At 31.0% G+C, this 72,089-nt stretch overlaps 1 protein-coding gene across 1 annotated transcript; it reads right to left on the reverse strand.

Moving 5' to 3' along the window:
* Nucleotides 1–3,451: 3,451 nt before the first annotated feature.
* On the reverse strand, nt 3,452–45,684 carry cathD (cathepsin D). Its single transcript, XM_075372124.1, has 9 exons — nt 45,393–45,684; nt 41,121–41,247; nt 25,379–25,502; nt 19,013–19,131; nt 16,060–16,259; nt 11,067–11,189; nt 6,494–6,641; nt 5,618–5,710; nt 3,452–3,863 (listed from the first exon to the last, which is right to left on the reverse strand). Exons 1-9 carry the CDS (start codon nt 45,473–45,475, stop codon nt 3,693–3,695), a joined length of 1,188 nt encoding a protein of 395 aa, XP_075228239.1. The 5' UTR covers nt 45,476–45,684; the 3' UTR covers nt 3,452–3,692.
* Nucleotides 45,685–72,089: the final 26,405 nt, after the last annotated feature.

Below are 72,089 nucleotides of genomic sequence, written 5' to 3' on the forward strand. Positions count from 1 at the left end.
TAGTATATTACATTACAACAATTTTTTTCTCTAAAGAGTAGATAATTTTTTTTCTTGTAAGAAAAAAATTGTACATTATTACATTTCAAAATCTATTTCATGGTTATTACAGCATATCTTATTGAAGATGTAAAACAAAAATTTTAAGAGAATAATTATAAAGTAATTATTCTCAGTAAAGATTTAATAAATAATGGTTAATTCAGTGATATCTGGAAATGAACAGACATAATTTTAATACATACAAATTAATAAACATTGTCAATTCAAAAGGATTTCTCCTGCAGTTAGTATGACAAGCCTTAGACCCACCGGCTTGGTCTAATGGTGAAAGCGCCTTCGCAAATCAGCTGATTTTGAAGTCGAGAGTTCTAAGGTTCAAATCCTAGTAAAGGCAGTTACTTTTATACGGATTTGAATACTAGATCGAGAATAGCGGCGGTGTTCTTTGGTGGCTAGATTTCAATTAAGCACACATCTCAGAAATGGTCAATCTGAGACTGCAGAAGACAGTCTCTGTCTTCTGCTTCACTTCATTTACTGTCTTCTTCACTTCATTTACACTCATACATATTCTCATTCATCCTCTGAAGTAATCCTGATGGTGGTTCCGGAGGCTAAACAGAATAAAAGAAAAAAGTACAACAAGCCTACCCAAAATTTACTGTTCACAACATAGAACTTCATGATTTCAAAACTTTTAAGGCTTTATACAATCAGCCTAAAATACCCCGAATGATATTCAGAAAGAAATACGTAAATCAAGATCTTCTTAAAATGTCAACTACAGGTAAAACAGGAAAAAATTAATAGTCATTTTATTAAAACGAGTTTCGATGATGAAAATTTTATTAAATAAACTTAAAAAGAAATATCCGAAAAGAGTCTGTTGACTTCCCTAAATCATTTGTTGTTTTCTACAACAATTTCAACTCCAAAATATAACGATATAACGTTTCTTTTAGAATGCTTGCCTTCTGAATGCCATGCATTTTACAGAAGTATACGCCATAAACAAAATACTCACGATTTTCCACCTGATGAGGACGAAAACGAAGAAAATTAACTAAAAAGTAACTACACAGTAATTAATAATGATCTTTTTAAATGAATCTATTTTGAATTTCTAGATTATTTTCTTAGAAGTAGAAGTTTTAGTTATTTTTTAACATCTTTTTGGAAATTTTATAATGATTTTTACTTCGTACTGTGATTACGAAAAATCTCAGTTTCCAGATTTCAGCGGAAATATCCATTTTGACCATCCCTGAATATACTGACTAGTTTCGGCGTGACGTCTGTGTACGTATGTATGTATGTATGTATGTATATATGTACGTTCATTTGTATCTCGCATAACTTAAAACCGATTTCCCGTAGGGATGTTGAAATTTTGGATTTAGGACTATTATAACTTCTAGTTGTGCACTTCCTCTTTCGATTGCAATTGACTGAAATAAAACTGAACCAAAACCCAAAAACTTTGATTTTGGTATTTTTCTTAACTGCATAATAAGCCCTCATTGAGAGCTTTTTAACAATATATCATCAGTGGTACTTACTTTCATTGATTCCAGCGTTATAGCCAAATAAAATTTTAATTATAATTAATTAAATATTTGGGTCTTGGAGGAAGACACATTGATTCGGATCAGACTTCATCTCCTTTTTTCTTTTTTAATTTAAATATATTGATTTATTAATTCATTAACGTCTCATTGTAACAAAATGTTGCGATGAATAATAATTCAATAAAAAAAAAAAGAAAAATTATCAGAAGTTTTTAATGAAATAAAATTTTATGTACTTTTCATTTTAAAAAATGTGTAAATGTAATTTAATAAGCGTACAAGAAAGTTATGTGTTGCCCACATCAGCTTTTTTTAAAATTAGTAGTGAGCTAGTCTTAGCTTATCAGAACATTGAAGAGCTAAAAAACAAGACTGACAGAATCACACTTTCTAAAAGCTGTAGAAACAGAGTTGCTCATAATTACAGAACATGGGCTCTTGAAAAGACCTTAACTCACAAATAGAAGGCTGCAACATAATTACTGGCGGGTTTGCTAGGCAACAACATAATAAAGGTGAAGTTGCAGGTTTTGCTAAAAATAACCTTCACTGTAAAATAAACCCACTTCAAAAAATTAAACAGCCTCAAGTCTAAGACCTTTTCTGGTGTAGACAACAGCTTCACAAAGATGACAAAAACTTGCAGATAAGAAATTATCATGCCACTGATAACTAGCATGGTCTGTTAACACAACTAAAAATTTCAAAAGTACCCAAGTACAAAAGTGGCACGGAAAAATGAGAATTTGAAAAACCAAGTATAGACAATATTAATATTTATTTAACAGAAAAATCAAATTTATGAAATTGAAATTGATGAAAATGTGTTACATTTATGTAAAAAAGTTATATATTCATAAAATACTCAGGCATCAATATACAGAAAATCATAAATTACTTATTACAGGGTTTCAAAATAATATAGTGCATGAAAAAGTGGTAAAAGTTACAGCAAATTTCATTTAATAGAAATAATTATGTATAAATTAACAGAAATTAAAATTACAAAGTAATTTAAAACAAATCTAAACCAAAATTTGAGGAATTCTTTAGAGTGATAGATTAACATTTATACTGGGCAAAACCGAAAGACTTAATGTTAAAATGATAATTAAGGTTTGACTATTGATTTACAAAATTTAATCCCAGAAATGGTTGTTCTAAATGGTTATTAAAATAAATAGCAAAGAGAGTTCTATGTAGGATAAATTAAAAGATGAAAGAAAAAAAGGAATAAAGAATTATTTTACAGTTCTAGTATCCCTTAGGGGAAATATTTGATGGTAGTATTATGATGATGAAGAACTGGGGATGAAGCTTTATGGGGATGGTTAATAGATTTTCGGTGGTTTAAATCCAACAAGTCAAGAAAGTAGGCTTCTCCCTTTCTTAAAAGAAAAAGAAACAAAAACATTTCCCTTCTGACAGCAAAAACAATTTATGTGAAAAAAGAAACAAAATAGCTATCACATAAATGTAATTATATTCTAGAATAGAGATTTTTATTATTTAAATTAATTACTAGTTGTTTTAAGAAAAAAGATGTTAAAAGTTGATGAGCTATCATATCTCTTCAGTCACTGCAGCTCACAAGAATTTAAATTGTTACTAGTCAAGTGACTAAATGAAAATATAAGACTTCAAAAAGTTTTTTTATCTTAATATATTTGATCATAAAATATAATTCAATTGTAAAAACATTTAAATTCTAACATTAAAATTCATTATTACAATATATATTGTTATAATTAAAAAATAACTACATAAAATGTCATTTTTCAATACATATAATTAAAAACAGATAAAATTAAATCTCAAAAGCAATACTGAAAACAGAGTGTAATATTGAAAGCAATAATAAAAAGTAAAAGAAAAAAAGATTTAAGCAAAGACAAAAATAATCACAATATTTATTAAGTAACTATTTGTTATTTATTAAAATAACAATAAAGTAAATACAATAGAGCATTTAACTTGTAAAAGAAATTAATTTACTGTAATGTAAATAAAAAAAAATAGTTCAGAAATAATCATTCAGGCACAGGTACAAAAAACATAATTGATTAAGGATGATCATTTACATTATTATTACATATGAGTATTGCTAAAAGTCAATGAAAATTATTTGGTTTTGGTGACTGCAAAACCAACTCTTCGATTCCCAAGATCAAATTCTGTATAATACCTTCCAATAAAAACATCACCCAAAATCCAAAGAGGGCCCATTGGAGCTGGTATGTCAATGCCCATAAATCCGGACAGGCAAATTGTTTTTGATTTTGAAATAGGAACCTAAATGAAATAAGAAAATTGTATAAAACAACAGGTAAAATACTTGAACGTTAATTGTAGTTACAAAATTTGTTAAATACATTAACCTTAAATGATATATCAGCTGTGTAAATTCAGCTTAAATGATATTCATGCAGTAAATAAAGATATTTACTGTATGTATACAAACTTTATTTCAGATAAATTTAAATATTTTTATAAGTTAAGAAAATCAGAATGGAGACAATGGTCTACTGCTTTTAGTCTTTTAGTATTTACAGTCTAAAATCATAGTTCTATCATTGGTGGGGTGGGGGAGTTTTTACTTAGCAGTGTATTATGATTCATTTTAAACATGTATAATTTTAAAATGTAATCCACTAATCAAGGTCGTATAATACAAGTGTGCTTTCACAAAATTTTCATAGCAATTATGCAATTTCTTCATTGGCAATGTTCAAGTGATGCTGATCTATAGCATCACCTATTTTGTTATACTGTAACTTTTAATTTTGTTATATGCAACTTCTGCTTCTAGAAGATGATTCTGTTACTGTGTTAGTATATGCTGAATGTTCAACTAATGTGAATAAAGTAATATCTCTTGCAGTCATGACATAACTTGTATATTCCTGGGTTGCTGTTTTGTTTTTCTATATGTAGCTATTTTGGCTTGTAAATCACATAACCTTCCTTCCTGAAAGTAGGGCTGTGTATATTACACATAACTATGCCAACTGATAAATTATAATGAAGATCTCAACATAATTAAATTTAGTAAAACCTGGTTACAAATTTCTCAGTGAGAAAAGTTATAAACTGGAAAATTCTTGTGTACAAAATATAAAAAATCTGATATTTCTTGACTTAATCAACACCAAATATAATGTTAGGTTTTTTTTATACTTCCATAAGTATTTAAAAGTTAGATTTCTTTTACTGACCTCTAGCAGTACCACCGATAAATGGAGTTAACCAATAAACTTTCTTTTAAATGATTTTTCTTTCACTCATTTACTAAACAAGTTTCTGAGTTTTTATAATGAATATTTTATTTCATAATAATACTTAACTAAATTTACTTGCATTATTATTCATATTTCAGAATATCAATTACTGAAACAATAATTGTTTAAATAAAGCAAGATTATTAACAAAACTTAAAGATAACATTTAAAACAATTCTCTCCCAGAAATACTTGTTCAACCAACTGATCAGACACTGGGCAATCTTACAGTAACCAATGTATTTACAAATGTCTTTTTCACAGTTGCTATTTTTTAAATATTAACTTTTAAGTGGCATTTTTTTGTATCATTAACTTCTAATAGTTGACCAACAGAACTAATTGAAATGAACTCCAGATTACTCACCCAACAAACTATACTCTACAGTAACTAGTTTGTTACAAGAGTCTTTAGTCATCATTATTTTATTCTTACTCTACATAAATCAATTTTCGGTATGCTACTCCCCAAACCATTCCACATGTTATAAAATCATCTGGCTGTAAGGGATGCATTGGTTTATCTTAATGATAATTTACTCTCTTCTCATAACAGTAAATAAAATTATTAAAGCAAAAGCTAAGTTAGGAGCTTCAAACTAAGTGTATAAAAACCAGAAAATCATCTGATTAATCGTTCAAAGAGTCATGTGAATGAACAAATCTGAAAAATACACCTGTAAGTATAAAATCCAAATATTGGGTTACAAAATTATTATATATTCACATTTAAATAAATAACTGGTCTGTTATTTGTTGTAATCATACCTTGAGGATATAATCTTCTCCTTTTAACGGAAACGATACACCAGCAAAAACAAATGAAATCTCAGGAAGTTGAGGAATTAAATCACATCCAACCTGTAAGACATACAATACATAACATCTAATATCTCAAATTAAAATAAAAGTCATCAAATTGGTATCAATCAACATTAATAACACTTTTGAAGATAATAATTACTTCTCATTTCTCAAAAAAAAAAAAAAAATAAATAAATAAATGGCTGTTTGTGATGAAAACCCTTTTCCTTAGGAGTTTAAATTTAAATAAACAGTATTTTAACAAAAAAGGTAAGAAAAATAGATTATGTAAAAGCATTTTAGTATTTTACAAGCATATAATTCCTGTAAATGTTGAATTTAACAAAAAAAGTGCTATCTTCTAAATATTTATCCAAAATTTTTATTCAATTTGGCAATTGTATATATTCTTGAAACAAACTAAAAAACTAACATATGATTGTTTGAAACTATTTTATACATTTTTTTAGCAAGCAGATTCTCTGAGTAAACTTCTGTAATTGTGCAGCCTAAAAATGTTCTCTTAACTGTTAAGATTAATTTTTAATTAATTTGTTTTTCCCAAACTGTATTCAAAAGTCAATAGTTGACTCAAAATTGTTGTTAAGGTAATAGTTACTACTATCTTTTCTGCTAAGATCACTATAGTTTCTATGTTTAGTACTGTTTACTTTTCTTAGCTTCAAGACTAATAAAGTTTAGCAATACTAAACGTAGAACATATTTAACTCTCATTTTAGGAATGAGATTAAATAGAAAAATATGTTATCATAACAGAACTAACAAAAATTTTAACACAAGTTAAAGATGAAACTGAATAAGAAAAATCTTGAAACTGACCACATAATTTCCTCCAACACTAGTAGCACCAATCAATTTGTTGATGCTCTCGACTTCTGATGGTGGACCTGCAATCAAACTGGTGCCAGTATCGGCTATTGCTTCACAACCACTGCTACAAAAGTCATGGCTTCCGTTAACGTTTATCCTAAGGATATAAAAAAACTTTAATACAAATTCTTTAATTATATCAGAAAAATATTCAATATATATTCATTAAAAATGTTAAAAAGGTTCAGAGGTTTCATTTACAGAAGTTGATAAGGCATGTTTATCTCAATATTTTAAAATGTAATGTTAGGAGCAGCATCATGTTTAATAATGATTACATCATGGTAGTCATGAATTTTTACCTTACAATCATCATATCATCCTGTATAAAAGGCACTTTTTATTTAGGGTGTTTTTTCTTTAATTTATTTATTTAGTGACCATGATAGCAATATTGACATATAACAGCCTTCTACTTTCAAATGTTTTAGAGAGAGTAAGTGAACAAAAAGACCTAAATGTGAAAAAAATGTGTAATATTATCCTACAAAAAATACTCTGAAACATTTGCTTATTTTCAAAGAATGGATAACCATCACTCCTCAGTTAACTATTCATGGAATCTGTGAACTTGTTATTCTTTCCAAGGCTGAAATATACTCATTGAAGTCATAATTTTTCAATCAATAATATATATTAAAACATGTTCAAAAGACCTATGAAACTAAAACAAAAATAATGTACCAGGACACAAAAACATTGGAAACAGTTCATTAACATTTTGGAATAACTTCAGAATAAATGACAATCTTACTTCATGTAGAAAATATGTCTGGATGCTTCTTCTTGTGGATGGTAATGGCATTTTCATAAGTGATATGTGTCACAGGTCAGGTCAACCATTCTTGTGTTTGTATAACAAATAACTTATTGTTTTCATGCAAAAATTATATTTGCAGTTTACTAGGAATCTTGAGAACCTGTATAGACTTGTGCACATTTTTTAAAAATCAGTCAGATTATTTATTTCTATCTGTTATCTATAGTAATTAAAATATAGAACAAATATTCTTCACGCTCTAAATTATAGTAAACTGGGGAAGAGCATTTCCCACTTAATATTTTCTGGAACAATAGAAAGTATTGAAATTCTGTTTTTTATTAGTACATATATATAATAACTGAAAACCCAACAATCAAAATACAGAAACAGATAAACAAACTCAACAAACGAACACTACAATCAATTTTGTGAGATCCTGCAGCATCAGTTTGTATATAATCCTATAATCACATCAAACAAATATTAAAAAACTAAAAATTTGAATAAAACTTAAATTAAATTTGTACACCAACTGATGATGTGGGACCCTGCAATTGATTTTGGTGTTAATTTGTTTATCTGTTGCAATGTTTGGTGGTTGGATTTTCAATTAATATTATATTTGGTTACCATAGTGGTCATTATGTTAGCATGTGAACATAATGACCACTGTCATTGCAATTTATATACAAAATTCATTTGAAGTTTCAAAAAAAAAATGTATGTATATTTGATAAAATTTATATTGCTAATATTTTAAACATTTTAGACAAAAAAATTTATTTAAAGAAAGTGATTTTTCAAAGTTTGGTTGGCATTTCATGGAAATTTTGAACTGAATATGAAATTTTACAGTAAATTCAGTGTATCATTTTCTCTAGATTGTACAATTATATTTTAGCACTTGATAATTCTGCACATTTTTAATAATATATAACAATATTAAATCAAATAGGATGGAAAATGTAATTATTCAACAAAAGATAATTATTAAAAAAAAATCTACATCTACTATAGTGAATTCTAAATAATGAAACCAAAGAATATCAAGCATTAGGATAAGGAAATATCTGCTAGATGAAGTACTTACAGTTTAAGGGCTGAGAAAACATCTTATTAGTTCTGGATAATGAAAAACTTTCATTTATGTCATAATTATCATATTGTGCTACATACAGCAAATAAAATTAATATGATAAATTAGTTTACAATTAAGAGAGTTCTACAAATCATCTGAATAGTCCTAGTCATTATTTTCATCATAAAGTGAAATGCCAGGTATAAAATTAAAAACAATTTCACTTTTTTCATACACAGATTTCAATCAGTGATAATTTAAAATCAATGATTTGCTTCTTTGTTGTAATTTAATCTATCAGTAAACAAATACCATTCTTAAAAATTGATATAATTTATTGAGTTTATACCAATGTTTTATGAAATGTATTAATTTAAATGAGTTAAAAATGCTTTAATCTGTACTACATATGAAACTGATGTAAATGTGGTAAAATAAACATATATAAACTGTGAAATGTTACAACATTTACTAATATTACAACAATAACTAGTGCATTAAGCCTTATCATATCTTATACAGATAAAAATAGGCTAGGCAAAAAAAAAAAAAACGTAACGTGATAAAGAAAAGACAAGAGTAAATAAGAATGTGAGAAATATTAGCATAATTCAGGAACAGAAAATGTAATCTTGAATATAGTGTGTTTTTTATAGAAATAAAAATTTAACACAAATTAATTTTACCATCTTCTTTCACTAGTACAGTATCTTCTGTTAGATTATAGACAAGCGGCACTGCATTCTTCATTATGAACATTTGTCCTGCCTTCTTGAAACAAATGACATAATTTTCAAAATTTAACTTCTCATATAACACTTGGTCTATAAATATTGCAAATTTCTTTTAGAATTTCAATACCAGATTTGTTTTTCACTATTAAAAAACGAATTACAGCTTGAATCTCATGCTTTATGCAACTGTTTATTTTAGGATTCATTTAAATTAGGTTATGCCTGAGAACTAACATGAATATGAGTGAACTACTGTTGCCGACAGATGACTACTGGTAAAATAAACATGCTTTCCAAAGTATAAACAAGAAACAAAATTGAAATGGCCATTATTTATAAAAAAAAGATTTTGTACAACTAGATGAAAATTAAAAAAATAATGAACTTATAAACAAGATTATGTTCCTGTTGAGACAGTTTCATAAAAAAACATTTAATATGGGCAAAGAAGCTCTCTGTATCTACGCTAAGTTGACCTATTTGATAATTTTGAAGATTGGACTTGTCCTGTAAATGTTGAGCTGGAAATAAAAGAAGGGTAACAAATAAAGGTTTTAAAGTGCATTTCATTTAAAACTGTTGCTGTAAGTCAAATGCTAAGTGTTGTGTCTAGAAATAAAGAAGTATTATTGTATTCTAAACTATTTTTCCTTTACAGATGTTGATTCCAACTGCCTAAATATGTTAGTATCATTACAACATTTTTTTTCAGCAACAAAACAATTAATTATCAGTTTTCAAGGTTATGGCTTTGCTGATAAAACTAAATTGTGTACATGGACTATTATTATTATTATACTTTGACTATTATTAATGTGTACTTTGGGCATTTTACATAATTTACCTACTTGAAAATAAAAAATTAAAAAACCTAGCTTTTCTAAAAAGAACCTAAATCTTTCAAATATATTACAAAACTTCCCTGTAATATGCGATGATTTTTTTGGGAATCAATCCTGTAGATAGAATACAGATAGAAATAGTTTACTTATTTACCGGGAAAGTATGAATTTATCAAAAACATAATCTAAACACCTTTTTTTAAATCTTTTCCAGTGATGTGATTTTGAGCATGACTACTTGACAGTTATTTTTCATAAGATAATTTTATACTCCATCTTTTTCACATAGATTACAGTTTGGATTTTATTTATAAATAAAAAGTCTGGTTAGGTGAATTTGTGAATTTTTTGCAATTTCCTTCAAACATATATGATCAATAAATTATATAAACTAGAGAAATGAATACTAGTTCATAAATCAAAAAGTAATGAACTGAAGATGAAACGAAATATAGGCATGGAATTATTTTGTCTAACTCTACTTTTGCAAAAAAATTTGTCCTTTTTAACAGATTTCAAAAGGAGGTTATCTATTCGACCCGTATATATTTTTTATGTTTGTTCATACATAAATTTTTTCTTATTAATCTGATTGAAATAAACTTAGTTGCAATTAATGCAGCTGATTTTCATGGTGGTACATGATGGTGAAAACTTTTAGACATAAAAATCAGTTGAAAATTGACAAAAAACTTTTTTTGCCATCTGGCCAGTAGTTAGGGACAGTAGGAATCCTGATATTCTATACGTATACATCAAATTAGATGATGTTATATGGTCTTCTGTAAGGCAGGTAATGTGAGTGTCTGTACAAGATATATTTGATGATTTTAATAAAATTATCAAAAATTGATATAACTCTATATTGATATAACTATATATAATATACAACAGTAGGGGCAGCGAGAATTTTACAATTCTATAAATGTGCGTAACATTATATAGTCCTAATGTTGGTTCCATTCTTTTTTTAATTAATTATTTTTACTATACATCCGAAACAGAACAAAAACACATCTTAAAAAAGATTTATTACATAATTTCAGGGTCTTGCATCACTAAATGTAATTATACAAGAATGGCACACAGTAAAAGCATTACTTACTTATCCATTTTGAACTGCCAGTAAGCTGGTTTATCGACACTGACGTAAGTAAAATTACCCTCATAATAATTTGGATCCGAGCCACCAAATATTATTTCTCCACCAACAGAAGCAGATGCATTCCTGCAAAGAAATAAAAATATGAACAAATTTTTGTTCAACAGCACAGAAATAAATAACAAATAAGGCTGGAAAAGTCGCCTTAAGTAAATTAATGGAGATCAGCATATTTCAAAACACTGTTTAAAAAACGTTTACTACAAATCATACATTAATTTTTAATTTCAAGGAATATAATTTAACATGGGTATTTCAGAAAAAATAGTTTTAATTATTTTTTAGGTACATTTGTTTTGGCATACACAATACTTAACTGAAACCATAATTCTAACAAGTTATACAGATCCTCTATATGATGATTAAAAATTTAATAGATATAACAGAGTTTTTCCCCCCAATTTATAGGTTTTCACCCCAGATTTCTCAAAAACTACAGCAGTTCTTGGACCTACTTTACTTGATTTTTCAGGTCAAAAACCATAAAAAAATCACTAATTTTTCCCCTAAATTAATGTCCTAAAAATTTCAGTATGACCTCATTTCACTGGAATAGCTGAAATTCGAGCGAAATCTTTCACTAACTGTAACTCGCGAACGATGCATTTTAGGACATATGTTTATATGAACTTTTACCATTATTTCCACAAGTAGAATATGTTATGAAAGTCACAGGAGAACTTCATGATACACTCTATATAATGACATCCTGGAAATCAAAGGTGAGTTGGACAAGACTGTGCTTAGTAAATAAACTTGGACCTATAAATGACCCAAGAAAAAAAGAAACATGCTAAAAGAAACATATAAACATGCTATGTAACCTTCTATTTATTAAAAAAAATATCTTGGATTATTCAGTATAGATTACTGTATAATTTAAATTTTGACGGTATTTATGCTGAATTCAGAATAAATAATAATAATCATTTATTTTATATAACTAATACATTATACTTTACAGTCTACATGAAGTCTTTTAACTATTATCTACAAAACAGCATCTGGTCCCTCCAGTTTATTTTGGTATATCTTACATTAGATATTTTTATTTATTTTAGGTTAAAAGTTTGTTAAAAAAAAAAGAAATGTTAATTGCTTGCAATTTCCCCTTATTATTTTATTACTTCTTAATTATCCATTTACATATACAGGCTTTATTTTATCCCACTATTACAACATTTAATTTCCAATTTTTTTCCATTTATTCACCCCAAGCAGTATCCGGACTGCCTTTATATCTCTCAAATTCATGGCTTACTATTCAAGCAGTTTGTTTTTTGTTTGCTTTCATTTGTTGTTCCTATTATGTGATCAACCCAATTCCATTTTCTTGCACATCATCTCCTTGTCGATATCTTGCATTTCCATCATTCTACATATTCAATCTTTTGTTTTCCTGTTCTTTTTTGTTAACCCAATCTTGTTCTCATAATATTTCTTTCGGTATATTCCTCAAGCTGTGGATGACTTGTTCAGGCAGGACACAGGACTTGATTCCACGCTCTGTAACAGGTAGTATAGTAAAATACATAATCTCCTTTCTGATTCCTATCAATTTTTGTTTAAAAAAATGAGTTTTAAATTATTAAAGGATAAGCAAATCAAACTTATTCTTTCAGTTTCATTTTGCAGATCATCATCTAGATAAATAAAACTTTATAAAGGTCATTCTGAAAGTTTAGACTTTTTTAAATGCAATTTTACTCAGATTCTTTAAAGAGAAGCAACAAATAATTAACAATTATTTTCAAGAAACCAAACAGTGGATGGAAGCATGTGAAAGAATGCCCAGTAAAGTGAAAATGGTTCCATCTGAAGGAAAGGTCATGGCTACATTTTTTTTGAGATTCTCGTAGTGTGGTACTCATAGATACCTGTTTAACTGTGGCACCTGCCTCTAGTTCTTTTGTTATTCTTCTAGTTATTAAATTCATTCATAGAATATCATTGAGAGTATGCAAAACCAAACATAATTTTTCAATTCTATCAGAACACCTTTTTTAAATAAAATAAAATTATTTAAAAATAATAATAAAATAAAAATAATAATTTATTATTAAATAAAATTTAGCATACAGATACAAGTATGAAATTTTCTTATCACAAAGACATTTATCAAATAAAACTTGCATGTATGGCTTATCACTTCTCTTGCTATTTTATTCCTTTGCCTCTTAAAGCTCTATATACAATTTTTTTTATCAGATTTCAGATTGTTTATAGTAATAGAATATTTTCTCTTAAGGTCACTTGCAATCATTTTCATTGTTATCCCACTCTTTATATTGCTGTTGAATTTTATTTTCACTACAATACAGAGCTATAAAATTTTACAATAGTATCTAATATTTGTTTTTATCATTCCCTTTTCTTCCTTTCAATCCTAGGATTGTACTTGTACACCTATTAGTTGTTGCTTCAAACAATCTTTAATTTCATGTATTTTAATTATTTTCTTATCACTTGAACACCATTTTAATTCTTTCTAATAATTTTTAAAGCCTCAGCAAATTCAATTTTCTTCCTTTCCACTTAATTTCCATTACTTTATTAATCTTTTTATTTCTTTAGTTATTTTATTTTATCCTAGAACTTGTTTGGTTTTTCTCAGATACCCTCTTTATATAATTCTTTTGGCAATGCCATTCATATCATCACTTATGTTTGCCATTTTCACTTCCAAGTTACTCTTTACAGCTTCACTACATTTAGCTGATTATATCAATTTGCATCTGTAAGGACACCATCCTTATCATATTTATATTCTCTTTCCCCTAGTACACTAACTACCATTTTCTACATATAAATCGCTTATTACTTCCTTTCTATTCACTAACACAAAGTCAATTTTGTTTTATTTCTCCTTTATAGCTTTTCCACGTCCATTTATTTTCTAACTTCTTTTGAAAAACGTATTCATAATATACATGTTTATGGCCTTGAACAAATTCCACCAATAATCTTCCTCTTTCATTCTTATTGAAAGTTTAACATCCTTTCACCTTCATTTTTGTCAATTTTAATATCCAATGACCCATTATAATTGTTTATCTGCAGCCAACTGTTGATTCATTCACCTATGGCCAATTGTATATTTTCATTAAATTCTTGTAATCCCTATCAACTGATGACAAAATTAGTGCATACACTTGTATAATTTTCACTCTCTGATTTTGATCCTTCCTCCACCTACAAACCACTTTGCTAACTATATATGAAAGGATTTCAAACTCAAAACATGACCTTTAAAACTAATTAAAAATCCTGTACTACAACTTTACTAATCGCTATAATAAAATAAAATTCAATTTCTAAACATCATATTATCTTTCACTCTCTCTTCTTACTTCTTTTAATCGTATATATCTGTTTAAAATTTTTCATTTACATAACAAATTTTACTAATTTATTATATATTCTCTGAACATTATACAGTTGTTGCTTATACAAAGGGCACTAAGAAAGTTTTGCAATTTGACTTAATTTTTCACACTTCTCCATCCTTTGAAACCAATCTTCAAAGAAACCCTGCAGTGTTTCATTAGAGATATGGCTATACTCATCGTCCCAAACCCTTAAGAGAACATCATCATTTGTAAAATGTCTTCCTTTTTCTTTACCTTGAGAAACAGCATTAAGTCACACAGAACAAGATCAAGACCATAGGAAGGGTGTTTTAAGTTTTACTCCAGTGTTGGGCAAATACTAGGAGTAAACTTTGTAACAGAGCGCTGGAGCATTATCGTGGTAAAGAAATCATGTGTTCATCCGTGAGTTTTGGCACAAATTCTTGAAAGCTTCGACAACTTTAGGCAGCCATTCCTTGGTATAGTACTTATTAGTAGCTGTTTCAAGTTTCCAACACAACTCACTCTAAAATTCCTCTCACACTAAAAAATATGGCCACGATTCTCTTCTTCACTGATCTGGATTTTTGAACAGCCATGGGGGTTTCCTCATCTTCTAACACCCACTTTGTTCTGAGCCTCAGTTGGGATAACAAAATACTGTTTACATAGGGGAAAATTTCCCATTTCAAAACTCTTTAAGTATTTCAAGGCACAATGAAACATGATCAGATGGCATTTTCATACTGCAGCAATACCTCTCTCAGTCATAGATGAAGACAGTAGTTGATTTGATGTTGGAGCATCCTTAATGGCAAAATTTCCTCTTTCATACTCTCAGAACTACCTGGATATTGTTATGTGTTGAGAACAATCCTCTTTAAGTACAGGAGTCATCTCTGTAAACACTGATCAACATTTAACTAACATGCAAAATAGTAACGCAAAATTGATATTGTTTTTGGCCATGACATCACTACCTTTTTTACTAACACACCTAAAAAGCAAATGACAATTAGTGGCTACAATGTAAATTGGGACCTTTCTAAACATGCACTAACTTGTAACCACCTGTGATCCGTTTCATTATACTGCACAACTTTCCTAGTGCCCTTTGTATGTATTAGATAGTATGTTTATTAAATGTTCTAAATTTAACTGAATGCCGTTTCCTCTTATGATATGCCTCTTAGGTACTTGCTTTTGATTTGTATTGGTTCATTAATGCCTGATGAAGATATTTATTGGTTTATTTTTGAGTCAGTAGTGAACAGTAACCTGAAATTTAATATCTATGAATACACTGACCTTTCAATACCTCCTTCAACTTTGGAAACAATCAGAAGTCTGATAGCACCAAATCACGGCTATAGAGAAGTTGTGATACAACCATGAATTTCAGACTTGTAATTACAAGGAATCAATCCTCATATATGTGTACATACCCCCACACCATTAATTCATTTATCAATTGTTCATTTCAGTTCATCAAAGAGTGCAACAAAATAAAATAGTGGTCAAACTACAAAAACTATCCATAAAATTACATTTAAGTATGCTAAAAACAGTAATTACATGAGACTTACCTATTCAAATAGAATGAGAAAACAGAATTTTCCACTAACTTTTGATCAATCATATTGTAAAAAGGTGGTGTAACTTTATCCTGTGATATTGTACTGAATGCTAAACCCAAAATGCCATCAAATTTTGCAACTACAAATGTCATACCTGGCTCTTTAACTGCCTCAGCAAAAGTCTGATTTTTTATAGCTAAACCACCAATCTGTTTACAAACATTATTATAATTTTTAATCACAATATGAAACAAAGGATGACAACAGAAATAGAAAAAGAATGCATTTGTTAATAGAAGCTGAGAGATCACTTACTGAAAAGAAAGATTAATTAACCATAACCAGTACATCTCTTATTAACAAACAATTATTTTGGTCTTAGCAGTAAAGTTAGGTAATTATATAGAGTTCAACTCTCTCCATCGGTGAATGTACAGATGAACAATGGCTGTAGGATACCAAATACTTCACATTAGAGATCAGGTTTCTTTCTGTAAATGCTTTCATTAAATAAATAAATCTTTATTATGATCAAAACATAATAATACATTATATAGATCTCATCAATTAAGGTAAATTTTAATTTAAAAACAAATTATAAGATGAAACATAATGTGTTTAAAGTTCATATTAATTATTTGAAAACAAACAGATATAATAATGTTATGGTAAATGCATTAAATATAAAAAATTACTACAAAATAATTGTTTCCACTTAATTATTGTTTACTCAATGATGCTACACAAATAAATTAATCTGTAAAATCTTACAAAGACCAGCACATTTACTTTGGGTAGTACAGATATATTATAGTCATTCTTCAAAAGCATTCAAATGTTGCATATCAAATGTATATAAAACAACTGTCAGATCCTCAATAAAGTATCTAAATAACAGAGATACAAAAACTAATATGTCAGTCATGCAATAAATTGGTTTTATAGAACTTAGATTTACACCAGCCTTACATTTATAACAATTTTAATAATGCTATCCACCAACAAGTAAACAAATTCTTATGGCTTATTATTTCTAAAAAGAGCTTTTGTTTTGAAGTCCATGAAGCCCATGGAAGTTTCCTTAAAACCCATATTTTTAGCAGATTTAAGATCTGGGAGAAAAACACAGTCAGATGACTGCTAAATGATTTGATCATCAAAAACTTGTGAGGAGTTCTATTGACTGCATAGGTAAACCTGGAAAATTGAAAAAAATTTCTGGATTGGGTTGTATGCAGTTAGCCCTATTTAAACATAGATATACAAGGAATTTATTTCAGCATTAAATATGTTTTTTAGTTTTCTTAAGTAAATATTAATAACTATCATTCACTAAACATCAAGTTCTCACCAGATCATTTAAATTTCTCAACCAACATATATATATATATATATATATATATATATATATATACATACTATGTCCATGTGAAAGTGTGTCTGGAAAGCTTGAAGAAAACTGCTCTTTTACTATCTGTGAATACTTACAAAGTTTATGAAATATGTATTTTACTAGATATATACAGAACCTAACACAGGAGTAATGAAAATCAACATTGTGAATTCGATGTCTCATGTTGCACTGAATTCTTGTTGGTTCACTAATTCAAAGAGGTATTCTTTCTTTGTACAAAGAAATTTAATAAACAGTTTTTTACAACGATGTAGGTGCTAAATAAGAAAGTAACTGCTTTTTTGATGATTTTGAATACCTACAACATCTCGGTTCAAGGAGTAACATTTTGGAAACTAAAGGGTGCGAAATAAATTTCCATAAATCATGGAAACAAAAAAGGCTGGTTGAATTCAGCACATGATGCTGGAATTTTTCAGTGGCTACTTATTACAAAAAAAGTAAGCAATTTCACTGACTCAGGTATAAAGTTGATTTTTGAACGTACTATAGGCAAGAACAAACTTGCCTATAGTACGTTAAAAAATCAAAGGATGATATACTTTAAATGGAGAAGCTTGGTGAGTGTGGAGTTCAATAAATCAGAATTTTAGAAACAAATTATATCATAATTTGTTATAGTATGTAAATCATACATTTGTTGTGTTATGAACATTTTCTCTGCTGCTAAATTTGTAAATCTGAGGGGCAATTTCATTCTTGTCTGACTGTACATTGTTTATCATATTTCAGCAATCATCTGGTAATGAATCAGACAGTCAAAAATCCAAAAAAATGTGCATAAGTTTTGTTAAAAATAATAACAAAAATAATAACTGCTTCATTTTTTGAAAATTCTGATAAAGTCAAAAGGTGAAACTCAGCTAAAGTACAAAATAAACATATTCAGAATATGTCTTACAGGCTTCTTATGAGTCAGTGATTGCTAGGCAAGTGTGTACGGTTGTGTAAGATATGTGGAACGACTGCAACTGGATTTTGGTTTTCAGGTCAGAACTATACATCCAGGTCTTATCAATAGGAATTATGACATTCTGTAACTTCTTGCATAACATCACAGTCCTTTTCTGTGAAATGACTCAGAAAGCAGCTTACAGAAAATTTTTTTTGTGAACAATCAAGAACCAAAATTGTCTATTAAAATAACCAAATAGAACTAACAATGAACTGAAAATGTCCAGCAATTTCTTACAAAATTAGCCAGCATATTCAAATTTTACATAAAATCTGATGAAATAATATTGTTTTATTTATAAGTGTGTCATATAATGCACCCTTATCAAGATGCATGACGTGAAAATATTAAGTTACACAACATACACAGTAAAATTTGGAAGAAGAAATCACATGTTAGGTAAAGCCTACTTCCACAAAGTTGCTTTCAACCATTAACAAAAAAAAACCAGTAAAAATTAACTAATTAAAAATTATGATTATGAGCTAATATTGATAAAAAAATAAGTTTCTGTTGTAATTTAATTAGTATATAGATGTCTGTTGTTTTTTATACTTACTCAGTTTTAATAGGTAGAAAATAGTTTTACTCACAGTAACTGTATCAGTTGATAAGAATCCAGTGAGGCTTCCCGTTCCATAATGAATTTCAAATGATTTACCATTCTTTTGATATGTTTTAGATTTACTGCTATCGTATTTGTGATGAGTCACTAAAAATTTCAGAAAGAACATTCAATAATCAGTTTTAGTTATATCTTCATTTAAAATTCAGTTAAATTTAATATTTAAAAAAATATAAGGTTTAACTGAATTTATTTTTCACTAATGTTCATTACTGTGTCTAATGTATGAAAGTATTTTAACAAATTCTAAAATTGTGATAAGAATAAAACATTTTTAATGAAATAATTTAATATTAAAAAAAATAAAATTTATAAATCAACATTGTTTAATGATAGAATGATTAATATATAGGATTTATTAAATGTTATTTAATAAATCTGCTTTTACAATTTTATTTCACAATTCATCCACATATTATGATTTATTAACTTGGGTCGAATAATATGCTGCCTTGGTTCAATACTTCGGTTAGGTTTAATTATTCTAAATATTTATTATTCGCTTGTTCAATCAAATAAATAGGTCTTTATTTCATTTATAATATAAATTATTTTTATTATCCTTTTAACAGTAATTCATATATATATTAATTACAAATTACATATATACACGTTTGTAACAAACACAAATAGAGTCTTTGGAGGATGGAACTAGGCTGACTAAAAATAGGACATTAGACCAATCCAATTAATAAGCGACAAAAAAAGTGAGAATTTATAAAGAGTAAGAAAAAAGTGAAAATTTTTACTTGAAAATTTAAAGTTCCTCCTTTAAATAAAATTTAAAGTTCCTCCTTTTAATAAAATTTAAAGTCCTTCTTTTTAATAAAAAAAAGAACAAATTAAACTGAGTCTTAACAACTTCATGCTTTTTCTGCAACCATAAAATATAAAAACCAGAGATGGTAAATTTGGAGATTTAGTTGTCATACTACTAATTTGATCAATGATTGTTATTTTGATCCATTTCTGGAGAAAATAGAATAATAAAATATTCACGTTTTTGTAAAACTGAGCAAATGGATTGTCACAAAAATTTATATTTGAATTAAAATATTCCAATAAATAAATATAATATTAACATATTATTAATAAAAAAAAAAAAAAAAAAAAAAAAAAATATATATATAATTAATGAATAAAATATTTAAGTTTAAAAATTACAAACAATTAGCAGGTTTAAGTTTCTTGTTAAGAGAAAAGATACAATAATTTTAGAATTTTCAACTCAGCTCAAACATTTATTTTTTGAATACCCACCTAGTCTAGTTTATAAGGCCAATAATGCCATATGCAGTTCACAGTTCCATCTACCATAAAAGCTGCCAAATTACAAAAAATTGTCAAATTCAAAATATCAAAACTTCAAATTAGAAGATTTGATTTGATTAAAATAATCTTGTCAATTCCTATTTATCTGCACTCTGATGGTTTAATTTTTTCAAGTATATGTATAATAAAAGTTCTTATAGCTGGCAGATTTTCAGTTGAAAATATTTTCTGAATAGTAGAATATTATTTACTTCAGTAGCCTTATTATTAACACATATACAGCAAAATTCATGTATAATTTTTTTATTTATTCATTCATAAATAGTAACAACCGGCTGACATCTAATAACAGTTATTTATAGCTGATAATGAATTCCATTAATGATAATATTCAACGATACATGCATTAAAAGTAAATAAAATTAGTTTTAATAAACTACAAGTACAATTTTTATTTTGATGCTGTATACAGTACTGTAAAATGCATTTAAAATATGGAATAATACAAACTTCCAAGTAAAACCATATAATACTGTTTTTATTTCAACTATCATTTTGAAAATCACTATGTAAATAAAATCTCTCTCTTACTGCAGCAGTAAAATTCACTTTTTACTAATCTATCAAGCTCTAAGATGTATACTTAGAGCTTTGTTACATTCTTTTCATATAAATGTAAAGAATGTAACATGATTGTTTTAATCATGGATTTTATAAAAACCAAACAAATGTCCGATAAGTGAAAATTTCTTCTGAAAGTTGAATAAAGCACGTTAACTAAATTTCTTGATTGAAGTAACACAGCTACTTGAAGCGCATTACCACTTCATATGCATCTGTAGTCTTAGTTCAAGGAACTTTCTCTTGAATTATTTCATCATCTGATAAGTCAGTGATATCACCTTTTGGCTCAACTTTGATTAGAATTTTCTCTTATCACAAATAACAATTTAACTTCTCAATTTCACTTTGAGAGATCTTACATTGGGTTTGAAGGATTTGTAACTTATTACACAATTACATAAGCACATTTATTTAAATAATCATTAAACATACTCCATTCATTCAATGCTTTCTTTTTATTACTATATAGCTTTCTTTCTATTTTCACCGAACATTTCCTTCAATTAGAAATCAAGGCTACTTAAAATACAAAACTGTTAAAATTATTTGCTGGTTACAGGATACTTTGTTACCAGAAATTTTATTATATTTATAACATTACACAGCTACTTAAGAAACAGAAGAATTTGCAAACTAATCATTAAATGATAGTACAGTAGTTCAATACTTAAGGAGACAAATGACTGTAGTAAAATTATTATTATTCAATAACAATGACAGATATGCTACTTTTTAACATAATTCCTGGCTATATTTAGATACCTGTCCAATCTTTCTGTGAGCTTTCTTATCCCAGTAGGAATCTTGGTATCTAAGCCACATTCTTGACCTGCGCATTGTTGCTGAACTCTGCGTTATATAATAAAACTCTTCGAGGGCCAAAAAAAAAATCTGATGGTGCGAGATCAGAACTATAAGGAGGATGTAGCATAACCACCAGACCTGACTACTGAATAACTTCCCGCACCTTTTGAGTGATATGGGGCTGGGAATTATAATGCAAAATAATTACACCTTTTGAGAGAGAACCAGGACATCTCACTTTAAGAGTTTCATTTTATTTCCTAACAAGTAATATATTGCTTGATTGTATGTTGTTCTTCCAGATAATTACAATAAATTGGCTTTTACAGTCCCAAAACACTCAGTTCATCCCAAAACATACATTTAGCATCACTGTACTAGCTGAAGCACAGGTTTTGAATTTTTTCCTAGGTGGCGAACCTCAGCTCTTTCCATTTCATACTTTACATTTAGATTCTGGTTCAAAATGATAAATCCAAATTTCATCACTAGTTATTATGCGATCTAAAACACTATTACCTTCTGTTAAAAAATGTTGTTTAAGTTCCGTACAAATGTGAATTTGGGTGTCTATGATTTTGAGTCTCCCATCCCAGAACACACCTTGCAGTAATTCGGCTTAACACAGACAATGGAAAGGAGTGCTGATATTTACACTACAAATTTCAGCAATTTCCAAAATTTTTATGTGTCTGTCCTTACGAATGTGAGCACAAACGATTTTGCAAAGTGTTTAAAAATTCCACTAGTTTTCTGCTACAATGAAAATTAGTGATATTTGTTCTGCTCAATTTAAACTATTCAATCCTTTTATAAAAAGTTGCACAATCGATACATTTTTTACATCTGCAATTTTACACATTTAGAAAATAAAAAAAGGTACACATTTCAAGCAAAGTTGACATTTAAAAATTAACAAACAATATTATAACAATGGAAATTCTATTCAAAAAGCTCATATTTTCTGTAAAAGGAGTGCCAACTTAAAACATTAGACAGTGTCAATTTATTTTATTAAATAGTTTTCTGTTCTTGCTATGTTTCTTCAATTACTGAACAACCCTTTTATACAACTAATTTGACACTATCAACAATATTTAAACTTCCAGAGTGTGATAATTTTTAAATACATCTTTTTCTTCAAATTCAGTTTCGTTTTTTAACTGCATTTAACATTGGTTTGATGTTCATAGTTGCATAAAAATAAATACAATTTAATCACATGCAGCGATAGCAATGATATTAACAAATATATGATAGATTTAAAATAAATATTTCAAATACTTTCACATAGAAAATAAGAATAATGAACTTAAGGTAATGATCGAAGTTCAACCTTTCATCATAAATCAACGAACATATATCTTAATACCTCACTTAGTGAAAAACATAATTTTCAAATTTTCTTTTTTATAATTTTATGTTACTGATGCCAACAGAATTTCCTACCTAGAATACATTCATTGATGATATATAATAGTGAGAAAAAAAAAAGTAAATCTTTGAAATTAGTGTTTTGACAAGTTATACCATTGCAACAAATAATATACAACATTTAAGATAACGCCATAAATTAAAAGTCTATTAATCTATCTGGTGTTTACAATGTACTTCATATGTTTACCAGTTGTGTATACTTTATGCTTATCAAACACTTCATATTTAACTCCACCAATGCCCTCATAACACACAATATTTAAGCACAACCTTATTTTTCCACTACTTACATCATCATCAATAGTAACATATATATATATATATATATATATATATATATATATATATATATATATATCATGACAGATACTATTTAGTTAATGCTATTTATATCTGACTGCTCAGAATTTGTTTTTATTTTTTAAACTAAGAATCCTAGTCCACATAGACGATTTTAGGCAGATTTCTACCTACCTGGTGAAATCTACCTCCACCTTCCAGTGTGCCTAAAGGGATTTTTTTAATTCAGAAGTTTATTTTATAACCTAACAAAAATCAAAAAAATAGATTAAATACAGATAAAGTTATTTTTTTTATAATCTTTAACTTAAAAATAATGTGTATTGAAATCAGTTATTTTCATAATCGACTCATTTAGTTTACTATTTTTAAAATACCGTTATATGTAATAGGAAATATCAATATTCAAATATAAAAACTACTTTTTATAAAAATTATGTACAATAATAATACTAAAAATATATTAAAAAAATGAAAAGACTGTGATATTTTATTTAACTTAAAAGTAATGAATTCTCAAGCTACTTGCACATAAAACAAGTAAATTTTAGGTAATTCCACATGAAAAAATTACTTGATTAAAATAAACAACCTCTTGCCATTAAAAGAAAATAATAACTTATATTATGCAGTAGCTGCTCAAGACTGGGAACAAAAATTTCAAACATAGGAATGAAAGTCAAACATAGGCAAGTGAAGTAAAAAAAAAAAGTGAAATTGTTATTATTTGTATTAATATAAATGAAATATGCTTTTCCACCATAATCCCCTCCAAATTCTATACATGAAGTCCATATTTTAAGAAGCTTTTGAATTCATTTATTTGATAACAATCAAAATTACGTCAAAAACTATTAATCTGCCTAGCATTTATTATTAACATGTAACCACAATTTTTTGACAACAATGAGTAGTACCCAATTTAAAATCAAAACATAAAACTATGGTTGCCAACCTAATTTTTCAAAGGTTTCAATTTATTGCATTAAAAAAGGGTATTTTCAATTATTACACATTCATAACACTTCTCTGTTAAGTTTTGTTTTTAATAATAAAAATTTACTTTTTTTTGTTTCTCATACACTTTATTATATTAATTTTCTCAAAATTAAATCCTCTCTAAGTTTTGATAATAAAATTGATGCATTTATTAGTAATTTAAAAAAAGTTATTGCACTTCAAAACTAGAAAAAAAGTGTTTTCATCACCAAATTTTTCTATTTTACATGAAAACTACGGGATATATGGTTTTGGGACCCGTTTTATTCGATTTTTCAGGCCAAAAAGCATAAGCGGTATCATTAAGTTTACTCCTTATATGTATATTTTATTTATTTATTTCTAATTTGTATTTTGCAATACGTTCAAATAGTGAACAATATGTAACCCCTCTCCCTATAGCCCAATGAGATGAGGCTGATATGCATAACATGTAAGTGAGGTGTAATCTTGTACAGACTCCGACTGATCATTCATGAAATTAATTGAACCCCCACCAATAAAATACACTGGTATCCACTGGCTAGCATTCAAATCGATATAAAAGTAAATAATTTTACTACGATTTGAACTCCAGAACCTTTGACTTTATAAATCAGCTGTTAAACAAGTGATCTGTGATGAGTTTACCACTAGGTCCAGCCTGATGGGCACCTCTTATATAATGTCTTAAAAATTTCATATGACCTCATTTCACAGGTGGGAGGGGAACTGAATCAGGGCATAATTTTTCGCTAACTGTAACTTGATAACAAAGCATTTCAGACGTATGTTGCATGAACTTTTTTCTTATTTCAAGCTCTAGAATCAGTTTCCAAATTATTTCCCTATCTTCCAGAATCACCTGTATTTAGTAACAGAAAACTACACATACTGAATAATTGTAATCTCTACTTACAACAAGCAATATTGAAATAGCTGCACTTCTTTGATGGTATCCAAAGGTTTGATGATCCAGTATCAAAAATAACACTAAATTCTTGAGGTGGTGAACCAATGGAGATGGGGCCATAGTACTGAGCCTATGTTAAAAAGCAAAAACTCATTAAAAAATTGCATAGAAGATACATTAGTATGTTTACTAGGATGTCACTATTATTGCATATCATTATATAAATGTAACAAGAGTTCAAATAATTCTATGTAAAAAAAAAAGATAAACCAGCATTACATTTTTACATTAGAAATTTTGCATCTAAAATTTTATCTAGGTGGCACTGACTAATTCCTTTAATTGCTCTTTTGTTGTTATACCCATTTTGTTGTTTGTAGAATGTCTGAATGAAAATCAATCTGGGAAGTACTTACTACAATTCCAAATATAAGACAAACTTTGAAAATACATAAACGACTCGATGATGAATACAGTGATAATGTAATTTCCTGAAAACAAACTATGTGATACAGTTGTTAAATACAGGGAGACAATCTTTGCTTGACAATGATAATCCCTTGAGAAGATTTCAAACTCTTAAGCATAATGATAACAACTGTATCAAATTATTTTTGCACGGAACTGTTAAAAAAATTGCAATTGTACCCAATTTAGTGAACAATTATAAATTGTTGAAACTCTAATAGTCAACATAAAATGTCAACCTGATCTATATCTGATGAACATACTGAATACATGACCTTGAATCTGCTATGTTATCAAAAAGAGATCCTTCTTCACAGTATCATCAATGTAAAATGAATTATGTCTATAACCTAGAAATATGACTTTCTCAATGACATAAAAAAACTGATTACTTCAAGACAATGAACAATTTTAAAAATGCTGATAGAAAAAATTTAGCAACAGCAAGTGTGCTGCATACGGCCATTTATGAAAACAAGACAGAGTTGTATGAAATAATTTGATAATTATTGTATTGAAATTTTGCATTAATTAAAAGATACTAAAAGCAGAACACCAAAACAAAGCTATATAATGTCCTGTACCTTGGAGGAATTTAAATAATTCAAAGAATGCTCTTTGTAAAATTAAATAAAATAATTGACTTAGAGTTTAATGCAAAATTTTTTGTTTGCATAATAACAACCTTTCTGATAGTTTGCTTATGAAAAAAGATCCTGTAACTATGTCTTACAATATATTTGCACCTACAACTTAAAGATGAAAAACTGATAGAACTGGAAAATAAAGCCACGACATATATACTTTATTTCTTCTATTAAAACAAAAGCTTTATTGGACCAACTAACATACAAACAAGTAAAAAAATCTAGCAAAACATTTAACACAATTGTACAAATTTAATAACTACTTGTAATTTCCTCCCATCTTTACATCATATCTAGTAAATAGCATACATCTGTGCAACAGATATAGTACAGATGCTATTACAGATGTAATAGCATTACATCTATTTCATAATTAATGTTCTGCAAAAAATAATTTTGTTACAATACAAAGTGATAACAGAATGATAACCCATGATTAAAAATAATTTTCAATAACTTCATAAATGATTGGAAAAAAGAATACACTGCTTTAATATTAATTGTTAGTCATTTATATAAGGTGATAACCTTATATAAATGACTAACTTAATGATTATATTAATGATTAACTTGACCTAAGTGTATGAAAACTGACTGAAAGAGAATAAAATACTGAAAAACAGAACTATGAAAATTGAAATAATGGACATAATTTTTGTAAAAAAACATAATAAAAGTTTTATCTTATTTTTTATAAATTAGAAATAATATTTTAGAAAATTTCCAAATTATTTGAAGTAAAAAATATAAGGAAAAAACAAAACACCACCGAGTAAGGGCATTAATGAAACCAGATTTTTGGGGTTTTTAGAGTCAGTTTTTACCAGTCAGCTAAGGAGTTTAGAGTATCTTTTTGTGCTGGTAGTTCCCTCATCTTTTTATTTTTCTTCTTTCCTTTTCCTGTATCCCAAGATATTTTCTCAGTTCCTATAATGTTTCATCTGTAAGAATTAGTCACCAATAACCAGTGGAGAAAAATTATTTCGTAAAGCTTGATGAGATGTTACCATTTCTGTAAGGGGGGTTATCCAAAAAAGAAATTTAATTACAAAGAATGATTTGGTAAAGTTGAGCCTCCAGCTTTTATAAACATTCAAAATTTTCTTTGGGGAAGAACATGTGCATAATTGAAGCGCTGATGCATCTAAATGTGTAATTTAATCCAAAAACGTTACTGCTACTGCATTTATATTAAAATGAAAATATAATAATGAAATTTTCTGTTAAAATTATTTAAGATCAATTTATTTAAAAATACATTTTCAAATAAATGAACATTTAAAAAATGAGACAGTCTCATTCTTTATTAAATGATGTACAATTTATTTTGATAAATGAAAACTTCTAACTTGAGGATTAAGGTTCAGTTGTTGGATGATATTAGGAATGAATTATGTCAGTTTTCATTGACATCTTTACAGATATATAATTCATAGTAATACTAGCTTGTTTCATCTATATAAAATTTTCATTGTCTACTTCCTTCTACATTCAGATTGTTTTCATCCACAATTTCTTTAACCCTTAGTAGCTCACATGCGGTATCTACACATCAATCACTTAAAATTTTATATAAACGCTTTTAAGCTTTGTAAACCATTCTGGCAATCCTTTTAATTCCTTGAACATTACCCAAGTGCATTAGTTATATTATTAATTTGCTAATATAAAATCCTCAAACTGCGATTCATGAATTATAAAAGAAAACATTTATTCTACATTACTGATATTTTCTTTCATTATCATTATCATGCTCAAAATGATTGATATTTTTCTCATTTTTGTTTAGGACTTGAAAAAGGCATCAGACAGATTTCAACAATGCAGATTAGCTGCCTATAGACCTGAAAGAAGATGGGAGTATTTTAAGGAATATTTAGTGCTACAGTTGGTAAAAAAGACTATTTCAATAATAAGGAAATTTAAAATAAGGAATTGCATCAAGAAATATCTTCTTTTTTTCAGTGTTTATAAATATTATGAATAACAACAGACCAATACACACTAAAGGATTTATCACATCACTTGTGAACCTTTAAAATCATAACGCTGCCAAAAACAAGGTCAACAACAAATACACTGGAATAATAAGAGTTTTGAGAAGACTGATAAAATGGAATCAGAAGGACATCTTTTATTTTGACTGGTACTCAAAAATGCAACATGATGACTTTAAAGATTGGCTCTTGTGATGTGAAGTTGTACAAATTGTAATTACTATATAAAGATGTTTATTACAGTACTAAGATTACTGTGTAACCAAATTACTATTTTTAAAAGTATTTTAATAACATCTTTTATGTATTAAGAATGTTTCAATATAAAACATATATTTTGGACAGTCATTTGTTAATCTGGGTTCAGATTAACAAATTTTTAATTGAAATAATAGGCTAATAGAAGTAATGCCATCTGGACAGGCTGGTGAAAATGAATATGAGCAACAAAAAGTTAACTACAGCTGTAAACATTTTACTTCCCAACAACTTTGGCGTGCACTAATGTCTCAAAACTGTTAAGATGTTATATTATTTGTATTAAACACTACATATGTATGCTGAATATTAACTAAAATATACATAAACTTTTGTTAGGTAATAGGTAAAAATAATTCTGAAATTAGAACAGTTAATTTTTGTTTTTGTTTTCATTATGAGTTCATAAATTGAGAAACATGTGTGTCTAAAATACTAGAAAATTTATTTTAAAAAATGTATTTAAAAATATAAATGACCAAGAGGCAGTTACATAGGACGATAAATATAAGTAATCAATAAGGTCAAAACCTTACGTAAGGATCACAGTTTGTTTTAAAAAAAAAATAATCATTAGCTAGATGGCAGAAGCAACTGATAGGACATCAATAACGTTGAACTTACATACTAACAATGATTTATCAGTAACCATTGAACTTATGTTTTTAACAGATAACAGTGCAGTTCTAAATATCAGCTGCAAAGTATTAATCACACTAATGTTATTAATTAAATGATGGAATACGTGCAACTATATAAAATCAATTTCATTTTTCTAGAATAGATTTTAAAACACGGCTTCCAGTGATTTATAAGGATGGCTTTGATGTTATTATTATTAAGATATATTTTTCAAAGTAGGTTTTATGCAGACAATCATCATCACTATTTATGTGACAATTTTCCACAAAAGAAAGTTACAGTAAATAACTACTTATTTACTGAAATTAGTTATTTACTTCCTCTTTAAGTCTGGACACTGAAAAGAGCCATTTCTGGGTAATAATCTTTTCTACAGATTGTGAATATGAGGCAATTAGAATGAACATAAAACTTGAACAATCAATAATTTTGTAACAGAAACCACTTTGCAACTTCATCAATTAGCATTTCATATTTCAGGAAATTAATTTATTCTTACATAATACAAATCAGAATGTCCATATGTGTGATCATATATGAGGTTTGATAAATAAATTACACAGAATTTTTAAATTTCTCAGGCTAAGTTCAACTGTCATAATTTTTTTTTTATACTGTTGGTACACTAGTTCCTAACATATTGGATGGTACCCATATTGGATGATTAGTTTACTGTTGGCTGTTGAAAAGAGTACATGTTATTTAGTATGGTTGGTGGTTTTTAACTTGTGGAAAAAATGGAACAAAAAATTTGCATTAAATTTTTTTTTAAAGAATGGAATAAAGTGCAGCATCACACTGGAAATGTTAAATGTTGCTTTTGGCGATATGAATAAAACAAGTGTTTGCAAGTGGTACAAATATTTCCAAGAAAGCTGCACATAGGGGTATCAGATTCTAAAACCTGACCAAAAGTCAATTTCACAGATTTACCCATATCATAAGGTTATTTAACCTAAGGTTATGTAACCATAAGGTTACCATGAATACAAGATAAGGTACATGAATATAAGATAAACAAAGTGACGACCCTTTTTTGTTCCCCCACCTCAGCATTTTGTAGCGCCTCAGTCTGAATTTGATTGTTAACTCATTGTATAATTGTCTGTTCTCGACAGTTTTTACAACAGCATATATGTCAAAGTGATTTTTGAAGTTTTAATGTAGTGTTAACCAGTTATTGACTGTGGATGTATCAGAGGCAGGCATATGGAACACATTTTACTAATTTTTGTAGTAATACATCATAATGTATTATGAAAGACACAATTTTAAAAATTTTTATTTTTGTCTGACCTTTTTTTTAAACTTTAAGGGTTTTATTATACTTCTGGATGTATCCCAGTCATGATTTATAACTCATAATGTAGAAAAAGATATCCTCTAATCATCCTACTTAGAAATGTTTCCAACTTCCAAAGTAATTGGGCTAGCAAATACATACTCAGCAAAATTAAAAAAAAAAAATAATTTTATAGAACATAACCTTTTTCTTTGTAGGTTCCTACAGAGTCAAAATTATGACTTGGAAACATACCTACGACAAAATGAGAGCGCATCCAGGTGAAGATATAAACAAAAAATTGGAGCATGCTGAATCTTCTTTGTTGGATTCCCAGGATTACAAAAAGGGCCAACTAAAAGATATGAAGCACAAAATCAGAAATAAAATGTAGATGAATCACTTCACATTACAAAGAAGATCTTTTTCTTAAAAGAAATGTTAGTTGGCTTCAAGGAACATTTGAAATACTACAAATGAGAACTCTATCGGGGCATCCACAGAAGTCTTTTAGTGAAGCCAGTGAATGGAGCAAAAGAAGAAAAACAGAAGCTCTTTGAAATGAAGTGAGCTCTGCAGTGGCCACTTACATGAAGTGAAGCTATGAGGGCAAGACGGATGCTTCAAATGTGGCAAAAGATTTAACACAATCTCCAACACGTGCAAAAAACATAGAAAATCGTTCATTGAAATTTCAAAAATGAAGGAACATAAGCAGCGATTAACATCGTTAGAAGCATTGTTCATGTTCGTTGAAGCTGAGCTATCAAAGAAACTGTATGAAATTATAAGCAACTACAATAAAAAATTCTATTGATGCTATACAGCTCTACAGCACGCCAAAAAGACTGTTATACTGTGCAAGAATCATTTAGAATTACAAATAATTGTGCCTCCTCTATGAATCATGAGACCTTGCCGTTGGTGAGGGGGCTTGAGTGCTCAGGGATACAGAGTAGCTGGACCGAAGGTGCAACCATATCGGAGAGGTATCTGTTGAGAGCCAGACTAAGGAATGATTCCTGAAAGAGGGCAGCAGCTCTTTCAGTAGTTGTTAGGGGCGTGAGTCACAATGACTTAAACGGCCATATCAACATCACTCAGTCCTCTGAGTACTGCGCAGCTGAAAGCAATGGAAAACTACAGCTGTTTTTTTTTTCCAAGAAAATGTGGCTCTCTGCATTTTCAAAAGCAATAATGGAGGCGCCTTCCTTGGTAAAATATTCCGGAGGTAAAATAGTCCCCCTTTCGGATCTCCGGGTGGGGACTACTAAGGAAGGGGTCACCAGAAAAGTAAAAAATAACATTCTACGAGTCGGAGCGTGGAATGTTAGAAGCTTAAAAAAGGTTGGTAGGCTAGAGAATTTAAAAAGGGAAATGGATAGAGTAAACGTGGATATAGTAGGAATTAGTGAGGTTCGGTGGGAAGAGGAAGGCGACTTTTGGTCGGGTGACTTTAGAGTAATTAACTCAGCGTCAAATAATGGGCAGGCAGGAGTAGGTTTAGTGATGAACAAGAAAATAGGGAGGAGAGTGGAGTATTTCAAGACGCATAGCGATAGAGTCATTGTAATAAGGATAAATTCAAAACCTAAACCGACAACGATTGTTAACGTCTATATGCCTACAAGCGCCCATGATGATGATGAGATAGAATGTGTATACGAAGAGATTGATGAAGCAATTAAACACGTAAAAGGAGATGAAAATTTAATAATAGTTGGAGATTGGAATGCAAGCATTGGAAAAGGCAAGGAAGGAAATATAGTGGGTGAATACGGGCTGGGCAAAAGGAATGAAAGAGGGGACCGACTTATAGAGTTTTGCACGAAGTATAATTTAGTAATTGCCAACACCCAATTTAAAAATCATAATAGAAGAATATACACTTGGAAAAAGCCAGGCGATACTGCAAGGTATCAGATAGATTATATCATGGTTAGGCAAAGATTTATAAATCAACTCGTTGACTGCAAAACTTACCCTGGAGCAGACATTGATAGCGACCATAATTTGGTGATAATGAAATGTAGAATGGAGTTTAAAAACCTGAAGAAAAGGTGTCAGATGAATCGGTAGAATTTAGAGAAGCTTGAGGAAGAGGAGGTAAAGAAGATTTTGAGGAGGACATCGCAAGAGGTCTGAGTAAAAAAGATAAGGTAGAAAATGTAGAAGAAGAATGGGAGAATGTTAAAAAGGAAATTCTTAAATCAGCAGAAGCAAACATAGGCGGAATAAAGAGAACTGGTAGAAAACCTTGGGTTTCAGACGATATATTGCAGCTGATGGATGAACGTAGAAAATATAAGAATGCTAGTGATGAAGAAAGTAAAAGGAACTATCGGCAATTAAGAAATGCTATAAACAGGAAGTGCAAACTGGCGAAACAAGAGTGGATTAAAGAAAAGTGTTCAGAAGTGGAAAGAGAAATGAACATTGGTAAAATAGACGGAGCATACAGGAAAGTTAAGGAAAATTTTGGGGTACATAAATTAAAATCTAATAATGTGTTAAACAAAGATGGTACACCTATATATAATACGAAAGGTAAAGTCGATAGATGGGTGGAATATATTGAAGAGTTATACGGAGGAAATGAATTAGAAAATGGTTTTATAGAGGAAGAAGAGGAAGTTGAGGAGGATGAAATGGGAGAAACAATACTGAGATCTGAATTTAAGAGAGCATTAAAAGATTTAAATGGCAGAAAGGCTCCTGGAATAGACGGAATACCTGTAGAATTACTGCGCAGTGCAGGGGAGGAGGCGATTGATAGATTATACAAACTGGTGTGTAATATTTATGAAAAAAGGGGAATTTCCGTCAGACTTCAAAAAAAGTGTTATAGTAATGATACCAAAGAAATCAGGGGCAGATAAATGTGAAGAATACAGAACAATTAGTTTAACTAATCATGCATCAAAAATCTTAACTAGAATTCTATACAGAAGAATTGAGAGGAGAGTGGAGGAAGTGTTAGGAGAAGACCAATTTGGTTTCAGGAAAAGTATAGGGACAAGGGAAGCAATTTTAGGCCTCAGATTAATAGTAGAAGGAAGATTAAAGAAAAACAAACCAACATACTTGGCGTTTATAGACCTAGAAAAGGCATTCGATAACGTAGACTGGAATAAAATGTTCAGCATTTTAAAAAAATTAGGGTTCAAATACAGAGATAGAAGAACAATTGCTAACATGTACAGGAACCAAACAGCAACAGTAGCAATTGAAGAACATAAGAAAGAAGCCATAATAAGAAAGGGAGTCTGACAAGGATGTTCCCTATCTCCGTTACTTTTTAATCTTTACATGGAACTAGCAGTTAATGATGTTAAAGAACAATTTAGATTCGGAGTAACAGTACAAGGTGAAAAGATAAAGATGCTACGATTTGCTGATGATATAGTAATTCTAGCCGAGAATAAAAAGGATTTAGAAGAAACAATGAACGGCATAGATGAAGTCCTACGCAAGAACTATAGCATGAAAATAAACAAGAACAAAACAAAAGTAATGAAATGTAGTAGAAATAACAAAGATGGACCACTGAATGTGAAAATAGGAGGAGAAAAGATTATGGAGGTAGAAAAATTTTGTTATTTGGGAAGTAGAATTACTAAAGATGGACGAAGCAGGAGCGATATAAAATGCCGAATAGCACAAGCTAAACGAGCCTTCAGTAAGAAATATAAGTTGTTTACATCAAAAATTAATTTAAATGTCAGGAAAAGATTTTTGAAAGTGTATGTTTGGAGTGTCGCTTTATATGGAAGTGAAACTTGGACAATCGGAGTATCTGAGAAGAAAAGGTTAGAAGCTTTTGAAATGTGGTGCTATAGGAGAATGTTAAAAATCAGATGGGTGGATAAAGTGACAAATGAGGAGGTATTGCGGCAAATAGATGAAGAAAGAAGCATTTGGAAAAATATACTTAAAAGAAGAGACAGACTTATAGGCCACATACTAAGGCATCCTGGAATAGTCGCTTTAATTTTGGAAGGACAGGTAGAAGGGAAAAATTGTGTAGGCAGGCCACGTTTGGAATATGTAAAACAAATTGTTAGGGATGTAGGATGTAGAGGGTATACTGAAATGAAACGACTAGCACTAGATAGGGAATCTTGGAGAGCTGCATCAAACCAAATGACTGAAGACAAAAAAAAAAAAAAAAAAAAAAATAATTGTGCTGAAGTCAATCTCCAAGATCTTTTAAATCACACTGCTTCACGGTTTTTGTTCTGCTTGACTGAAGCTGTTCAGCATTTGAATACTGAAGAAAGAACCTCATTAACTTTAGTGCACAAGTGGGAATGTTAACTGGTCCCAGCAGGCAACATTTAAGCAAAAATTTGAAAACAATTCAGATTCAGATGCCAACATTTTTCAAAGTTTATTTGTCCCATTGTCTTGCAGCGAAGAAAATAAGATAATATGGCACGAAATCCAGTGCCTTCATCTCCATAATTTTGCAGATCAATTTGAATAAAATTTGAAAAAGAAACAGCAGCTTTCACGAAAGAAGAAATTAAAAGTAGAAAATAAAATAACTTCATTGGAAGCAACTTGAATCACACAAACAAACAAAACATTTTTGGTGAAATATGTCATGATGCTGACAATGGTTGACGCTAAATGCAATGCTGAGATGAACAATATATAAACGATAAACGATGAAATGCTACTACTGTGGAGCTTCGTCCAAGGACTTTAACGATTTACAAAGCAGTTAAATGAAGATTCTTTGAAATTTGGCTTATCTATATTACACGCCAGAATAAGATTGTTTGAAGGATTGCTTCATCTTCCATATAAATTGCATATATAAAGTGATAAGCAAATTGTTCAACAAAAAAGAAAATGTAGATACAAGAGGAATTTAAAGCACAATTGGGTTTAATAGTAGATGTTCCTAAAGCAGGATTTGGAAATAGCAATGACGGAAAAACGAGTAGAAGATTTTTTATGGATTATGAGCTATCAGTGGCAATAACTGGCATTGATTTTAGACTAATATAGTCAAAAAGTAATTTTAGAGGCTATATCTAGTAGCCATAAAATAGACTCAATTCAAAGTCTTTTGTTTAGACATGGCGAAATTGTAGATGGAATTATATTCATGGCATCAAATGATCCCTACTCTTCAAAAAATATTAATCTTATGGGTCTATCATCATTGAAAAGGTTTATTACCCACAAAAATGGTGTCAGAAGAGGCTGCCGAGGCTCAAAACAAACACTTTTGTTTGTACTGTCAAGATTTTGCTCGAAAGTTCAGCAATCTAGACATTATAAATAGATTGTTGCTTAGCTCGGATCCCATAATAACACGCATGTAACCTACTCTGAAAAAAATTAGTAAATCATTCCTCAAGGAAACTGTCAAAATGTTTCTTCCCACTTAAACAGGGGGTCAATCAGATTCATCTGATGATGAAGACCTGCAGAAGGTGCACAAGAATCTTCAGATAAACCATGGATGTCATCATAGGATTAATGCCATTTTTTGTTTGTTATTTAAAATGTAATTAATTTCATTTATAATTAAAGTACCTATTTGATATTATTTTCAAACCTAGTGTGTTTTCAAACACTTTTTAACTAAGAAATAGTTAATTAGTCTGTACTATGAAGTTTTGTATCAAAAAATAATATTGGCCAGGTTTTTGAATCAAATATTCCTATATGGATCGTGAAGATGAGTGCCCTGGACGTCCCAGCACATCATCAACTGATGACAACATTGAAGAAGTGAAGAAAATGATTATGGATAATCACTATCTGAGAGATGATAGATATGCTGATGATGTTTGCATATCATTTGGCTCATGCAAAGGAATTTTTTTAGACTGTTTTGGGCATAAAACGTGTGGCAGCAAAATTTGTTCCAAATTGTTGAATTTTGACCAAAAGTAGTGCCAAATGAACATTGTTCAGAAGTTACTGAATGAAGTGAATGACAATCCAGAACAGTTCAAACAGGTCATAACTGGTGATAAAACATAAGTGTTCGATGTCGAAACTATGGCCTAATCATCAAATGGAAGCTTCCTGAAAAGCCAAGACTGAAAAAAGATCGTCAAGTTTGACTGAATGTGAAGGTTCTGATTACTGTGTTTTTTGATTTCAATGGTTTAGTGTACCATGAGTTTTTGCCACTAAGTCATATGGTCAATAAGGTGTACTACCTGGAAGTTGTATGCCAATTGTGTGAAGCAATCCAAAGAAAATACCTAATTTTGTGGCAAAACAATTCATGACAATTGGATCGTGCTAATGCACCTGCTCACACTTCACTGCTTGTTCTTGAATTTTTAAACAAAAACAACACTATTACGATGCCTCAGCCTCCATATTTGTCAGACATGGCTCCCTGTGACTTTCTATTCCCCAACTTAAACAAAATGTGTATTGTATTTTACAGCAGTAAAATAATAATTTGGTTCCTTGATTAAATCTCAGTTTATAAGATAGCTCTATGTTTCTATGAATGAAATTTTAAAAAAAACTTAAGTAATTTCGATATTTTATAAAAATCTGGTAATAAACCATTTTTGAAGTACTGATTAACTGAGAATTTTATTGTTCCACGATTTTCATACGCATTTGATTTTTTCATAGTGGCTATAAGTGTATTGTATGTAAAAGTTATATTCAGAAATGATTACTAAGATGTATTTCATTTTAATGTTATTTTTATATTCTATATAAAAAGTAAAACTTTTATTTCAATGGTTTTGTAATTTCAAATTGTGCTCATTATCTACATTTTTGTCTTTCTGCTGTTTATATGGAATTATGGATGAATGAAAAAATGAGTTTAATAAAATTTCACGAATGAACTTATCCTTCCAAGATCACTATCAAGTCATTAACAAGTCTGTTCAACATGAGACTGGGTATGACCATTAACCAAACTATAATTTGGCTTTCAACCTTTTGAGAGGCATTATTATTTATGTGGAAAGTGCTACTTATCATTCCAAGATCTTGGTCTGGTGATGGACAAATAAAGTGGATCATAAATGTAAAGGGTTAAGGAGAGAATTATTGTAAAAGTAAAGGTAGACTGATAGTGGACAACTGGAAATTTGGAGAGAAACTGCTAATATAAAATCAATGAGAAGGAAGTATAAAACACAATGGAACCATACAATAAGTATAAACTGCATAAGTACAAAAAAACAACCACATTAAGAGAAATATACAAGACAGAATCTTGTGGAAACATCAGTGCTCTTGGCTTTCGAGAAGCATCATTATTTATGTTAAACAGTTCTTAAACATGTTTCAGCAGCACTTTCTACATAAATAATAATGCCTTTGCAAATGAAACTGCCTTTTAATTGCAAAAAATATTTTAAAATAACAAATATTTGAACATAAAAAATTAGTTTTTTCTTCAGTATTCCAAAAAAATGTAATCTGTTCAGCAAGTTATTGTAAGGAAATTACTAATAAATTTTAAAATAGTAATATATGAGGGTCATTCAATAATTAAACAGACAAATTCCTGCACAGCAAAAATGGTTTATTAAATAAACACAATTTTTTTTGTCTGCTTTTCCATGTAATTCCCAACAACTTCTCTGCACTTGTCCCATGAGTCTTCTTATCTCCTCAGAGAAGAATTTTTTCCTTGATCTCACAGCCGATTTGAACTTTTTTCTTTACCTCTTCATTGTCGTTGAACTTGATACCAAGCAAAGCTTCTTTCATCGAACCAAACAGATAAAAATCTGAAGGGGCAAGGTCAGGGCTGTGAGGAGGATAAGGTACGAGCTCCCAACCCACTTTGCCAATAGTTTTCAGTGTCAGTGCCATTTGAGGTCAAGCATTGTCTTGAAAAAGAAACACGCCTTTCCTCTCTGCTATCTGGGACATTTCCTCAACACGGGCTTGACTTTGTTCTCAATCATGGCTGAGTAGCATAGGCTGCTGACAGTTTGTTGCTCCTATGAATAATCACAGAGAATCAGATCATGGGCACTCCAAAAGATGGTTAACATGACCTTACCAGCTGATGGTTGCATTTTGAATTTCTTACGAACAGGCGATTCAGGGTGTTTCCACTGTATGCTTCGATACTTGGACTCCAGCTCAAAATGATGTAAGTATAAAAGTTTTATCACAGGTTAAAAATCCTATCCAAAAATGCATCACCTTTGTTACTGAAACGATTTTTGAGTTTGGTGCAAATGTGAAATCTCTCGGCTTTGTGATGAATGGTAAGCTCTCTGGAGACCTACCTTGCACAAGTCTTACGGTAGCTCAGTTTGTTTTGAATAATGGAATGAATTGTGACAAAATTTGCTCAACATTTTCCAGAAATTTGTTCAACTGTAAGTTGTCGACCTTCATTGATAAGTGAAACATACAAGAATCTAACGCTGAGATCGACACTGCTACTGGACGCCTAGAGCGGTGCTCATCGGTCTCACTTTTGTTGCTTTTTTAAATTTTATAGTATGGTTCATATAAGTATTTACATCTTATCAAACATTTTAGGATAAACACTAAATAAAACTAGAATTTAACTTTAAATATTTGTAAAATCCAAGTGAACCAAAACCTTAGTCTATCCAAAACTAGTCAGCTCTACTTATTTTGTTTAACTAGAATTGTAAAATAATATATATTTTTATAGAAAAAAATGTAAGTAATTTCAAAATAATATATACTATATAATATTATAATGTAAAATGAATTAATATAAAAGGCTTAAATTGGTTTAATTTATATGAGAAATAGGTATCTGGATTGTTAATAACCAAAAGAAAAACATACGGGTCGATTCCAAAGGAAAGTTACATTAGCACGACTACCCAAACCTAAGCGCAGTAATGAAATACATTTTAATCACAAAATTAGATTTCCCATCTAATCAGTTGCAATGATTTTTCATTATTAGTGTTAAGTTTATGTTACTTTTTAAAATGCCTTTGACTGAAAACTGATCCAATGCAGGAGTTTAAAAGTTTTTTTGCTTACAAATATAAAACAAAAGAATAGACTCCATAAAGAATACATAATTACTGTATGGTGATAATGTAATTTCCCACACAAAGGAACTGGTTTAAAATGACATTTGTAAGTTTAAAGGAGGAAGGCACATCTTAATTTTTTATGAGGGAAGCATAGGAACACCAATAGCATGCAATATTCATAATGAATGGATGACAAGTTAAAAGAACTTTGGCTAAACAACTACTGCATTAAAATAAAGGCATTGCATATACATTTAATCTGAAAAAACCTTTTAATTATTGAATTATTCATGAAACTAGGCTACCAGAAAGTGTCAACCTGATGATTGGTACAGAACCGACTGAACAAATAAACCACACTGGGTGGAGGTGTATCCTTGAACATTTTTAGCATGAAGATAATGTACTTTTTTCAACAGTATTCTGGGAATAAAATGTAGATCCACCACATTACCCATATCAACATCTAATATCTCTGGAAAAATTCAAATACACACTTATCCATACATGTTGAGGCAAAAGGTGATCAAGGATTTGAAGGAACACTTGGTTGACAAATTACAAAAAGTGAAATAATTAATTTTGATGGTTATGTTGAAATTTTGATCAATTGTTGGAAGCTGTCAAATAGAATCCTGATAAAAATGGGTTGAAAATCTTTTAATATTACAGCCTACTATGTTTTAACGATATGAATATAATGCATTATATTCACTAATTTAAGGTACCAGTGAAAAAATACCAATACTAAGGTATTGGGGTATTTTATAGACACCACCATGTTGGTTGGTGTCTTCCATTTAAACATTTTTTTTTTATAGCAATTTAAGCTAAAATAATCAGTGAATAAGTTACTTATATCCATGATTTTACACCTTTAACTTTTAGCTGTTCAAGAAAATGACTTTTGTCTGATAAAGTAATCAACCACAAGGACATAAATTGGTTGAAAAATGGGTAAAATGTTTTTTTCTGACAGTACTTTAAGATGAATGTCAAACTGGTATAAATATTTTAAACTAATTTGCAGATATTTTCAAAAAAATAATTCATATATCTTGTAAATAACTGAAATTAAATTTCTATCAGCTTATTTCAATTGAAATATCCTCAAACATTTCACTCAATATCAATAAATCTGAACAAAACCAAGGTTAAACCTAATATTTTATTTTTAAATAATAAAAAAAGAATTATTCAAACAAATACATTTTCTAGCTAGCAATTTCCTTTATATTTTTTGGTTTTAGGTGCAATAGTACAAGTCTGATTCTACCAACAGCATTTGGAAAAACAGACATTTTCAATCAGATATAAACAGAGAATCAAGGGGAGTATACAAATAAATAATAAAAAATATTAACTTCATTAATAGCTGATGGCCAAAAAAGTTCATGCCTCCTCTTAAGCAAAAGAAGAAATAAAAAAATTAATGGCATAATGTTCACAAAAATATCAATTACTACTTACATCTAAATAATTGGAGAGTGGTTCTGGGGTGGTAGCATAGGAGCCATATCGCAATCGAAGTTGTTTTACACTGGTGCCAACTGATTCAAAATATTTTCTAGCTGATTTAAACTTGTACAATGGAATCCTAGAAAAATTAAATAATTTTAGTCAGTATGGAATCCCAGTGGGCAAAGGGTCTGAATTAAAAATTATTACCTTTTTTTACTGCCACTGCATAATTAAAAAAACTTTTTTACAAACTACATCCATGCTGAAATATATATAAAAAATTAATGCATACAATATTGAAAACAAACACAAATAAGAAAAACTCATATAAAATAGAGTAATAAATTACTTTTAATTTATTTGGTAATTAATTAACAATTATTTAACCATTTTTGAAAATATATCAACAAAAATGTATGCAATGTTATTAAAATAACAGCTGTCAAAAAATTAAACATTATATTTACTTTATATATGTAGCTAATATGAAACATATCAATCAGTAATGCCAATAAGGATGACATAATCATATTAAAATATGACTAGCAAAACAAAAAATAAGACTAGTCAAAAAAAGACTACTAAATAAAATCTAAAGATCAAAACATAATGTTTAGATGCAAATAAATTCATGTAAAAAACTATGTAAATCTCTAATATGTGTTTGGTGTCTGTATTCTATTATAATTGTTTGTTTTATTAATCATTCTGAAGTAGGCCTACAGTCTTTTTACTGTTAGCGACCAAATTTTTACAGTTTTTTAAAGTTTGTACTTAGATTTTTAATTTGTGAACAACAAGTTCAGTCTTTGCTTAATTGTTTTTCAGTTTGGGTTTTCTTTATTTGTATTTTCATTTATTTTGTGCACGAATGTGTTATGTATGCTAGAATATCACTGGCATTCCCAATTATAAGCAAGTGCTATCCTTTCTTCCTTCCTATGTATTATAGAGACTAACAGAATTTTTTTTCACTATCAGATGTAACTATGTTTCAAAATGCATTTATTTATAAATTAATTTACAACAAATAATAATGTTGAAGTACTGCAATGATTAGTTCTTGTCTTTTCACTCAGGAGAATGATAATTCAAAACTTCACTGAAATTTTCACTTCAGGAATTTTTTTTCATTTTAACATAATTCACTCTTAAGCCTCAAGATTGAATGTGAAATGGAGATTTGTATCATATGAAAAATCATATGCCTGATGTATTTGAATGTAAGGCCTTCTAGATGAAAAGCTGAGATACTATCACTTTGCTATGAATTAAATACAATCAGCTCCTTGAGTCCCTAGCCATCATTCTCTTGTTGGGTTTTAATTAAAAACACAACAGACTCACAACTTGGCCTGCCAATTCATGGATGTAGCAACAGGAACACACTCACGGACAAATAAGAGATGCTGCTGTCTATAGCCTCATAATAAAGAAAGCTAACTGCATACAGAAGACCTCCAGGCTATCATACAAGTAATTAATTAAAATATAATTAGAAACAGAATGATTTTCAGATTATAAAATAAGGGCTAAAAAAATTTGCATAACAGTATAACAAGTGGAGCAATACTGATATTTAAATAATGAATAAGACTGAAACTGCCATGCCTTGCTGAAAACTAATAACCATTTTAAAATATCTATCAACATTCATTACTTGTACATAGTAATGGATAATGGATACTTCTGCCAAGATGAAAACAGTTTATGAAATGTGTTGCCAGATAATCAGCTCCCTTTATATACATATTTTATTTACTAACATTGCTGTGAATTTGATTATACTTTAAAAGATTCTTGTCTTTATTTTAACTCTATTGCAATTACTAATTATTTATTTGATTTAGGATATTTTTTCTTTTGATAAAAATACTGATAAATAAGAACAAATAGCTGGCTTTGTAATTAGATTCCTTGGTAGTTTTATTAAATTAGTGATAATATATTAATAAATTATAGTAATTATTTATCAGGTTTTAAAATCAAAATGAAATGGTTTTTAAATATGTACTGTAGAATATGCTATCTGATTCAGGAGTTTCAGTTTCATTGCAAATGTTAAAACATACTTAATCCAATAATATTACAGGGCTGCACTTCCAAATCATTCTCATAATTTTTTTTTGAAGGGTAAACATTTTGACTATATTGGAATTATCACAGAAAACAATTTCAAAAATGTATAAAAGGAACAATGATACAAAACTCAAGAACTTATTTAAACACTTTGTTCATAAAGTTGCACAATCCAAAAACAGATGCAAATGCTTCACCACTTGTAAGCTTGTTGTTACAGGGTTCCTAGTGAGGTAGATAATTTGTTGAGACTATAATAGAAAAGATCAAAATGCATATATATCATGAGACTTGTTGTCATTCTGTACTCCTGTTAGTAGTTTCTAAGCATGGAGATTTCAAAGCCCAGGTTCCATTGTGAATCATAATTTAATTACTTGGTCTTATTCTTAATGCCAGTATGGTTTAATGGCTATTTTTTCCGATAGTACAGTACAAAATTATTTCACTATATTTCTTTGGTATCTAGATTTTATGAAATAGGAAACGTGGCTGATTGTAAACATAGTGGTTGTCCATCAGTGTTACATGATAGTTTGCATCACATTTACTTGTTTATAAATTTTGCAGGAAACTGGGTTGGGATTATTTACAAGGTTGAAAAAACATGAAGTTATGCCTTTATCAAATTCAGTGTAGAGTAAGAACTTAGATAACCTGACTTTAACAGGCGACTTCAGTAAGTTTAATTTGAGGCTATGTGGTTTGACAAATTGTAGTTGAGTGCTTTTTTTATTCAGATAAAGTATAGTTTAATTTTGCTAGATACATTACAGCCAAAACAATAGAGTATTGAGTTCTGAGAATCTTTACATCTATATAAAACTGCATTTCAAAAAGTTGGAAGTTTGTTGTGTGATTTCATGGAGAGATCAGACCAACTTTTTTCACAGAAACACTAATTGCAAAATTTTTTACAGAAATAATTACAATTCACAGCCTTTCTTGAAATTAAGGAGCTAAACTGCTGGTTACAGCAAGATGATGATACATATAAGATTGCCAATTTACCAGGATGTTGTTTTTTTACTTTCCCAATGACTGCTCAATTTCCTAAGGACTATGGCCCCAGATCTCTGTCAGATTTTTTGTCATCTGAAAGGTACTTCTTTCAAACGCAACTCGCATGCTTTGAATGAATTGAAAGAAAATGTTGAAGACAGCATCTCTAATATCAATGCAGCACATCCTGGCAATTTACACTGAACATGAAGGAATGAGTTGATGCCTGTAACAATGCTCAAGGTGGATATTTTGATTGACATTAAGTAGAAAACACATTCAAAAATGTAGTGTGCTTAGTTTCCTGCATCATATAATTGTCATAAAATAAATATATGTGTTTTTACATAAGGATAACACCCTATACATGTATCTCCACTGCAAAAATCCATTAGTTTCTTACATCATATAATTAAATTATTCTTGTCATTAAATAAATAAATGTGCTTTACATAAGAGTAATGCTTCATATAAGTAAGTATCTCCACTGCAAAAACCCTTTACTTATCTAATTTGCTAGAAATCTGATTAGTACATTTTTATCCAAACAAACTTCCAGAAAAATAGTTTATTTTTAAGCACAAACTGGTGACTAGTTTGGACTTGCATTGTTTTAAAATGTATCATACGAGTCTTGAACGTTACAATTTCATGTCACTTAAGTGAACCAGTTAGATGATTAGCTGAAGTGATAAGTAAAAGAGGAATGAACTTGGGATTGTTATCCTCAACTACAATTGAAATGTCATTTGCAAACTGCATAGGATGTGAATGGCTAGTTTTGTGTTATCCTGGTACAATTTGTCATCTGGAAAAATATATAATTTTAAGAAAGTGAGCATTACACATTTTATGTGTGCTTGTGAACATTACATTCCGCTTGAATGGTAGAAAAAAAAGAAGCCCTTGAGAAATTTGACAAGTTCTATGTAGTACTTGATTAGCAGTAAATTATTTTTTTTAGATATTGATAGGATAACGTTAAAAAAATAATGACACTGGACAGTACGAAATTCAAGAAAGACGAAGTTATTTTTACGTAATTATATGTAACGATTAATGTCTGGTATAATAGAACCCGTTCACAAACAAAGATATTAAACTATATTATATAATACTACGGTTGCAGTTAAACTATGGAGAGATAGGCAGAAGTGAAAAATAAACTAATTAAATAAAAATTGCGTACAAATACAATACCTAAATTTTCCACTGGCACTAACTGTTGAGCATAATGCAATTAATGCTATTAATATAAAAATGAAAATACGGGTTCTTTCCATTATAAAACTTTAAATGTACAATACGTTCTACGCACGAAGTTGCAACTTGTTAACAAATATATACAAGTCTTGTCGTCCGCTTTTAAACTAATGACGCCCCTCCTTCAAAGGTTGATAAGAAGCCTATCGCCTGAACGATCACGTAACCAATCAAAGAAAAGCAGGCAATGACTCAATTCTTGCATTTCTTGATAAAACAAATCATCGTTAATTTGGAAGGTTAAATACCATGACAGCTGATTGAAAACACTGCAGCCAATGCAAGAAGAATTAATTTAGAATTTAATTGTTTTCATTTATTCTCAGACTGTATTAGAAATTGGATCAGTATTTTTATATTTTTCATAATAAATTAAAAAGTAATAATAATTATTCATAATACAGACTAAAATTACTACGTGCTACAATGCCATGCCTGACCGGGATTCGAACCCGGCACCACCTTTAGGTATTGCTTTAAAGGATGAGACGAATGATTTATGAATGATCATAAAACGAGACGAATGATCGAATTAAAAAAGTAGGTTTTTCAGATGTAAACCTTCTTACACTATGAATTATCAATCGAATTAAAAAAGGAGGTTTTTCAGATGTAAACCTTCTTACACTATGAATTATCAATCGAATTAAAAAAGGAGGTTTTTCAGATGTAAACCTCTGCACGTTTTTTTGAAAACAGGTTATTCAAATAAAAGAGGCCCGATTAGTTTAGTCTATAAATAATGACTTATTGGTAAATTCTTACATAATAATTTTCAGAAGGTGTTGAAAATGACATCCATCCACTTCTATGCACTTATCAACACGTTTGACAATGTTCCTTCCTGGACGCTCTTGTAAGCTGTACCCTGTCTACTTTCTGGGTGGCATTGGTAATGTTTGTCTTCAATTCCTATAAGGTGTGTGGATTGCTCTTGTAAACAATTTCTTTTAACTAACCCCTTAGAAAGAAGTCTGTACGAGTCAGATCAGGGGATCTTGGTGACTACAATCCTTTAGAAGTATTCTTCCACCAAAAAAATTCTGTAGCATCTCCACAGTAAAGCAAGCTGTATGGCAAGTGGTGTTGTCCTGTTTCAACCAGCAGTCCTGCTCATCCTCTTGCATTAAGGCTATGAACTGTTGGATAATTTCTGGGTAGATGGGAGCAACCACATTTTTTCCAAAAAAACAAGGATCCTATTATTTGTTTGGTGCCTTGATACCGCACACCACATGGGAGTTTTATAGAAAATGTGTTGGTTTTTAGTATCCCAGGTCCAGTAGTTCTGACTATTAACATACTCATAAAGATGAAACCACACCTCATCAGTAAAAATACTTGACCTAAAATGTCAATGGTACCTTTAATGGAGTTCTTGAATCATAGATAGTAGTGAACCCTTTTAACAAAAACAGCATTTGTTAGCTCGTGGAAAACCTGTGTTAGATACAGGTAACATTTTAGCATTCTCATTGCAGTGTGGACTGAATATAAGGTAAAACCATCAGTAGTTGACACTGCACTAGTAGTTGACACCTACAACGAAAAAATACAATAACAAGAGAAAAAAAGGTGCCAGATGATTAATATTTGTCTGTCTGAGTAGTGTAGCTCTCTAGTAGTTGGTATGTGAGCTACTGTACCGCCATCTTTAGCAGCAGTCTCACCACGATCGTCTGATAACAACAGTGCATGTGCTTTAATTGATTGTTGTGATTTTGTTGTAGAGTTTGCTAAGAACAGGCTGAAAGGTAAGCATTGCAAATTTAAACACCAATTGTAATTTTGATTAAGAAGGTATTTAGTACTTTGTTTTAGACTCTAAAGTGTACATACAGTTATTTAAAATAACCAAAAAATTTTTAAAATGGCTGTTGGGCGTCGTGTAAACTACTGAAACTTTACATGACATAATATTGAGTAGTTGACACGGGGTGTCAACTTGTGGGTAATAATATAATTTGATAGTTCTGCTTTATTTGAGTGTTATTTAACTGCTTACAAAGCAAAATCGTGTATTATAACCTCCAAAAAATTTTCAAACTATCATATCCAATAGTTAACAGGTGGTGTCAACTATTGGAGTCACAATGTGTCAACTTCTGAATTACTTCCTCTTTCATTTTCAGATACCTTCAACTAAGGGAAATTTTAGAAATTATACACAAGAGGCAATGGAAGCGGCTGTGGAAGATGTAAGGTTGCATAAAACGCCATATAAAACTGCGTTTAATACTAAAAGATAGTATTAATCATACTGATATTTGTCAAGCTGGAACTTCTTCAGTATCCACAGAAATCCCCAGCCCCTTCAAAAGACACTTTTTTCCAGAAAGACAAGAACGAACCGAAACAAAAACGATCTATGAAGGAAAAAATGCCTGCTATTGTCTCAGGACAGCTGTGTCAAGAATATTTTAGAAAGAAGTTGGCAAAAAAGGAAGAATTAGAAAACAGAAAACTGGAACATGCTGCGGAGAGACAAAGGAAAAAAGATGTAAAAGAAAGAGCAAAACAAGATAAAGTTCAGCAGCATAAGAAAAGGGCCGCAAAGCGGGTGCTTCATTGTGAAGACAGCTCTGACTCTGACATGGATGAGATGCCATCCGACAGTGACAGTGATTTTAAAGATGAGAGTGATGAGGAAAACATACACGAGAACAACCTTAAGAAACCAGTAGAGAGAAAAGTAGGGGAGTATGTAGTCTTTTCCTATGAAGAAGAGTTATTTCCGGGAGTTATAACTGATGTTTATGAAACACCTGCTACTATTTCAGCAATGCAAAAATCTGGGAGACTCTGGAAATGGCCAGAAAAAGTGGATAAATTGGACTATGAATGGAAAGCTGTATTGTGCCACATTGACGAGCCTTTAAAAATGAGTACAACGAGAAATGTTTACTCAATCCCGGAACTCGAATTTATATGGGATTAATTTCTTGCATTCCGATAACTTAGCACAACTTATCTTAATTTTGCTTAACTTAATTAACTAGAGAATAGGCATAAGTTACCTAATATGTTAACATTTAATTTTTGTATTTTTCTACAACTTTCATTCATTTCATTCCTGTATTCATACAAAGTAGGCATAAATTCACTTATTAAACCTTTTCTCATTTCAGAACATATGTAAACTACTAAAGAGTGTATCATAATAGTGTATAATAATTTTTATATGTAAAATAAATAAATAGTGTAAAAAAATAAAGAGTTTTGTATAGAGTGACAACTACTGAAAATAAAAAGTGTCAACTACTAAATATTCTTGTTTTCGCTTAGTGTCAACTGCTGAACCTGTCCCCTATTTTTAAAAAAAATAAATAAATTTTTCACATTCATTTTATTAATTTTATTCTTGTGACAATATGATAGAGGAATAGTTTGTGCAGCTATGAGTAATTTTAAGTTTCCCCTACAGTGATTTCAGTCGAAGTAATGTTAACAAACAGACAAATAAATCCTTAAGGTGTCAACTACTGGTGGTTTTACCTTAGTGAAATGTCCTTTTCCCAGCTTAGTCTCTGCAAAGATTTATAAGGAGATCTTGTAATTGCCACTTCAATATCTTGTATGACCTGAATTGTTAAAACTGGCCTGTGTTGGGCGTGTTTCTGGTCTAACACTGAACCTGTTTCATCAAATATTTTAACTAACTTCTGAAGAACATTTCACTGATGCTTCCTTTTCAAATTTCTCCTTGAACCTTTTTCCAACACATAACATGAGATTTTGTTTCTAAATAAGTTCCATCATGAATACATGTTCTTGAACAGTTAACCACATTTTATCAAACAACAACACACAATTCCGCAAACTTGTTCAAAAGCCAATGCTAATACTACACTAACAGGCAATACTCAAATGTGTAGGTAATAAATATTTCCCTCCACTCCAGCTCCAGTCATACCAACACCTTTCATATTATTTTACCCATCTCACACCAACATATGCATTTTAACAAAAATATAAATTAAGTATAAACTATTGAGTAATGGAGCCTCTTTTAAGTTGAATACTCTGTAGATTTAATCCATATTCTTAATCCCAGGAAAGATTTAGATGGTTCGTTTGATTTCGTAAGGGAATTTCCTTTCGCGGTTCCATTGTGATTTTTTCCAGATAACTTACGAACAAATTTTTGAAATTTTGGAACGATTCTTCTACTGGTCGATACACGCATGGTATTTTTCCAAATGTTAGGGAGTTGCAAGCGATTAGCTGGGTTTTCCCCAATCGGCATATTACTCAATTTCTTTCGGAAAATAGCGCTTTTAGGGATAGTTTGGCTAGGGTTAGGTTGGTTGACTCTGGCTTGTGTCCGGACTGTAGGGTTGATGACACGGTGGACCATGTCCTGTATGTCTGTCCCCGGTACGAAGCTGAGCGTACCAGAGTTGTTAGGAAACTTGGGAGAATAAAACTTCTTCTTTGATCTGCGAGTCAACTAGAGGACTCGCAGAGATTTGGCAATTGTTGCTGACTTCCTTCTATTCCTCGCCCTGTGCAGGACGGCCGAGGGGATCTACTAGAGTAGGAATCCGGGTGGCTAGGGTCCGTCTGGACAGTTTGACTGGCCGAAGGTAGGCGCTTTGGCAACGAGCGACGGTAAGGTAGATTTGAGGTGACTGAAATTATATAAGCTATCTGTGGAACGGCCACTGCACTGCCGATGGGCATGTTATACTATGCAGCCGTGAGGTTTAGCGGCATCTCGATGATGGTTTATGAGGTGAATGTCACGCGAGACTCTGCGATGGAGCCGAGTGGGAGTAGGAGGTCTGTCCGCTTCTCCCTAGTGGACCAGACCAGAATCCATATTTAACCTAAGTCTGGGGTTTGAACTAAAGTTGAGTTCACCAAGGGAACTAGAACTAAATTTCGTTGTTGCGATCAACATCTTTGGTGGTATGTTGTGCTTAAATTACCTCGAATTACGAGACATTCACGAAATTGGCTCATAATAAGAACAACTAGACGCGGGGTTTGCGCTTCGGCGAGCTCGGTTTGCTAGTTCAGAGGGATACGATGTAGGACATTTAAGATGTCTGGATGGGGCCTTCAGCGAAGGCAAAAGCTGAGTTAATAAATCACCAATGCAAATGTCTACCGAGGCATCTACATCGGTGGCATCCCAACGAGACCAGGCTTATTACTATGAGATGTAAAAAGTCAGAGGGTGATAGACGACTCCCGTTAAAGCCCAACAGGGCTAGGAACGGGGACGGGGTGTCACCTCCCCGGAACGTCACTAGGCAGGTATTTTCCCCTAAGGGTTTGGGATGGTACCGCCACGCCCGCATGAATGAAATACGGTATGCGCTTTAGTTAGAATCATTGAATTAAATAAATAAAAAATATTATATTTAAATTAAATGATAATATTTTTAATTAAGTTATGAGTGTGTAAGCCGTGCATCAGAAAAAAGCCGCCTGACGGGAAGTCCTATAATTGCGTTCTCAGCTTTTTTTTCACAAGTGACGACAATATAATTGAACTTATCTAAATGAAATGGCAGAGATTTGATTGTGTTGCACTAAATGACACATTTGATTTCATGATTCTATAAGTCTATCATAATATAAAATATAAACAAATGAAGACAACGCTTCATACATACTGCTCATTCATACATACTTCATATTCATACATATTTAATTATTTAAATATTCACTTTAAGTGAGTATTTAAATGTTTATTACGCTTTTCCAAGTGAACACTTACCTTAAAAGTAAACGTTTATTCACTCTAAACCCACTGTGTTCTTAAAAGAACAAACACAATATTCAGAAGGGAATACTTTTAATTTGTAATCAAATTATGATTACACCATTGCTTTATTTTGCCAGATTCATTCTTCTAAACTTCTTTGAATTTTGTTTTGTCCTGTAAGATTTTTAATTATTTCTGTTGGTCACAACAATCTTACTGGTTCTTATACTTAACCCTTTGCGGTCTTTAGGGCAGTCACACTGGCCACCATATTCCCCTTCTACTCGTATTGTTTCATACGTACGTCATTGCCCTGTCAGATCTTATTGGCCGCCGGCCTCCGTGGCGCGAGTGGTTTCATCTCGGTCTTTCATCCGGAGGTCCTGCGTTCTAATCCCGGTCTGGCATGGCATTTTCACACAGCCACAAATCATTCATCTCATCCTTTGAAGTAACGGTGGTCCCAGAGGTAAAAAAAAGATCTTATTGGCCAGTTACAATGGTCCACTATGTTTTGTTCGCGCCGGTCAACAGCCATCTTGTCTTATCGGCTCAGCTAGGTCTAAATTGTTTTCGGGAACAGCTGGTCTTAGTTTTAAGTTAATCCCCAGTTATTTTAAATCCCCTATTATCATTTTAAGGAGCTTAAAATAAAAAAAAATACGAAATGTTATTATTGAAAACATATTTTATTACAATATGAAGAATTTAAAACTATTGTGATTAATGTGTAATTAATAAAAATGTAGCTTCTGTTTTTCTTTATTTATTATCTTCCGCTGTATGAAACTTCTTAAAACTAAATAAAAAACAAGAAATGTGACTATTTTTTATAAAACAGAAACCTCCCTAATACAATTACATAAAATTAAAAACATTGTGATTACTGTATATTTTTTAATAAAATATATAATAAACTTACAGCTATTTTTTTGTTACTTTACGTGAGAAAGTTCTTTTTGTTTCCTTTATAATTTTGTGCTGTATGAAAATTCTCAAAACAACATCCAATATGAAGTCTGGGACTGCTCTTGCAAGTATTGCAATAGGTATTTGTCCTTTTCCGTTGTCCAAAGTTACTTCTACTGTTGCAAACAACACAATCTTTTGTTTTTGCTTTTTCCAGAGGATAAATGAGATACAGATTTCCATCCAAAATTAAAAAAATTTAATTTTGTCAACATTTGATTTTCTACGTTTAGGCACACTTCCGTATTATCCAACCGCTTTCCGTATTATCTCCCTTCTAAATTTTCTTTGGCCAGCTTCTCTTTGTCCTTGAGGGAGAGTTTGTCTGAACAAGATAAATACGTTGACGATTGACGTCTTAAGCAATCAGAAAAAAACTTTTCTCCACCATTTAATTGATTTCCGAGTAAAAGTATAAGATTGATATGTATTGATAGGAAATATCTACACCTAACCTCTCCTAACTAAGGAGTGGTTAATTAGGCCCGACTACGTCTTTCCGCCCCCCACCCTGGACCGGGACTCGGTCTGTACATTTTCTCGCCTGGCTCTAACTACTAGGGAGGGGGTAACTGGGCTTGATTTTGTCGTTCCCGGGCCCCACCCAGCAGCCAGGACTTGTTCTTCTGATTCCCCAGCTTACAGACCCGAGGAGTCCCCGGCTGATCATCGAAGCCGTCACAACTCAGCGTGCCGGTCCTCCCAGCCGAGGCTATCCGCTCTGCCCTAAACTAAAATCCCCTTCGACGTCCTTAGTCCTGACCCGAGAGTTTTGCCATTTCTGGCAATGGAAGACAGTGTGCTCCATTGTCTTGATCGTGACAGCACATACACGTTGGCAATTACCTTCTGCTTATTCTATACAGATACCTCTCGAAATTGACATCTCCAGACATGACCTGCGTCAGATGTTAATTTAATTCAGTGTTTTCCCTAGTGAGCCATTTCCCCAGGTCAGGGATAAGTCTTCTGGCCCAGCTTGCTTTAACAGTAGCCCTCCATCTCTCTTTCCATCGTTGAATAACAGAAAATCTGGCGTCCGCCTTACTCACTTCCGCAAACCGCTCCGTTCTCTTCGAAATGTACAAGTTCACCGGGGAACCCTAGAAAGAACACACGCAGCATCATATGAAAGTGTCCTATAACCCGTAACAACTCCTAGTAATGCTCTCCGGTGGACCCTCCGAATCCTGTAGAGATTTCGCTTGATGCTAATTGTCCTGCTCCACGCCAGCGCCGCATATAGAAAAACTGAGGCAATGGCCAACATGATTATTCTTTGTTTGGCCGAGCCAGGAGCAGCCCGCGAAGACATAAGTCTATTTAAGGCGTTCACTGATCTTTCCGCCTTATTACAGACTTCTGTGACTTGTTCACCGAATTTTCACGATCTATCTATTATTACGCCAAGGTATTTGACCTTGTCCCTCCGATGCAACAGCTAGTCCCAATTCTCAGTTCTATTGGCCCAACCTTGCGTCTCCCAGTTAGAGTTATGAACTCACATTTATTTGTTAACCGATAGTTCCAGCCCATGTGTTTGCATTCACTCGTCAATTAAAGATAATTCAGAATTTCCTTGCCTGTATTCCCTCTTTCGTCCTTTCAGGTTTGGAAACATCTTCAATCACACCGTCTTTCTTAACACACTTGACATTTTGTGTTGAGTTTTCATACAGAGTAGAGAGCATTATAATTTCATTTTTGTTTCTCCACAACACAAGAGAATAATATTCATCTTCTTTTCTATAACATTTCATTTCCTCCTTTTTCAATTTAATTTGAACAACTGCTTTCTTTTTATTTTTACTTTTCCTCACAGGCGTTACTTCTTTTGTCAAACCTTTCCGGTTTCTCATTCATTATTGTACCTGTGAGGTGAATTTTCATGCCTTACAGAATTGATGCTACATCTAAGTTTGTGTAATAGCGGTTAGTAAAAATATGCGTACCTTCAATGTTACCATCATCTTGTTTCGGCTTACGTACCAAGTGTAAGACAACTCGACTCGATATTCCTAGATCAGGTCGCACCATATTGTCTATTGTTCCTTTGCCTAAGTATGGCTCCAAAGCACAAATATAACCAGTAGATGATTGTAAAGCAACAAAAATCTTGGTTCCCCATTTTGTGGGTTTATCCTTATTAAGTATTTTAAAAGCTACTTTCCCTTTAAACCTGCTTTCGACAATGCTTATCTTATGTGTAGGAATATAATGTTCTCTATATTTTTTGTTAAGAAATAGCACTAAGTTTCTAACTTTAGCAGAACGAGATAATGATCCTACAATAATACCAGTGGATGGGAATACAAGCACCAAAATATTTGTTTGAATCACTCTTCTGAGAAAACAGCTTTAAAAAAGGCTGGCATTCAATCCAACCACTAGTGAAATAGTCATCAATTTCTGGCAACGAAAAATTCAGTTGAATTTTTCAGCAACGGCATGTTTTTTTAATTTTTTTCTGTCGCATACCTTTTGGATTCCTAACTACTTCCTTTAATAATTAATCGGTAAAAATTACTTGAAAAAAATCAATTTCTGATTGGGGCTTGGACCCTGGTGGAGGTTTATAGCCACTGTCATTTTACTAATTTTAGAAAAACTTATGTCATTTTCATTCCATACCTTCCAGTAATCTTATTCTCCGCCTCATCAGCTTTGTCTGCTTCATTTTTTTGTATTTCTTCTCGCACATTTTCTTCATACTGTTCATTTAAACTTTCTTCGGATTCATAAACATTTTCACTTATTTCATTCAAAGTAATATTGTCAATACCTTAAGCTAATTCGGAATGAATATCACTATCATGATCCGATTCATTAATTACTTCTTGCGAGTCTTCTTGGTTACTGTCATCTAAAATAGCATTCAATTCATCTAACTTAGCTTGCCACTCTTCGATATCTTTTTAATAGGCATATTATCTTTTTTTAATATCTTTTTTTAATTATTCATATTTAATAAGTGATATTTGGTGGAAATATTAAACTAAAATGAAAGAAAACCACAGGAACATCAACAAAACAAGGTCAGAAAACGCGCGAAAGGTGTTTTTACATAACCTCAAAAAAGCGAAATATTAAACTAAAATGAAAGAAAACCACAGGAACATCAACAAAACAAGGTCAGAAAACGCGCGAAAGGTGTTTTTACATAACCTCAAAAAAGCGTGATTATTTGCTGAACTAAGGACGTTGTTTAATAACCCACCAGGTAGGTCTAGTTTAATAACCCAGGTTGTCTCGGCTTTTCACCCGGAGGTCCTGGGTTCGAATCCCGGTCAGGCATGGCATTTTTCACACACGCTACAAAACATTCATCTCATCCTCTGCGGAATGAATTGCTTGAGTGCGGACCCGGAGGTAAATCAAACCAAAAAAAAAAAAAGGTAGGTTGATGAACACGTCTTCCCAAATCAGCTGATTTGGAAGTCGAGAGTTCCAGTATTCAAGTCCTAGTAAAGGCAGTTATTTTTATACGGATTTGAATACTAGATCGTGGATAACGGTGTTCTTTGGTGGTTGGTTTCAATTAACCACACATCTCAGGAATGGTCGAACTGAGACTGTACAAGATTACACTTCATTTACACTCATACATATCATCCTCATTCATAATCTTAAGTAATACCTGAATGGTAATTCCAGAGGCTAAACAGAAAAAAGAAAGGAAAAGAGTATTGTTGAAAAAAAAGGACATTGTTGAACGTGAACTTATAGAGGACATAGTTTAAGAATTTGTCTATAGATTGTAGCACTTTACAAGCAAAAGTAGGAAAAGTAGTGCGATGAATTCTACTTTTATTGGCTAATGAAGCTTATTCTCATGGTCAGTGTGACTCCTCTAACATGTGTACAGAGGATATCATTGGCTGGCAGTGAGACCTTCCTGTTTAGCCTCCGACAATTATTGTTCAGGTATTACTTCAGAGGATGATATGTATGAGTGTAAACGAAGTATAGTCTTGTGCCAATCTCAGTTCGACCATTCCTGAGATGTGTGGTTAATTGAAACCCAACCACCAAAGAACACCAGTATCCACGATCTAGTATTACCATACTAGAGAGGCCTACCATACCCGAGAGAAAGTTGCACGGCAAAACATTGCAGAATGGCAATGGCTAGGAAATAGCGACAGACAGTGATACTGTACCTTAGATCTGAAAGTTCATTAAGTAAATACGAAACCAGATTGCAAAGGGTTAAAATTAGTAAATACTGGTATATATACATAACATTTTTAAAAAGATTTTCCTTATTGATTTCTATTTTTTTTTATATGTGCTTGTGAGTCCTTTTGTAATGATTTACTATTTCATCAGATGAATGTTTTAAAATAAAAAATAAAAATAAACTAGGTCTGTCATTTTCCATTTGTTAGATAAAACTGATTATTTATTGCTAGTACTGAAACTATTTTTCGATATAGAACTAATGATTTATTTACATAAACTATATTAAAATCTTGTAACTACCATTTAAATGTCACACTCTTGAAAAATTTTGCTTAATAAACAAATATATAACATTTTATTTGTCATTATCATAAAATTTTATATGTTCATTTATTATTTGTTTTTTTTCAAAATTGTAACATTTAAATGGTTATTATTAAATTTTAATATTGTTATATTTTTTATTTTTAGAAAAATATTTTTGCATTTTTCAATATAACTGAGCAATCACATTTTTGTTTTTCATACTTAGATGCTTGAAAGTACTTTTGATAATGTTTTATAAAATTTCTGTTCATCATACCTTACAAAACTTTTTATAGTTTTGTTTTTTAAGTTATATTTTATAAACAGTTTGTTATAAACACTTATATTGAATTTATTTTTATTAATTATTTAATTTAAACTCTTTATACTATAATACAGCTGGTTAAATATTAAAAAAAAGATATTAATAGCATTTTTATAACTTACAGGTGTGTAATCTTTAAGAAAATTGATCTAGTAAATTTATCTATTTTTACTATACTACTTTGATTTAAGTTATGTATTAATTTTATTTAATGCTATTTAGAAAAATTCAGTAATAATTTATTCTATATTGCCCTACAAAGCCAAAAAAGTTATATCTCAATGAAAGCTAATTTTTCGTGTTTTTTCTGTCTACTACTTTAACTAACTGTTTTTATTTTATGTAAAAAAGGTTTTGCATGAAAAGCGAGGTATGACTACTATTTTATTTAGGAAATCTTGTTGTACAGTGAAAAATTAAGACTTACCTGGTTATGGAGCAATATTAGTTTGACACTGAGTTGTGGCTGCTATGATAATCAGTAATAAATTATTAATACCTGCCAAACTGTTTTCATTGAGTACTGTTTAAAATTATTTAAATAATAGGTAGTCTGAAAAGTATTGAGCTTTTTGAGCACGAGATAGTGTTTGCGTATCCTGGCAAAATTTGAGGAACACCGGCGTGTAAGCAGTCATGATATCATCAATGACCTAAACATCCATCACCAAACATTGTTAAACCATACGGAGAAAGCTGGCTACAAAAAGAAAGTCAACGTTTGGATGCCACATAATTTAACTCAGAAAAATTTACTCTATCGAATTTCTATCTGCGAATCTTTATTGAAATGTAACAAAATCATGCCATTTCTAAAGCAGTTGATCACAAGTGATGAATAGTGGATAACCTTCAACAAAAATGTGCAAAAAAGATAGTGGTTGAATCTAGGAGATGCTCCACAGTCTGTGGCAAAGCCCACACTGGTGCCCAGGAAGGTTATGCTGTGTATTTGGAAGGGCATCGTTCATCACAAGCTGCTGCTGCCAGGCAGAACAATAGACTCACACTTGTACTGTTAACAATTAGTGTGAATGCACCTAGCAATTCAAAAGAAACAGCCTGAACTGGTCAACAGAAAGGGTTTTGTATACCACTGCATTTTTACAAGGGTGTCATATGCCAGAGAGCATACATTTAACGACCCATCAGAAATTGAGAGAACTTGACTGGGAGGTTTTAATGAATCCACCATTTAACCCAGACCTGGCACCTTCAAACTATTTTTTAAATCCCTGAATGCAGTTAAGTTAGTTTAACAGGCCTGTGAAAACCATTTGTCATAATTTATTGGCCAGAAGCCCCAGAAGTTCTGTAGGCTGGGAAAAATGGTAGAAGGTCATTGAAAAATATGGTGCATATGTTGTCTCATAGTGTTATTTTCCAATAACAATAAACGTATTCTCAATTTTGGCCTCCAAAGGCTTAATATTTTTTAGACAACTTGATATAACATTATTTAACAAATGTGATTGCCATCTGACATGTGCTACTCTTAATTAAATGACACATTATTTAATTGTTATAAATTAAAAAACACAAAAATTTTAAAGTATTTTTTTAAACTGAAAAATCACATACTTATATAATTAAAATTTTTATAAAATTTCATCATTACATTAATAAGTAATGAAAAATGAATTATTTAATATACTACTAATGTAATTATATAGTACAAAGTACGTGAAAGTAAAATAATAATGAAAATTAATATGACAATTAGAGAATTTTTTTAACAAAATGACTAATAAATGTGAACATATGAGTAATGTATTATTAATTGCTTTATTCCACTCTGTAGTGGAATGATTCTACAGCCATAAAAATATGGCTTGGGTCAAAATATTTTATTTAGGCCAATGTCTGTAGCAACTGTTTATCTGAGTTTATCATATAAATAAAAAAAGAAGAAAATACAAATTCTTGTTTGGTGGCGTACAGGTATCAAGCCACAGAATTATTTGTGTAATGTATCTTTTAGATAGCAAGAACTAGTAAAAACAGTTTGTAAGTTCATCTTGTTTTGGCCAAATTTTTTTTTGGTACACAGTGAAGTCATTAGCGCCTGGATACAATATTATTATATAAAAAATTATTTAAGTTAATAACACCAAAATTAAAAATTACACAACAGTAAATTAAAACAATCAATAATTATGTTAATGAAAAATATTCCTCATTCAGTACAGCGTAGATGCAAAGTGCCTATGCTGTATGCTAAAGGTGAAAAATAATCACTGTGAAATACAATATTAAAAATTTAACTTAAAACAACAAAATTACCATCTGACATACACCAAATGATATAAATAGATAAAATACATTTTAGTAATAATCAATTACTTGAATAAAGATGTACAGTCTTAAAAAATAGTAAGATATTCGATAACATCATCATATTGTTTTCTAAACTCTGATTTTAGCTTCTAATTTAAATTTCTGACACAATATTGCATAACAGACACAGTCCTCAAGGATGTGGTGTACTGTTAGTTAGTAGTCGCAGCAAACGCAAACAGGTGCATCGATTTGAGTTGTGAGATATCCATGAGTAAGTCTAGTGTGTCTTTTTCATAAATGACAAATAACTTCGTCATGATAGTTATTCCTAACTCCACAGCGTCACTGATAGTTATGAAGCGCTCCAGAGTGTCACAGAGTTCTTTACTGGATGAAGTCTATTGTTGATGGTAGCATTCCATTTACTTTGCCATTCATCATGAATCACCATCTTCAGAAAACAGACAAGATTTTTTGAAATAATGTGATCAATGAAAGCAGGTTGTAAACAAGTCTCTTTTGCCACATTATCAGCATGTTCATTGTCTGAAATTCCAATATTTCTGGGGATCCAGCTGAAGCTCACACTTGTGTTATGCTGTCATTTCAGAAATAATAGTTTTGGCCAAAAGTTCCTTCATAACTTACAATTGCAAATGGCATAGAATACTTTTGCTTTTTCACTGTGAAAACAAAGAGTTCATGGTATACACTTTTTTTGTGTGTAAGTATTGCTGATTTAAACTTTTCAAGTTTTGGTGTTATTACCTTTCCCATGTCTACACTATTATATAATCTTCATTCTGTTCTTCTTTATCCACGTTGTACATTTCCCTAGAGTGTTTTGCTTTAACTAAGTGGTCTTGCTACTTATTACAGCACATAGATGGAATGAAAGTTTTCTTTTTGTATGCATTTCATCATATAATTTAAATTCCTTATAAAACTATCACTCATCATGACCTAAATGTACAACTGATATATTCATTGTTTTTGCAGGTTATGATATTTTTCATGGGAAACATACTTTGAGGATTTTTGGATATATATCTTGGTGCATAGATGTAAAGGAGAAATCATTTGCAATATATAACCAATTTGGTGCATGGTCTCTATGATAATGAGAGATGAAGGTTGAAAAGGATTGATCAGATGTTGAATTGGTTTATCATTAATCTCCTTGTGGAGTTCTCTGAAGCTTCTGTTATGTTTTGGAGAAACTACAGAGTTTATGTTGTTTTTCAAGGCTATACACAGAACTCTATCATTACTCTTTTCACACCCAAGTGTAGTTTAGAAAAATATTTTGTATATATTATGAGATGTGCCATTATCATCTTTTAAAGTGTTTAAAAATATTAATTACTAACCATTCACTTCACAAGTGAATTGTTTATAGACAAAAATACCTATCAGCTGAGTGGAGAGAAATTTTCTTACGCAAAACAATTATGTCCAATGATCTTGAGGTCAGATTTGTAAGCAAGTAGATTGGATGTCGAATATATGTCTTTATTATGTAGGAAGTTGTTATACAACTATTGTGTTTAGGATTAAAATATCATTTTGAGATACAAAAAACTTTCTTAGTGTTTTTCATAATTTTCTAAACAATATACAATTGGCAATTTTAGTTAGGAAATAGGTGGGATTACTCCTAAATTTTTGGTAAAAATAAAAAAAGAACTGAGATATGACTTTTGGCTTAGGAGGGCTGCGTAATAATTACTTACTACTACATATTTGATTAAATTAATTTCTTTAATTAGTTTACTACAATTATTTCCTATTTTTAATTTTAATTTTTAATTTATTCATACTACTACTATTGTTAAATGATTTTTGTATTAGGTTTAATGTTTCCTTGATTGGATCTTCTCTTATTACATATGAAATGAGAAAGTCATATTGTACCAATTTGCTAATTTTTTCCCCAAGTTTATACCAGTTTATATTATATGTATCCTCCTCTATGAATCATGAGACCTTGCCGTTGGTGAGGGGGCTTGAGTGCTCAGGGATACAGAATAGCTGGACCGAAGGTGCAACCATATCGGAGAGGTATCTGTTGAGAGCCAGACTAAGGAATGATTCCTGAAAGAGGGCAGCAGCTCTTTCAGTAGTTGTTAGGGGCGTGAGTCAGGACGACTTAAACGGCCGTATCAACATCACTCAGTCCTCTGAGTACTGCGCAGCTGAAAGCAATGGAAAACTACAGCTGTTTTTTTTTCCAAGAAAATGTGGCTCTGCATTTTCAAAAGCAATAATGGAGGCGCCTTCCTTGGTAAAATATTCCGGAGGTAAAATAGTCCCCCGTTCGGATCTCCGGGTGGGGACTACTAAGGAAGGGGTCACCAGAAAAGTTAAAAATAACATTCTACGAGTCGGAGCGTGGAATGTTAGAAGCTTAAAAAAGGTTGGTAGGCTAGAGAATTTAAAAAGGGAAATGGATAGGGTAAACGTGGATATAGTAGGAATTAGTGAGGTTCGGTGGGAAGAGGAAGGCGACTTTTGGTCGGGTGACTTTAGAGTAATTAACTCAGCGTCAAATAATGGGCAGGCAGGAGTAGGTTTCGTGATGAACAAGAAAATAGGGAGGAGAGTGGAGTATTTCAAGACGCATAGCGATAGAGTCATTGTAATAAGGATAAATTCAAAACCTAAACCGACAACGATTGTTAACGTCTATATGCCTACAAGCGCCCATGATGATGATGAGGTAGAATGTGTATACGAAGAGATTGATGAAGCAATTAAACACGTAAAAGGAGATGAAAATTTAATAACAGTTGGAGATTGGAATGCAAGCATTGGAAAAGGCAAGGAAGGAAATATAGTGGGTGAATACGGGCTGGGCAAAAGGAATGAAAGAGGGGACCGACTTATAGAGTTTTGCACGAAGTATAATTTAGTAATTGCCAACACCCAATTTAAAAATCATAATAGAAGAATATACACTTGGAAAAAGCCAGGCGATACTGCAAGGTATCAGATAGATTATATCATGGTTAAGCAAAGATTTAGAAATCAACTCGTGGACTGCAAAACTTACCCTGGAGCAGACATTGATAGCGACCATAATTTGGTGATAATGAAATGTAGATTGGGGTTTAAAAACCTGAAGAAAAGGTGTCAGATGAATCGGTGGAATTTAGAGAAGCTTGAGGAAGAGGAGGTAAAGAAGATTTTTGAGGAGGACATCGCTAGAGGTCTGAGTAAAAAAGATAAGATAGAAAATGTAGAAGAAGAATGGGAGAATGTTAAAAAGGAAATTCTTAAATCAGCAGAAGCGAACATAGGCGGAATAAAGAGAACTGGTAGAAAACCTTGGGTTTCAGACGATATATTGCAGCTGATGGATGAACGTAGAAAATATAAGAATGCTAGTGATGAAGAAAGTAAAAGGAACTATCGGCAATTAAGAAATGCTATAAACAGGAAGTGCAAACTGGCGAAAGAAGAGTGGATTAAAGAAAAGTGTTCAGAAGTGGAAAGAGAAATGAACATTGGTAAAATAGACGGAGCATACAGGAAAGTTAAGGAAAATTTTGGGGTACATAAATTAAAATCTAATAATGTGTTAAACAAAGATGGTACACCTATATATAATACGAAAGGTAAAGTCGATAGATGGGTGGAATATATTGAAGAGTTATACGGAGGAAATGAATTAGAAAATGGTTTTATAGAGGAAGAAGAGGAAGTTGAGGAGGATGAAATGGGAGAAACAATACTGAGATCTGAATTTAAGAGAGCATTAAAAGATTTAAATGGCAGAAAGGCTCCTGGAATAGACGGAATACCTGTAGAATTACTGCGCAGTGCAGGGGAGGAGGCGATTGATAGATTATACAAACTGGTGTGTAATATTTATGAAAAAAGGGGAATTTCCGTCAGACTTCAAAAAAAGTGTTATAGTAATGATACCAAAGAAATCAGGGGCAGATAAATGTGAAGAATACAGAACAATTAGTTTAACTAGTCATGCATCAAAAATCTTAACTAGAATTCTATACAGAAGAATTGAGAGGAGAGTGGAGGAAGTGTTAGGAGAAGACCAATTTGGTTTCAGGAAAAGTATAGGGACAAGGGAAGCAATTTTAGGCCTCAGATTAATAGTAGAAGGAAGATTAAAGAAAAACAAACCAACATACTTGGCGTTTATAGACCTAGAAAAGGCATTCGATAACGTAGACTGGAATAAAATGTTCAGCATTTTAAAAAAATTAGGGTTCAAATACAGAGATAGAAGAACAATTGCTAACATGTACAGGAACCAAACAGCAACAGTAGCAATTGAAGAACATAAGAAAGAAGCCATAATAAGAAAGGGAGTCTGACAAGGATGTTCCCTATCTCCGTTACTTTTTAATCTTTACATGGAACTAGCAGTTAATGATGTTAAAGAACAATTTAGATTCGGAGTAACAGTACAAGGTGAAAAGATAAAGATGCTACGATTTGCTGATGATATAGTAATTCTAGCCGAGAATAAAAAGGATTTAGAAGAAACAATGAACGGCATAGATGAAGTCCTACGCAAGAACTATCGCATGAAAATAAACAAGAACAAAACAAAAGTAATGAAATGTAGTAGACATAACAAAGATGGACCACTGAATGTGAAAATAGGAGGAGAAAAGATTATGGAGGTAGAAGAATTTTGTTATTTGGGAAGTAGAATTACTAAAGATGGACGAAGCAGGAGCGATATAAAATGCCGAATAGCACAAGCTAAACGAGCCTTCAGTAAGAAATATAAGTTGTTTACATCAAAAATTAATTTAAATGTCAGGAAAAGATTTTTGAAAGTGTATGTTTGGAGTGTCGCTTTATATGGAAGTGAAACTTGGACAATCGGAGTATCTGAGAAGAAAAGGTTAGAAGCTTTTGAAATGTGGTGCTATAGGAGAATGTTAAAAATCAGATGGGTGGATAAAGTGACAAATGAGGAGGTATTGCGGCAAATAGATGAAGAAAGAAGCATTTGGAAAAATATACTTAAAAGAAGAGACAGACTTATAGGCCACATACTAAGGCATCCTGGAATAGTCGCTTTAATTTTGGAAGGACAGGTAGAAGGGAAAAATTGTGTAGGCAGGCCACGTTTGGAATATGTAAAACAAATTGTTAGGGATGTAGGATGTAGAGGGTATACTGAAATGAAACGACTAGCACTAGATAGGGAATCTTGGAGAGCTGCATCAAACCAGTCAAATGACTGAAGACAAAAAAAAAAAAATTATATGTATTTTTTTGTCAAAATAATTTTTTTGTTAATGTTGATAAAAAATTTGTATGCAAGTCCACTTGTACAATTTACTAAATGTTTGCACTAATAAACATTCTTTGTGAATTTTTAAAGACTAGAAGTGTGGAAACTGTCAAGTCATTATTTATAAAAACTTCTTTATTATAACTGTTTAATTAAAAAAACTTCTCGTGCAGAAGTACGCAAGACTTTTCATTTTCAACACACTATTTTGCAGTCAGAAACGCATAGATTTTCAGAGTAGAATGCACTTCATAATTCAATTAACAAGCAGACCCTACACACAAGCACCAAGTTTCAACTCAATTGCCTCTGTGATTCATTGCACAAGCATGTATGATAAATATACTAATACAAAGTCAACATAATCTTGACTTGAGATCTGTTGTTGTCCTTAAATTGAGAATAACTAAAGAAAGACTCAGACCATCTTCATCAAATTTTCATATGTACAAAATACATATGAAAATTTGATGAAGATACAATTTCATATACATTACTACAGCATATCTAAATTTCAATAAAATGATCAAATAGTTTTAGAAATCTTCAAGGCACATTTTTTAATTTTTTAGAAAAATTTTAATTTTTTTTTGTAACGCAAGAACGACTCAACCAATCTTCATATGTATTAGTGATAGTACACAGCATGTTTCTTTATATACCTTGATCGAAAACTCGCAATTTCTTTCTAACACAAATAATCATCTGACTCTAAATTTCATTTTTACTGTATTTTGTACCCAAGTATTACAATATAATATTTCCGTAATATAAATGTAGTTTTATTGTGAAAATTTAACATTTTAAAAATATTTGTTTTCTTAAATTGCCTTTTATGCTTAGTGAATTGTTTTGTAACAACTTAGTCAAAGATTTATGTTACCATACATTTACAATGTATTGTGTGCAGTTATTTTAATTTTAACATTACTTTATATTCACTGTAATTATTAACTTTTATTCAGTGGAATTACCAGCCTAATTAGGATAATTATGTATGCTGGAATACAAGCGTTTAGTGATGTAATGGCAGAAGAGAGGGAATGAACTACCTCTTCACCTAAATAATCAGGCATGAATGTAAATGAAATAAGCCACAAAATATTAATTATTATATTCAGTTGTGATGTAAAAAACAAACACAAGCATTTGGAAGAAACCAAGAACACGAAGTGCTGTATAAGAAAGATAAGTAAATGTCTGGGGTTGTGAATATCAACAGTTACCAAATAAAGAAATGGTTCACTAACGCTATCAAAGAAAATAACAACTAGTGAAATACTCATGCCATAAGTTGGATTAAATTTTAACACTACAGGTTTATTACTGAACCTAATAGACTTATATATCTCAACCAAATAAATATATCTGTAAAAGCATTCTCAATGTTTCAGATCTTAATGAAACAGTGATGTGAAACTGAAGTAACACTCTGAGGCAGTAAAGGGCAATTTAATGGATTCAGAAGAGCCAAAATACAAAACATAAAAATATTCGATAGAGCTACAAATTTACTTAATTGCCAAGGAAACAATCCTCTATTAAAAACAACCCTCTGTTAAAAACCCTCTGTCTGTTATATTAGACATATCAAAAAAGAAAATTACATGCCTGTTCCAATGCTCCAAAAGACCATGGATGCTGAAATGTTTTAATGAAGTATGGAAAATTATATAATCTAGTTATTCAATTAAAATATTATGATTTAACCTCATCAAAAGAAATTCAAGGATGAATTTTTCTAAAGTTGAGTCTTGGACATGGTTTAACACATACTTTAATGAGTAAGACTGGATGGATGAAATGGTTGGTGAAAAAATGTCATACTCTTACCAGGAACTGCTTCCAAGACCAGCTGACATTTCAGCAACAATTTTACCGTATTATACTATGGGACTGATTTATGACTATTCACCAAGAACCAATTAGATTTTTGTAGCAAGAGTATACTGAAAATTCAATTCAATTTATCAAAAAAAAAAAAACATACTTCATTCCGCCTCCTCTATGAATCATGAGACCTTGCCGTTGGTGAGGGGGCTTGAGTGCTCAGGGATTCAGAGAAGCTGGACCGAAGGTGCAACCATATCGGAGAGGTATCTGTTGAGAGCCAGACTAAGGAATGATTCCTGAAAGAGGGCAGCAGCTCTTTCAGTAGTTGTTAGGGGCTTGAGTCAGAATGATTTAAACGGCCATATCAACATCACTCAGTCCTCTGAGTACTGCGCAGCTGAAAGCAATGGAAAACTACAGCTGCTTTTTTTCCAAGAAAATGTGGCTCTCTGCATTTTCATATAGTAATGATGGAGGCGCCTTCCTTGGTAAAATATTCCGGAGGTAAACTAGTCCCCTGCTTGGATCTCCGGGTGGGGACTACTAAGGAAGGGGTCACCAGAAAATTAAAAAATAACATTCTACAAGTCGGAGCATGGAATGTTAGAAGTTTAAAAAAGGTTTGTAGGTTAGAAAATTTAAAAAGGGAATGGATAGGATAAATGTGGATGTAGTAGGAATTAGTGAGGTTCGGTGGGAAGAGGAAGGCGACTTTTGGTCAGGTGATTTTAGAATAATTAACTCAGCTTCAAATAATGGGCAGGCAGGAGTAGGTTTCATAATGAACAAGAAGATAGGGAAGAGAGTAGAGTATTTCAAAATGCATAGCGATAGAATCATTGTAATAAGGATAAAATCAAAACCTAAACCGACAACTATTGTTAACGTCTATATGCCTACAAGCGCCCATGATGATGATGAGGTAGAGTGTGTATACAAAGAGATTGTGAAGCAATTAAACACGTAAAAGGAGATGAAAATTTAATAATAGTTGGAGATTGGAATGCAAGCATTGGAAAAGGCAAGGAAGGAAATATAGTGGGTGAATACGGGCTGGGCAAAAGGAATGAAATAGGGGACCGACTTATACAGTTATGCACGAAGTATAATTTAGTAATTGCCAACACCCAATTTAAAAATCATAATAGAAGAATATACACTTGGAAAAAGCCAGGCGATACTGCAAGGTATCAGATAGATTATATCATGGTTAAGCAAAGATTTAGAAATCAACTCGTTGACTGCAAAACTTACCCTGGAGCAGACATTGATAGTGACCATAATTTATTTGGGGATAATGAAATGTAGATTGGGGTTTAAAAAAACCTGAAGAAAAGGTGTCAGATGAATCGGTGGAATTTAGAGAAGCTTGAGGAAGAGGAGGTAAAGAAGATTTTTGAGGAGGACATCGCAAGAGGTCTGAGTAAAAAAGATAAGGTAGAAAATGTAGAAGTAGAATGGGAGAATGTTAAAAGGAAATTCTTAAATCAGCAGAAGCGAACTTAGGCGGAATAAAGAGAACTGGTAGAAAACCTTGGGTTTCAGATGATATATTGCAGCTGATGGATGAACGTAGAAAATATAAGAATGCTAGTGATGAAGAAAGTAAAAGGAACTATCAGCAATTAAGAAATGCTATAAACAGGAAGTGCAAACTGGGGAAAGAAGAGTGGATTAATGAAAAGTGTTCAGAAGTGGAAAGAGAAATGAACATTGGTAAAATAGACGGAGCATACAGGAAAGTTAAGGAAAATTATGGGGTTGTTTTTTGTCTTCAGTCATTTGACTGGTTTGATGCAGCTCTCCAAGATTCCCTATCTAGTGCTAGTCGTTTCATTTCAGTATACCCTCTACATCCTACATCCCTAACAATTTGTTTTACAAATTCCAAACAATTATATATATTCAAAATAATTGAAGAACATAAGAAAGAAGCCGTAATAAGAAAGGGAGTCTGACAAGGATGTTCCCTATCTCCGTTACTTTTTAATCTTTACATGGAACTAGCAGTTAATGATGTTAAAGAACAATTTAGATTCAGAGTGTAACAGTACAAGGTGAAAAGATAAAGATGCTACGATTTGCTGATGATATAGTAATTCTAGCCGAGAGTAAAAAGGATTTAGAAGAAACAATGAACGGCATAGATGAAGTCCTACGCAAGAACTATCGCATGAAAATAAACAAGAACAAAACAAAAGTAATGAAATGTAGTAAAAATAACAAAGATGGACCACTGAATGTGAAAATAGTAGGAGAAAAGATTATGGAGGTAGAAGAATTTTGTTATTTGGGAAGTGGAATTACTAAAGATGGACGAAGCAGGAGCGATATAAAATGCCGAATAGCACAAGCGAAACGAGCCTTCAGTAAGAAATATAATTTGTTTACATCAAAAATTAATTTAAATGTCAGGAAAAGATTTTTGAAAGTATATGTTTGGAGTGTCGCTTTATATGAAAGTGAAACTTGGACAATCGGAGTATCTGAGAAGAAAAGATTAAAAGCTTTTGAAATGTGGTGCTATAGGAGAATGTTAAAAATCAGATGGGTGGATAAAGTGACAAATGAAGAGGTATTGCGGCAAATAGATGAAGAAAGAAGCATTTGGAAAAATATAGTTAAAAGAAGAGACAGACTTATAGGCCACATACTAAGGCATCCTGGAATAGTCGCTTTAATATTGGAAGGACAGGTAGAAGGAAAAAATTTTGTAGGAAGGCCACGTTTGGAATATGTAAAACAAATTGTTAGGGATGTAGGATGTAGAGGGTATACTGAAATGAAACGACTAGCACTAGATAGGGAATCTTGGAGAGCTGCATCAAACCAGTCAAATGACTGAAGACAAAAAAAAAACTTCATTCCGAAACTTAAAGTGATTTTTGCAAATCACTGAATTTAATTGTAAATAGAATCAGATTTATTCTAGTAATTAATTAGTAAAAATATATTCTAGTAATTAATTAGTAAAAATTAGCCTTTTGAAGATAATCACTTATGGCAAGTTATGAAGTTTTATGAAAACTTATCTTAAAATAATTTGTCTTCCATAAACTTAAAAATGTACATTAAATTAATAATACATTTAATGTATTATAATTAATGTATTCATACCTTCTCATTACTCAAGTAGATATGACTCATAATTTATAAATTATAGTAGTTATTAAATTCTAATTTAGCAATTTTAATTTATAATAATGTGTGTTAATGGTAATAAAATAAATTACTCTGCATTCATATAGAAGTTCTAATGTATTAAAACTAAAATTGATAATCTTATATTTTATTTTTTTCTTTAATCAGATAAAAGCATCTGTAGTACAATAAGTTTATAAAAAAAAAAAAAAAAAAATGTTGAGCTACTTTTTCAAAAGTTGCAACAAAATTAACTGTATGAAAAATTCACTCTTCTCTCACTATTAAAAAAAAACAAAAAACCAATCTTCAAACAATATCAAACATGCACAATTTCAGACACACTACTACAGCATATCTAAATTTCAATGAAATTAATCAAGTAGTTTTAGAGATTTTTGAGCCATAAATTTTATAAATAGACCTATACATAATATATATTGGTGTATGTATAAAATTTGTAAAAAAGGAAATTGCCTTTTAAGTGAATGGTATTTTTATACTCCTCATACCTCACAATGTAATGAAAATTCAATTTCACCCTCCAATCTCACGTGCAACTGAAGGTAGTACCATACTTTTCTTAAAAAACCCTGTAAAAAAAAACACAGAAATAATGATTTTAAATAAATATAAACTCATTTGATGAAGTAGCAATCACTATAAAGATACTTATGAGTATTTGTAAAAAAGCTAAAAAACAGTAAGATTGGATTTTATTAAAATAATAATTTTAGTATTATTTACTTTTAGGATGTTTTACCTTAAATTATTCACAACAATTATAGATATGTATGTGCAGTATTAATTGAAGTAAGTCATCCACTAAATATAATATTAAGTGAATAGAATTGATCAGTGGAGAGGTACATTTTGATCCTTAGACATCTTCACCTTGATTTTTTAACTTATAATTTATTGAATAATTCATTATATTATTTTAAATTTAAATGATATATCACACTAATCATGTGTGATTACTATGTAAGCATTATCTATTTGTATACTTGGAAACATCCTCACTGAATCATTCATTCCTAGTTCTCCCATTTCCTGAATAGCTGGAAAGATGAAATTTGGCTTAGTTATTTGTATTTTTAAAAGGGTCTTCAGGAAAGCCATTCATTTTGACAGGACATATGTTTATTATAACCTATCAGATAACTTTTACTGAGCTTATAAACCCATGATAGAAAAACACTTATAATAAATACAGAAAAAAACATTTTTTTGTTTATAATATATAAGCCATGTTTGGAAGTAAACAATTTTTTTATTTATATTGTGACTTCATGAAACTTAAAAATTATAGTATGTTTTGGAATATGCACCTTTTCATCACACATATCAAATTCTGACTGGTACATAAAAATACAATACATATTACAGATAAAATAAATACAATACAATATATATAATATATATTATAAATATTATATATAAATTATTAATATAAAAACAAATAATAAGATACAAAATATCTTATAATATTTTATTATTATTTTTTTATTTTTTGAGGTTTTTAGGGGCATCGACTACTTTGGTCATTAGCCCCGTCCCACTTAAAAAAAAAACAAAAAAAAAGTTTTGCAATTTCACATTCTCATAGAACTTTCAAATCCTTATGTTTGACAACTAGGCTTTCCTTTCGGCCATCCTTTCTTACACGGTTTTTCCATTCTTCTTACGGCCTCAACTTCTGATGATAGTGTGTCTGAGGCCTCAGACATGGCATCTTCTTCTCTTTCTGATACCAATGCTGTTCTCCGGCTTCCATCAGGTGATGAAAGCTTCTTTGGTGCTGTTAGCATCGTTGCTATGGAATCTAAACTAGCAAGCAATGCACTTTCGGCGGCTGATGAGCTGGATTCGATCTCTAAGGGAGTGGTGGGTCCAGGTGAAATAGATCCTCTCACCGAAGCTGTTCTTTGATCTTTTGGAGGCTCTATTGGTACAGTTTTTATATCGTCTGTGTCTGGTGGTTTCTCAATTATGACTTGCACCTCCATTCCGGTAGACTCAGATTTTTCCTGTACTCTTGGCACAATTTCCTTAGCCTTTTGATTAGAAGACGGAGTGATCTTTTTACCTTTTCCGGACAGATCAAGATTTCTATTCATTACGTCAATTGGTGGCGTTATAATCGCAGGTTTTGCCAGTTTTTTAAGCTGCGCTGGTACGTGTCTTATGTCAACGACGTCAGTCCGGGAATGAGCCTTCTCATGTTTACTTTGTTCTGTCTGATGAGTCGACTCAATCTTTGAATCAATGATTCTTTCTATCATTGTCGCAAGACTTGGTGCCATCGTATAAGCAACTGCTCCACGTTAATTTTAGATGTGGAAGAAGCAGCAGCTGCTTCTGCATATGTAGTCGGTGGTCGAGGTGTTTGTGAGTTGACAATTTTCTTCGCTTCAGGGTAACTGACTTTTTGAAGCGTTTTAACTTCCTGAATGGTCGTTTCCAATCTATATACTGGGCAGTTCCTTGATCGACAGTTGTGGTGCCCTTTACAGTTAATGCAGATTGGAAGGTTTTTACATGGATCACTCTCATTTGTTTTCATTCCACATATGCATATTTACTGCGCTTCACATCTAGCTGCAG

This window comes from Lycorma delicatula, chromosome 7, assembly GCF_047948215.1.
Source record: "Lycorma delicatula isolate Av1 chromosome 7, ASM4794821v1, whole genome shotgun sequence".
NCBI lineage: Eukaryota > Metazoa > Arthropoda > Insecta > Hemiptera > Fulgoridae > Lycorma > Lycorma delicatula.

What these genes read in the sequence shown, in the direction of transcription:
- cathD (XM_075372124.1), bottom strand. Translation starts at nt 45,475, where the DNA reads ATGGAAAGAACCCGTATTTTCATTTTTATATTAATAGCATTAATTGCA. An exon ending in AGTGCCAGTGGAAAATTTAG is followed by an intron (nt 41,248 to 45,392) that starts GTATTGTATTTG and finishes TAATTTTTCTAG; the next exon opens with GATTCCATTGTACAAGTTTA. An exon ending in TATCAACTGATACAGTTACT is followed by an intron (nt 16,260 to 19,012) that starts GTGAGTAAAACT and finishes GTTTGTAAACAG; the next exon opens with ATTGGTGGTTTAGCTATAAA.